This window comes from Vigna unguiculata, chromosome 5 (assembly GCF_037176805.1).
Source record: "Vigna unguiculata cultivar grain cowpea cultivar isolate G323 ecotype 2 chromosome 5, ASM3717680v1, whole genome shotgun sequence".
Lineage (NCBI taxonomy): Eukaryota > Viridiplantae > Streptophyta > Magnoliopsida > Fabales > Fabaceae > Vigna > Vigna unguiculata.
The window spans coordinates 48,891,041-48,951,988 of record NC_140796.1 but is presented as its reverse complement, the minus strand read 5'-3'; the positions used below and the strand labels follow the sequence as shown (position 1 = coordinate 48,951,988).

Genomic DNA, 60,948 nt, shown 5'->3' with positions numbered 1-60,948 from the left:
AAGCCATTTGGGCTTCTTCTAAAGAGTTAAAGCCTTTGTAAGTAGACCAGAATTGGTCTTGTTTTGCCTCAGAGAGGTCTTTGAAGGAAGTATAAACTCCTTTATTTGGCCCTGTAATTAGGGTATAATGTGTAAATCCTTTCCCAGAGGGAGAGGCTGGTGAAGTTAATAAAACTCCTTTGTTATCTGCATTGCAGAAATTGTATAGTGCACTAATGATGCTTTGTTTCACCTTAGTGACTTGGTGTTCATTTTGAACTGTGTATTTTGGAATATTCCATATGTTGTCAATTAAAACATATAATTTGACATTTGTATTTTCTCTACCAGGATAATGGTAGGTATTTGTGAGTATTGGCAATTCTTGTTTGCCATACTTTGTGTATTGTTCCACTACAAAGGGGGACTTGACTGGTTTAGGACCTGAAGGCCCTTTCTTTGTGTTTTGTATAAATTCCATTTTGGAATATTTGTACCTGCAATATGGAAGCAAACGGGTTAAGCAATAAAATGTCTGAACCTTTGTAGGTGTTGCTCTAAAACCATGATGTTGCCTTTGTACGAGGCAAGTGTAAAAGCATATAGGAAAGGATTGTGTGGGAATAGTTCATTTCTTCTTCGCCTTAGTTTGGCTAACTTTCTTTTAAATCTTTTTATTTGTCTAGAAATTTCGATGGCAGGATTTGGACTAAAAACAGGACTAATCCCTCTTGGTTGTAATGGTTGTATTCTGACCCTGACCCGGAACCCAGGAGGGATTTCAGGATCTTCGATGTGTAACATATTCATGTATATGATTGTATAGAAAACTCTTTGAGTTTTACTTTTGTATTATGTACCTGGAAAGGATATCAGCAAACATATTGTCAGATCCTTTGATATGTTCAAAATTTATTATTTTTCCGGAATTTATGTAGTCTCTAAAAAGTAACCATCGTCTGTGAGGTTTTTTGTCATTATTTATTTGGTTTTTCCCATAGGAAATGATTGCTTCACAATCAGTTCTAATGGTTATTTCTGGTTTATTTATCAAAAATAATTTAAATGCTTCTAAGGCGTGTATAATTGCATTGACCTCATAATCAGTGCTGGTCTGATAAACTTGTGGTTTCACAGTATATTTTCCAGAAGCATATCTGCATATTTGTTCATTTTCTTTTGACAAGTATTTATTTTTCTTTCTTTTTAGGATGGCTCCCCATCCTGATTCACATCCATCACATTCAAGTACTAAATAATCTGAATCTAATGGTAATTGTAGGGTAGGTAATTTATTTACCTTTTGTTTTATGTTTTGAACCAATTTTATATCTTCAGAATTAAACTTTCTTTCTCCTTTTAGAGAAGTTTTATTGTACAAAGGAGCAGTGTATTTTCCCAAATCTGGGATAAAACTCCTGGCATAATTTAAAAGTCCTAAAAAAGATCTTAGGGTTTTTATGTCTTCCATTTTATCAGGAAAGTCTTGAATTTTCTTAGAAATGTGAGGTTGGAGTTTTATGGTTCCATTACCTATTTCTGTTCCAAGAAATTCTATGAAATTTTTACAAATTTCCATTTTTCCTTTTGATATAATTAAGCCATATTTTTCAAGTTTGTATAATACTTGTTTTAGGTGGAGATAATGATCTTCTTTTGTTTTGGAAAAAACTAGTATATCGTCTATGTAGACACATGTAAAGGTTTTTAAGTCATTGAAAATGTTATCCATTTTTCTTTGAAAAATTGCAGGAGCATTTTTAAGACCAAAAGGCATTACATGCCATTCGTATAATCCTTCAGAACAGGAGAAGGCTGTCCATTTTATAGATTTTGGTTCCATTTTTACTTGATGGAATCCACTTTCGAGATCAAATTTTGAAAACCATTTTGCATTTTGAATACGATTTATAAGAATTTCTTTAGATGGAATTGTATATCCATCTTCAATTGTATTATCGTTTAGACGTTTATAATTGTAAACCATTCTAGATTTACCTCTTTTTTGTTCAGAAGATTTATTTACTATGAAAGCAGGGCTCTTGTGAGGACTTTCACTTGGAGCTATTACTTTTAGTTTCAGAAGGTGGTCAATATGCATTCGACATTCTTCCTGTTCCCAATTATTGAACTGTATATCTTTAGTCTTTATAACTAAATCAGGGTTGATTATGTTTAGTTTACAAGTAACAGGATCACGATCCCAAAATTTGGTGGGATCTTCTCCTATTATGCTAGTTTTATTTAACCTATCCAGAATCTGTTGGATACTATCAAAAGTGATTGTTTTAGATATTTTTATGGATGAAAAAGAGCCCATAGTGTCATCTGAACAGTAATCTATGGATTCTAAATCTTCTTTCATACAATTACATTTTTTTGAGGATTTGGTGTTTGTACACGAACATTCATCAGAGGATGGTTTTGTATAGCTGTCTCCACTAATTATGGGTGACATTTGTGTTTTATCACTAATAATGACATAATCCTTGTTTATAGTGATAGTTCTATTATGGCCTAAGATAAAATCTAAACCAATTATCATGCTTTGTTTTGAAGGGACTAAATTTTCTACACGCATGGTTTTAAGATGTATTTTTTTGCCAAATAGGTCACAATTTGTACTGAATTGAAGAGAAATATTGTTTATTTCTTCATCGTTTATCATTACTATTCCAGACATAGTTCTTGTTTTTTGTATATGTTTACTTTTAGTGATCATATATGAAGGTACTTTTGTTTTGCAGACGACTGTCTCAGAACATCCTGTGTCTAAGAGGGCCTGTATGATTTCTTCCTTAGCAGGGTTTTTGTTTTGTTTTGGAAAATTTAATTTTACTAATACTTTAACAGATATTAGTTGTTTTTCGTTGCAAACTAATGGGATACATTCTGTGGTTCCCATCATGTTATTTTGTATGTTTTTTAAGATGGTGCTTGTTCCAGAATCTTGGGTTATTTGTTCTAGACGAAGGATTTTTTCTTCAAGGTTATTTACTCTGGTTTCTAAAATTGAAGTCCTAGTATCAATTATGTTTTTATCTTTTATGTTTTCTTTTTGTTCTAAAAAGATTGGTATTTCTTGTATTTTTAGATGTGTTGTAATATATTTTATACAAAAAATTTTGTAGCATAAAGGACAATGAGCCCTTTGTGATTTATGAAAATATCTATCACAATACTGGCAGAGAATGGATGTTGGTCCTGAAAAGTATTGTAATGTATGAGGACATATATTTGTTTCAGTTATATTCATTAGATAATATCCAAAATCATCTAATATTTCGCCTAATTCATTATATTTGTCATTTAATTCGAAATCATATTCTTTAGGGTAAATTTGTATAAATTCATTATTTGTGAAATCATTTATTAAGTCATAATTTTTGGGTTGTTTTTCTAAATTAATTTCATCATTGAATTTTGTTATACTAACTACTGATAATATTTCAGAATCAGTAGATACATCTTCGTCGATCGGAAGAAGATTCATGTGGCAAGATTTGATGAGCTCTGCTTCTTTTGTATAAAGATTTGCTATGTTTGGACAATCTCTTGAGAAATGTCCAGTTTGGCTACAAGCATAACATTTTAATGTTTGTTTGTAATTTTTATTTTCTCTAAATTTTCTAACGTGTCTGTTAGGATTTAGAGTTGGTTTCCTAGAGTTTGAGGATCTTATAGTATATGTCTTTCTAGAATTTGTAGGTTTTTGTATAGAAGATTGAGACTTATTGCTATAAGATTGGCTATATCTAGGTTTTCTTCTGGGCATATATTTTTTATTTTGATTGTATTGTTGAGGAGTGTATATTTGTTTACAAATTCCAGAATCAGAATTTTTTAATTGTTTTTGTATTGCAATATGTGTACAAGTGTCTTCCATTACTTTCATAATATGTTGTATTCTTATTGAGAGGTTATTTAACATGGGGGTTACCTCATCGTTTTTCCAGGATTCTCTGATTTTCTGGCCTAATTTTCCTGGAAGTTTGAGAAACATTTTTTCTCCAACACTTATATCATGAAAACATCCGGCTATAGAGGCATACATGAGATAATCTTGTAAAAATTCTTTAATTTTTCCAAAATATGTTATAGACAACCTTTCTAGATGTCCTAAATAAATTTGTTGTCTGAGTGTATTCCCATCATTTGCAGATTGAGAAGTGAGTAATCTTTGTATTAGAGAGCAAAAATTATAAATGTTAGGACCTGGTTCGATCACTAATGTATTTAATTCTGTTGGGTAATTTTTTTTAAAAGATTCCCAACATGCTCTGGCTATATCACCTAAGTAGGTTTCACCTTTGGCAATCATGTCTTGTGAAGACTGAACTTCTTTTTCGTAATGGATACCATAATCACGGATTACAGTAGCAGTCCATTGTTCAATGTATGTTGGTAATAATTGAGGGTCAATTCCTCCTATGTTTAATAAAAGATTTGGCAAAGGGAAATTTGGTTCTATTGGGAGCCTCTTTCCATGTGTTGTATATTGATTATCTGTAAAAGTAACATTTGTTGGGGATTCTCTGGGTATGAATCCAGTAGAATAGCTTTGTGTAGCAACATGTTCTAACTGATAACTGTTGGGGTTTACTGATCCTACACTTGTATTGACGAAACCTATTGTAGATAAAGGTTCTGATATTACTGAAGAGTTGTCTTCTTTGTCTAAATACAGGCTATCAAGAAAATTATTTATGATATCGTCTGTTTCATCGTAAATATTTTCAATATTTGTGTTTGTAGAGGGATCCAAAGATCCTTGTCTATACATGGCTATAATTGCCTGATGATGATTCCATTCTTCATCAGTCATTTCATCATTTTCATTTTCTTCGTATTGTATGATATTCATCATGGAAATGTGTTCGTTATCAGGAATGGCTGAAGTGTTATGCCTATTTTCAGCTAACCTATCTTGTTCTAAGTCAAGTCGTGGTATATTTGTGTAATCTACAAAACTTAGACTAAGTCCTCTAGACCTGTTATGTAAAATGGCAGATGAAGGGGCTGTAATTGGGTTATTTTCTTCTCTGGGTAAATGAGTTTGCCATAAATGTCCTTCATTTCTTCTTGTGAAGGCTTGAGCTGGCAAGAATTGTGTACCATAAGAGCTAATGGCTTCTTCTAATGGTCTAGTGTTTATTCTATACATAGAAGAAATATGGTTACTTATTCTTCCTATGAAGGTTATGTCTAAATGTAGATTTTCACCCATCCAATTGGGTCCAAAACCTATCGTTTGTACTTCTAGGTTTATATGGTTTATAAAATCTTGTAAAGTTAATGTGAAATTTGGAGCAAGGGAAAAGGGTTGATTTAAATCTACTTCTAAAATCCCTATTACACTTTGTGAATCATTATTCTGAAATCTTGAATCGTGTAGAACTATCAAAGCTCTAGCTCCAATCATATGTCTGGCTAAGGATCTGACTTCAATGGTAATTAATCCCATGTGAACATATCTTCCTTGTTGATTTTGTAATTGTCTTCCTGTTTGTGGAGATATTAGAGGGATTATCTCATATATGTTGTCAGGGAGATGAAAATCTTCTATTCTTCTATATCGATAGAGGCTTGTTCGTTCAGAACTTAGCCACCCTATGTTGTATAATTGTCTAGGATTTAAAGAATCTATCCTTGAGTTAGATCCTATATCTGTATTTTGTTGTATATCTACTAAATCTTCTAATATTCTAATGTTAGTAGTTCTTTGTCTATTTAAGAATCTATCTAAGATTCCTGGATGTTGTATAAGATTTTGACTTCTAGTCTGATGTTCCCTTAATCTTCTGGGGGTTCCAGGGAATCTTTGTGTGCTACTAGGTTCTGTTGTACTATTCATATTAATATTATCAGTTTGTGTTTGTGTAGACGTATTGGTTTGTGTTATCATTACAAACTATTATCATTGTTTGAAGAAGGCGCTGTGTTGGTACTTGCAGCTTTTGAATCTTTTTTAGTTGTAACTTTGATAAATTTCTGTGAATTTTTAGAAGTTATTTTCATATGTGTATGTGTCCCTAAAGATAGTTTTGATACTTGCTTTATAAGACCATCTATGTCTTTGGACAAGTTCGTCCCTTTAGTAGAATCAATCATATGATTCAATTTTCTAGAAACTTCTTCTAGAGAGCTATTATAGTGTTATTTTGTCCTATAAGGACTGTGTGTACGGGGTCTACTTCTGAAGTAGGTTTTTTGTAACCTACAGGAGGAGAGTTTGTAATTTTTTCAACAGCGGTTAGAGCTGATTTGTAGTCGGAGCCTAGAAATGGCTGTATGTTATCCATTAAAGAAAATTTTAAACAGAAACAATAAGGCAGTGTAATGGCAGGAAAACAATAGAAAGTAGGCAAAGCGGAAAAGCAGTAGTAGGAGATAAAAGGCAGGAATCTACGGAATACACTGTAGAGTAATACTTATAAAAGAATATAAATAATCATAAGGCTCAAAAACTCTTTTTTTTTTTTTACAAGCAAATAAACAAGAAAATATATATGTAAAGAGTGTCGCAATATGCAAAGTATTCCTCAACCCTCAGAGGCAGATCAAATGGGACTTATGGCTCTGTTGGCTCTTCTGACCATAACCTGCCCGATCTACTAAGGGTATCCTAGCGAATACAAACCACTTCAATCACATAAATATTCAAGAGGTATCCAAGGATTTCTCGCTCTGATACCATGAAAGAGGAGCGGAGAGAATAAACAGAAAGATAAAGCAAAACATAAAAGATGTAAGATTTATGAGAATATAAATCTGGCAGAGCCGATTAGATATTCTCTCATAAACTTTCATCTCAAGAACAGAATATAAACAGAAAAATAATTTTACCTTCAAATAACCGTTTTCTTTTAATTTTACGATTTTTCTCGATTTGACCATTTTTTAAACTTAATAATTTTTAATTAAAAAATTATCTACAAAGTAAATAAAAACTCCTTATAATTAAATTATATAAATTTTATAATTTTAATAACAAAAATATAATTATTAATTTTATTATTTTTTTACTATGATAAAAAAAGTTATGCATGTGTTTACACCAAAGGGGATACCATATTTGATGTCTACATTTCTATTTTTAGTTTTACCTTTTAATAAATAATAATTTTTTAAATTAAAATAATTATTTTACTATTTTTACTGTTTAAGTAATTATTTTGTTAGATTTAACTGTTCATTCATTTAATTTTTTCTTTTAAACTAATAATTTTTTAAGTACTTTTAATAAAAGAAATTATCTTCAAAATAAATAAAAAAAGTTAACACACATTCACATAGTTATGTGTTTTCACTATTATGTATAATATGTTTATGTTTATAAAATCATTTATTATTATTATTATTAATTGTAAAAGTAATAAAATAACAACATTTTGAAAAAGAAAAGACAGTTTAATATCTATAACGATATCCCTTTTTGTGTCCATATTTCAAAATACCAATTTTACCCTTTGAATATAATAATTTATTAAATTTTTAAAAATTGACTGTTACTTTTACAAGTTTTTTTAAAATCGGCTATCTCTACTTCTCCTCTTCTTCTTTATTTATCAATGGTTATTCTTTCATTTGTTTTGATATATTTCACTTTATTTTTAATAAATATAATTTTAGTTTATATATTAACTTAATAACATTACAATATTATCACATACTAATATAATTTCACATATATTTAAAAAATGCATATACATATGAAATATTACGCCTATAGTTATGCTAGTTTTATCTAAAGATGATAAAAATAACTAACTCTATATTAAAAGATTATAAAAGATAAAGTTATTAAAATAAAAAAATAAATTAAATGAGAGTTGTATACATTTAAATCTCAAAATATAAACAATCATATATTATGTAGCACAGCATAATATAATATATCAGAAAACTCACCAAACCCAAATTCCCCAACCATATGGTCAAAAGTGATGATAAAAAATTAGAATTAGTTAATTTTTAAAACTTTAATTTAATTCAGTATTTAAAATTAAAAAATTGCACAAATTTAGTTATTTTAATTAAATTATGTTAAATTTATTTAAATTTTTAAATATATTTATAATATGGTTTGAATTGTTTATATCTGTTTAATATTTTTTATTTTAATATTAATTAAAAAAAATATTTAAAATTTTAAATAAATTTAATAAAATTTGGATGAAAAATTTAAATGAATGATCATTCTAATTTTTATCGAAATCTAAAAAGAATATTTAACTCCTAAAATAAATAATTTGTACTTATGTCACTCTTTTTTCATACTAGACGTGATTTTAATACTTTAAAATGGGACCACAAAATCAAATGTTTGTTGAGACTATTTTATTTTATTTTTTTTGAAAATCATAAATATTTTACTTTTAAAGAAAGTCCACTGTTGTTTCAAACTTCAGGTTCATGAACATAATTTGCCGAACGCGAGTTGCAAAACTAACTTTCCTTACGCAATCAATGAAAAACATAAGAAAGAGAAATGTCTTGAAGTTATTTTCAAATTAATACCAAATTTAATATCTTTTATAAATATTATATTAATATTTTTTTAAAATTGATATTTTTATTAATTATTTTTAAAATTTAATCATAAATTATTAAATAGAATAATTTTTTTAAAATATTATTAAATATTTTCTTCTAATATTTATATTCTAAAATACTAATATCTTTATAATTGATATTTGAAAATATGACAAATATTAAAAATATTTTAGAAAAGTATACTAATATTTATAAAAATAAAATTTAAATATAAAACATTCTGGATTTTAATATCTAAAACACAATAAAAATATTAAATATTTTAGATTTAAATGTTAATTTTATAAACGTTAATATACTTTTTAAAGTATTTAATAATTATATTTTAATAATAACATTAATTTTGAAAATAAATATATAATATTTATAAAAAAATTAAATTTGGTCTCAATTTGAAAATTACAAAATTGTTCAATTTTTAATCAAAATTAAGACTAAATTAAATAAAAATAACGAATATAGAAATTGAATTGAACAATAATAACAAATATAATGACTAAATTGAATAAAAGAAAATAATGCAACCATAAATTGATATGTCATTGACACTTGATACAATTATGATTTGACAAGTGAACAATTTTTTTCAAATTAAAAAATAAAAAAGGAACTGACACATAACATGTACTGTTTAAAAAGATTAACTACTTTAACATTGTTAGTAAAAAAAGTAAAAAAAAAACTACATTGATCAAAATTTGACGAAAATGAAAACCTAATTAAACGTAAAACAAAAATAAGACTAAATTAAACAAATAAAAAAATAGAAATTAAACGTGTATTTAAAAAAAAAAGGAGGTAAATGGATATTATTGTATGAAAATGGTGAGAGAATGGTGAGAGAAATAAGATACCTTACGTAGTTGTTTTGCTTCTAAGGTGGTTCTTGACTCACTTTTTTGGTACCACTACTTCTACTTCTACAACTACTTATTCATTCTCTTCCCAAGCAACCTAAAGCTGCCATTGCACCAGTAACTATTCTACTAACTGTTTCTTACAACTACTTTCTCTTTTTCGTAATACTTAAATCATTTTTTTTTTTCCTTTCTTTCTTCACAAGTATGAGTCAGAGACACCATGCTTATGTACCAAAGTATGAAAATAAAAATATAAACAAATAAAAAGTGTTACAGAGAATTTAACAAAAATATTTGTCTGTTTGCCTGTCTGATCCAGATTTATCAGAAAAACATGTTCACATTCATGGGCCCTTGTCTAAACATCTAGATGCTTCTTAATTTATGACTTAGGCATTCAACAAACTAAATGAAAGCAAAGCCGACCAAAGTCACTAGAATATTTAATATTTTACGATATTTTTTAAAAAAAAAACTTGTTATAAAATGTCGTAAGAAAATAATTTTTTTATTTTTTATAAATTTTAATTGATGGATAATTTTTTTACACAAGTATTTTTTACAAAGTTACCATTTTTGAAAAGTATTTGTTTTACAAAAATTTTAAACAAGTATTTCCTATAAAATTTGCAAAAAATATTATGTGCAAAATTTTGTAAAGAAATTAATATCAAATTTCTGGACATCATTATTCATAACAAAATTTATAAATATTTTAAAAAAAATTAAAAAGAAAATTGACAATTTTTTTTTCTTAATAATGAATTTTGAAAAAAAAAATCCTTTCCTATATATCCTATTCCATTTTGTTGGAAATATATAAAAAAACATAAATTAGTATATCATAGAAGTAATTCTTATCTTTAAATTAATTTTACAAAAGTGAGTTAGATTTAAATACATTATAAATTAATTCATTTATAGATATTTAATTTCACTCACGATAGATTATATATATTATGTAAGAGATGTGTATTATATGAGTTTGAATTAAACCTACCTTTCAATATTTCATATTATTGTTTTTATTTTATTTTACCATATCCATATGTACTCTCACTTTGTGCCGCATAAAAGGGGTCACTTTTTAAAGTTTGTATCCCTACCACATTGATAGTGGCATGGTGTATTCAATTTTATAGTTAGGGACAACAAGGACACACACAAAATAAATAATATATATATATAGTGATGAAGAAATAAATGAAATGTAACATTATTATCTGTCACTACCATGAATGTGTAGGGCATTTTTGATAATGGACCTTCACCTGTGGCAATGATATAATGTAATCATTTTTAGGGTATTGTGTGAATCAATGAGAAATAAAACTTTTTTTTTCTCTTTGTGATGTATGGTAGTCCATGGAAGCTCCATGCCAGTCATTAGTGAGGGTACGTGTTGTTCACATGTGACCAAAATATCTGTGAACGTACACAATTAAGGTCTGTATGGGTTAATTGATTTCTTATTTTTTATTTTTAAATCAAAAATTTTATTGATTTTATATTATTAAGTCATTAGATAGTTTTTTATTGATATTTTTCAAATATTGAAAATTAAGTCAAATGTTTCACTAATATGTCCTCATTTCGAAACCTTAGTTTGAAGATAGTTTTATACATCCTTTGTCTTTATACACCCTGGTTGGTGAATCTCTCCAACTTAAAAATTACACTTTAGGTCAATCAGGAAAATAAATTAAATATTGAATGATCACCGTAGTTTGGTATAGTTTTGGCTGAGATACAACATTTTTTTTTCAATATTTCAAAAATCTTGAAACAAATTATTCTCTGGTTTTTTTCAATTATTATCATCTCAAAAAATAATTTAATCAGTAATATAATTTATTCAAATTTAATGTATTTTTGAAATATAATTTAGACGAACATTCATTAAAGGGATATGTTTCATAAAAATGTTAATTTTTAAAGTAAATTTATAAAGGTTGTTGCTGACAAATAAAATGGGTGACTATTATTTTAAATTTTAGATATTTAAAATAATATCTACTATCTTCCTCAAAAAAAGAATGCTTCCTAATATATGATCTAATTATTAAAATTTGTCTCTTCTTCCCTCCCTGTATCCAATAATATAACTTCACCATTATTTAATTGTGCCCACAAACTACATAATAAGTGTTTTTCAAAGACTAATCTATTAAAGTTTTATAATCCAAGAAGCTTCATTCGTTAAAAGGAGAAATCATCATTTAACTTTTTCTTCTTTTCCATTGTGGGGAACAAATGCATAATAATTCACATTTTTTTAATCCATAATTACCATCTTCATCATCAATTCACTGTTCATGAGTGTGAGGTCTTCTTCAATTGTAGTCAAACAAAATAAATCTATTTTCAAATATTTTTTCAGTATTTTAAAGTTTTTAACATAGAAGAAGCAGTTGGCAACATATAAAAAAAAAAAAAACTAATGGACATCGGCCCAATCGTGTTTTAAGAAATTTCTTTTTCCACCCCATGATTTATTCCTACGTCCTCATGTAGTGTTTAAAAGACAAAACTGTCCTTAGTTCCAATCATCTTCTATGCTGTACCAATAACTTATAAATTATGTAACTCTCAGTGACTTCCAAATTTTACATAAGATATTCTTCGATTATATAATTCAAAAGTTTTTCCTGATAAAAAAATAATTTTTGAATTATACAAATTAGAAACGTTTTTTAATCAAAATATAACCTTTAGATTGTTTAATTCTAACTTCAAAAGTTTCTTCTAAATTACACAATTTACAAACTTTTTTATGCAAAAAAAATTATTTATTTTTCATAGAAGATGAATCTATAAGCCCTTTTATGTTTCGACTTACAGAATAAAAAAGGTTTCCAAATTATAAAATTTGGAGAAAATAATTAAATTAAAAAAGTAAATAAGAAGTATGGTGCACAAAAAAGAAACTATGAGTCCGTCAATACTGTATAAGTCCAACAACTGTATAAGATGATTATCCAAATGTCAATATATTAGGGGACCAGGGTATGTATCCAGAACATTTTTTCACCCTAATTTAGCTAAAATTAATGTTTTATCACATTAATTTTAATATTTTTTAAATAATACCTTCATATCTTGTTTAATTTTCTTTATGTACATATTACAGTTCATAATTTGTGTTGGGTCTTAAAAAAATTACATGTACATCATAATTTGTATTGGGTTATCTATTTAAAAAACACTAAATGGAAAAACTATAGTTAATTAGATTATATTTATTTATTTATTTGCAAAAAATTAGATTAAAATTAGAAGAAGTTACAAATCAAATTTGAAATATTATTTTACTTTTCCTTTGTTGTTGTTACTTATAAAAGTTTTCAAACAAATTGTTGTTTTAAATATTATTTGACTTTTCCTTTGTTGTTTTAAAGATCGTTTCTAACTTCTTCTTTTGTTTGCTATGATGGGAAAGTTAACTAATAAGTTAAAAAGGAATTTTTATTAAATGAAATTAATGACACCTTTGAATAAAAGCTTTCTGGAAAATTTGTATATGATTTTAGAGTTTTTATATATATATACACTAACGTATACATAGTGATGTCGCGTGTCGCGTTTCTTTGTATACATTTTTTAAATATATATAATATTAATAGGTGATGAATAATATAATATTATTAAGTTAATATAAAAAATAAAATTCCATTTATTAAAAATAAAGTAGAATATATAAGAAAAGATAAAATAATAATTATTAATAAATAGAGAACAAAATTTGTAAAAATAATAGCTAATTTTCAAAAATTTAGTATATAATTATATTTTAAAAGATAAAATTGATATTTTAAAATATGAACACAAAATAAAAAATCATATATATATATATATATATATATTTATTTATTTATTTATTTGTTTGTTTGTTTATTCTCATTAAAACATTTCTACCACACAAAGAGGCAAAGAGTCATTTTTGGCAACTAAGTAAGGGCAACCTCTTTGACTCGGTTTTCTTTTTTAATAAAAAGGATTCTTCTCAGACAAAATTTTAAGAAAAAAAAAATCTAGAAGGTATATGACTCTATTTTAACAACTGCGAGAAAAAGGTCAATTTAGTGATTTATTTGTCTCAGATCCTTTCTCTCAACAAAAATGAATCTATTACTCAAAAACTCAATATTTAAGAAATTTAACTTAAAAGTTACGTAATAAAAATTAACTTTAAATTCAAACCCTTATTAAAGTTAGATTAAAGTGTTGTTTAAAGTATGTTGTTTAGTCAACTATAGACACTATAGCACCAACGCAAAGACTTCACCGGTGTGAATGGTTCAATGAATGAATTTTAAGTCTTTTATCTATCCAATCTCCAATCCAGTAGCGTAACTAAGCATTTGCTAGCTACCTCCCGAGTCTATAATTATTCACAACCTCTCTTTTCAACTAAGATTATGGATTAGATTTTTCAAAATTAAGTTCAATAAAATTAATTGGATTTGTAATTCAGATTTATTTTAATTAAATTAATCAGATCTAGATTTTTTTTAATCCAATTTAAACTAAATTAAATATAGACTTAATTTAGATTGAATTCACTTTATAAGATTCAATGAGATCAATATAATATATTCGCTATCACATCTATTAGATATAGGTTGAGTCAATTATGCTCAATTCAAATCCAGGCCAATTTGTATCATTTTGGGTTGAAATAGAACTAACTTTGGTCAATTTGGGTCTGAACCAACTTCATTCGACCTAAGTCTGTGTCGACTTGACTTGAACTTTGACATCGGACGACTCATCCAGACCTTTAGACTAAGATGACTCACCTTGACATTTAGCTTTGACCAACTAGGTTGAACCTCTGGTCCAAGTAAACATGGTTTGATCTTTGGTCCGAGTAAACATGGCTTGACCTTTGGTTCGAGTCGACAAGGGTCGACCTCCAATTCGGACCCACTCAACTCGACCTTTAGTCCAAGTCGGCTCGGTTCAACTCAACCTCCAACCCAGACCGATTTATATCTACCTTCACATTGGGCCAACTCGACTAAGCTAATTTAACCTTGGGCCTAGGCCAACTTGTCTTCATTCTTTGGCTTTAGCCGACACATCGCTACCTTCATACAAGGACAACTCATCTCGATTATTCACCCTAGACTATATCAGGTTGACCTTCAACTATAGCTAACTAGGCTCAACTACGGTTTGGGCCAACTTAGCTCAACATTCAATCGTGGCTAACTTGGCTCGACATTCAACTTAGGCTGAGTTGACTCGATTCTTTAATCAGGGTCAACTCATCTCGATTCTTCAATTTGGGTTTAGTCAGCTAGACCTTTGGCTCGAGTTGACATGGATCAACCTTTTACCTTAGTGGGCATGGCTTGACTTATGTCCCAAACTAACTTAATTTGACCTTTGATCTCAAGTTGACTCGTCTATATTTTTTCGATTAGGCTGACTCGTCCTAATTATTTGATCAAAGCCAACTCTGCTCGACCTTTGACCTCGAACTCGATCTTCAGTTGAGGTCAGCTTGATTAAACCTTCGAGTAGTGCCGACTTGAGCTAACCTTCGACTTAGGCGAGTCGACTCAATTTTTGAACCTAGGTTGACTTGTCTCAATTCTTCAACCTGAACTAACTCATCTTGATCTTCATATAAGGGCACCTCTTTCTAATTCTTCAATTCGGGCAGACTTGGCACATAATTTTTTTAGGCTAACTTGACTTGACCTTTCGATCCAATCTAAACTGACTAAATCTTTTTGTCTGGTCGACTCAACTCAATCTTTAACTTGGGTCAACTAGGTCCGATCTTTGACTCAGGCAAATTCAATTTTATCTTGACCGATTTGGATTGACCTTCGCCTTAGACTCAAGTTTATTTGATTTTGGATCTTTACTTGAATTGAACTAGTCTTTAAGTGTCTTGTCTCAACTTAAATGTACATTGATTTTGAATTTTCAAAGTTCTAAAAATAATTTAATCAATTTTAATTCAAATCCAATTAAGTACATTGATTTTAAATCCGAAAATATATATATCTGAATTTAGAGTAAATCTATTTGAATAAACCTAAATTAAAATTTATTTATATTAGTGTGGATTGATTTTCACAATTTATATATATTTTTTCTCTGTTATATTGTAAGGCTTTGCAAGCATGACAAGGTTGTGTTCAAATAAAACAGGTAACAAATATAGTATTTTACCCTCTACCATTTGTTTATGCGTTAGATTTTAGTAAATTTTTTTGGTTAAATGCTATAAATAAATACTGTGTCAACTGGTCCTAAATATAAAACACTTTTCTTTGGCGCAATTATAAAATGAACGAACGCAATTCTTTTTCGTATTGTATGTCATACTTAATATAATTACATTGACAATTGGATGCCCATTTCACTCATCCATGGTTAAAAAACACACGTACCATATAGAATACCTCCATTTTATTGGTTCTTTTTTTTTAACCATCTCATTCTAAAATAAAATATTACATTTAGCTATAATTTCGTATTCGGATCAAACCCCAAATATTGATTAAGAGAATAGAATGTCGAACCTCTAGTTTATACTGTTGTTAGTAAAGTTAAAACTTTAATGTATTTTCTGTTAGGAATCCAAGTGTGATTCTAAGTCCCACATTGGCTAGAAATGAGAGAGTAGAGCACTATATAAGAATAAAGACCCATAAACCCATTGCCTTAAGGTTTTGGGTTGAGAGTGGTGTCAGTATCTTATGTGGTTAGGCTCATATCTCATTGGTGTTGTTCTCCCCCTCACAACTATGTGGAGATAACCGCCAAACCGGCGATCTCACAACAAACTTCAAACTTTCCTCTTGGCAATGCTTTAGTCATCATATCAGCACCATTATCATCTGTATGAACCTTTTTCAACTCCAACAACTTAGCATCCAAAGCATCACGTATCCAATGATACCTCACATCAATATGTTTGGATCTAGAATGAAAAGTTGGATTCTTACCAAGATGGATAGCACTTTGGCTATCAACAAACAATGAATAGTTATCTTGCCTAAAACCAAGCTCCTGCAAGAATTTCTTCAACCATAACACCTCCTTGCATGCTTCAGTAATAGCAATGAACTCTGCTTCTGTAGTAGACAACGCTACACACCTTTGTAGTCTTGATTGCCAAGCCACAGCTCCCCCTGCAAACTTTATCAAATAGCCCGAAGTGGACTTTCTGGAATCAATATCCCCAGCCAAATCTGAGTCTGAGTAACCCATCAAAGTAGGTTTATCACCTCCAAAACAAAGCTTCATATCAACTGTACCATGAAGATACCTCAAAATCCATTTCACAGCATTCCAATGCTCTCTACCTGGGTTTGACAAAAATCGACTAACTGTACCAACAGCATGTGCAATATCTGGTCTTGTACACACCATCGCATACATCAAACTGCCCACCGCAGATGCATAAGGAACTCTACTCATATTGGTCTTCTCAACTTCATTTGAAGGACTCTGTTTAACACTCAGTTTAAAATGAGTAGCAAGAGGAGTACTCACAGCTTTAGCATTTTCCATCTGGAATCTCTGCAACACCTTCCTAATGTATTGCTCTTGTGATAGATAAATCTTCTTTTCTCTCCTATCACGTGAGATATGTATGCCAAGAATCCTTTTAGCAGCTCCCAAGTCTTTCATGGCAAAAGACTCGCCAAGTGTCTTCTTTAACCTGTCAATTCTGGAAATATCTTTCCCAACAATAAGCATGTCATCAACATATAATAACAGGATAATAAAGTCATCATTAGAAAAACTTTTAACAAAGACACAATGATCAGAAGTAGTCTTCATGTAACCCTGCTCACACATAAAAGACTCAAACTTCTTATACCACTGCCTTGGAGCCTGCTTCAAACCGTATAGACTCTTCCTTAGTCTACACACATATTCTTCCTTGCCTTTAACAAGAAAACCATCAGGTTGCTTCATGTATATCTCTTCCTCCAAATTACCATGAAGGAAAGCTGTCTTCACATCCATCTGCTCAACCTCCAAATCAAGAGTAGCAGCTAAACTTAGCACAGTTCTGATGGATGACATTTTCACCACAGGTGAGAAAATCTCATTGAAATCAACACCCTTTTTCTGTCTGAAACCTTTCACCACTAATCTGGCCTTGTACCTTGGAAGTGTAGAATTTGAATCTTGTTTCACCCTGAAAATCCACCTAGTTTCCAATGCCCTTTTGCCCTTAGGCAATTTCACCAAGTCGTAAGTGTGATTATCATGCAAAGATTTCATCTCATCTTGCATTGCATCCAGCCACTGTTTCTTCTCTTCACTATCCAAAGCCTCTTCAAAACACTCAGGTTCTCCACCGTCAGTCAAGGTTATGTACTCATCACAGGAATACCTTGTAGAAGGTTGTTTTTGTCTATTAGACCTCCTGAGTTGGACTTGAGGTGATTCAGGTATATCACCAAGATCGTCATCATCATCATGTTCCTCTTGAGCATCATCAATTGGAACCTCTACTCCACTTCCAAACTGTTGATCATCAACATCACCATGTTGCTCATTGTCTTGAGCTTCCGTTTCAACATTCTCCAAATTGTGAGTGGGCAACCTCATCGGATTACCATCAGTGAGATTACTGTCTTTCTCGGGTGTGGTCTTCTTCACCTTATCAATGTCTTCAATGGTCTGATCTTCCATGAATTGTACATCACGGCTTCTAACAAGCTTCTTCTCAACAGGATCATAAAACCTGTAGCCAAATTCATCCTCACCATAGCCAATAAAGATACATTGCCTTGTCTTTTTATCTAACTTGGATCTTTCATCCTTAGGAACATGAACAAATGCCCTGCAACCAAAGACACGCAAATGATCATATCTAACATTCTTACCAAACCAAATTTTGTCTGGCACCTCAGTATTCAAAGCAACTGCGGGACTGAGATTAATAACATGCACAGCTGCAAGCAATGCCTCTCCCCAAAAGTGCTTAGGCAACTTTGCTTCTGAAAGCATACATGTAACCCTTTCAACCAAGGTCCTGTTCATCCTCTCCGCTAGACCATTCAACTGAGGAGTTTTAGGAGGAGTCTTCTCGTGTCTGATACCATGCTGCCTGCAATAAACATCAAAAGGTCCACGGTACTCACCACCATTATCACTACGGATGCATTTCAGCTTCTTGCCTGATTGCCTCTCAACCATAGCATGAAATTCCTTGAACTTTTCAAGTACTTGACCTTTCCGCTGAAGAGCATAGACCCATAGCTTCCTGGAACAATCATCAATAAAAGTAACAAAGTAAACTGCACCACTAAATGACTTTACCTTTAATGGGCCACAAACGTCAGAATGCACCAATTCAAGTAATTCTGACTTCCTTGAGGGTGGATGCTTCTTAAAAGATACTCTGGTTTGTTTACCAGCCATGCAATGAGAACATTTCTCCAATTCTGCATTTCTCAATCCCATAAGCACATCCTTTTTAGCTAAGCAGTTAAGCCCTTTCTCACTTATATGACCAAGCCTCCGGTGCCACAAAGATGCCTCCATATACATAGCATTCACACTGTCTTTAGCAACCAAAGCTTTAGTCCAATACAATTTAGATTGTTTCTCCCCTCTGGCCATAACCAAGTTACCTTTAGTGAGCTTCCATTTACTAGAACCAAAGTGATTGTCATAACCACAATCATCAAGCAACTGCACAGAGATTAAATTAAAACGGACATCCGGAGCATGTTTGACTCCTTTAAGCAACAACTGCACTCCCATGTTGGTTTGCAGGCAAACATCACCAACACCAATCACTTTAGACTCACCATCATTACCCATCTTCAACACTCCAAAATCACCAGAAGTGTAAGATGTGAAGAACTCCTTCCTAGGTGTAACATGCAGTGTAGCACCACTATCAATAATCCACATGCTCTCATCAGATACAAGATTAACGGACTCAAAGTCACGAAGAAGAACAAGATCACCATCTGTAGCAGTAGTGACACGATCATCATCATCATGATCATTCTCTCTCTGTTTGCCCTTCTTGTCTTTGTTCTCCTTTTTCCACTTAAAACAGTATTTCTGAATGTGTCCAGTTTTATGACAAAAATGGCACTCTAAATTCTTGTATCTTGACTTGGACTTGCTCCTACTCTTCTCTCTACCACCTTTATGTTCCTTTTTCTGACTTCTCCCCCTAGCTTCTGTAACAAGCATCTCAGACTGAGATGAAGAACCATGTGCCTTCCTTCTCATCTCTTCATTAAGAGCACCGCTCTTTGCCATCTGAAAAGAAACAACACCATTCGAGGCAGAGTTCGTAATTGAAACCCGAAATACCTCCCAAGACTCTGGTAGAGTATTAAGCAACCATAATCCCATAACTTCGTCATCAAACTTTATGCCCATTCCTGACAATTGATCTAGGAGCCCTTGAAACTCATTTAAGTGATCAGAAATAGAAGAATTCTCCCTGTACCTCAAATTCATCAAGCAATTTAACAAATACAATTTATTATTGCCCGACTTAGAAGCATACAAAGACTCAATCTTCTCCCACAAAGCTCTGGCATGTGTCTCATTAGCAATATGATTATAAACATTATCTTCAACATATTGCCGAATAAAACCACATACCTGTTGGTGCTCAAAGTCCCATTCTTCTTCAGACATAGAATCTGGCTTCTGTGTAGCAAAGACCGGAAGATGCAATTTCTTGACAAATAATAAATCTTTCATCTTGCCCTTCCACAAATGATAATTTGTACCATTCAAAGCAACCATCTTTGCATTTGCCTCCATCATTCAAGCAAGTAAATATAGCCCAACCAAGAGCTCTGATACCACTCTGATGGGGAAAACAATAACAAACAATATACCAGAGAATGCAGCGGATATAATTTCCCCTAACTTGCAAGAATCTATGAGGAGCAATAATCAAAGAGCAGCAATAATAAACCACCAAAAGCACAAATAAAGGCACCAAGATTTTTAACGTGGAAAACCCCTCAAATCAAGGGTAAAAACCACGAGTCGTCCAGACCAAAGAAATAGCTTCACTATGATCAACAAGAGTACAAAAGAGTCTTAATCAATAGCACAAATTAGTGCCAACACCCAACCAAATAACAAAGCAACAAAGCTTTCAAATAGAGAAGAACAAGAGAGGAAAACCTCTACAAATCACTGCTGCAGTGCGAAATTAATATCTCCCAACTCAGACCTCGTATCAAAGATCCGACCGGTCAGAATGAAGAGCAATGAGTTCCGAACCTGCTGTAAAAATTTCAGCCCGATCCAACGGTGAACGAATCCGCAGCGCCGAATTTACTGCGACAGCTCTATGAAAAACGTGAACAGAATTTTCCCTCTACCTCTCCCTCTATGTGTTAGGGCTTTCAGTGTATTCTGACTCTATTGTTCTGCCTCTCTCTTTATTTTATAGCCTCCTCTCCACTAGGTTTAAGTGAGACATGGGCTTCTCAAATTTTGGGCCTTTTCTCCACATAGGAAGGGAGCCCAATACCCAACATTTTCATCCTATAAAACAAATACATTTTAATTTTAATCCTATAAAAATAATTATTTTTATAATGAAAAATTAGACATTTTGGTTATGCCTTAACGTGTGACATATATGTATTTAATTATAGGAAGTGACCATCTTATTATGTGATATCCACTGGTATTTGTAATTTCAATTCAAAATTCTTAAAAATTTAAGTTTTTTAAGACAAATATTATTTATAGAAATTAATATAAAAATTCAAGACTGAATATAACAATCTCAAATTCTGAAAAGATAAAAATAAAAAGAAAAAAGAAAATAGATAAACTAAAATCAGCGTTTACTCCGTTTATAAACATTTAAAAATAATTATAAATTTTAGAAAGATGAGAAAAAAAAAACTTGTTTTTCACATAATTAAATTTAAAATTGTTCTAATAGATCAAATAATTTAGAAATAGAACTCGGAACTTCAATGTTCTAAGATCAAGTATCTCTTCAAATGAAAATAGAAGGAAGTTTCAAAAAGCAAATCCTCATTCCACAAGAGAATGAAAAAGTAGTTCAGTTTCACTTAACCCTCAACTGAATTAATGGAACAATTGTGACGATAAACCATCCTGAATCGAAATTAAAAACAATTTAAATGCAACTTCAACAATATTATCTAGATAAATTTATAGGAAAAACTAAAATTAATATACATCTTTAATAAAATAATATGTATTTTCAATACTAAATATATATTATAAATTTTCAAAATTATGAATCAAAACATTAAAAACATAACATTAATTATTTATAATTAGTTAAGGGTGGGAGAAAAACTTTTACAAAAACAACAATTATCTCTTGACTATAATAACATGTACACAGGACATTGTTGAATTTGAATTACAATACTTCTTTAACATCGCATTACATATAATCACATTAATGTTGCAGACAGTTGTTAAACAAAGATATAAATGAAAGGAAAACAATCAAATTTTGAAATTTTGTTCTGGGTGAATGGAACTTAGACTTGTCAAAGATTATTAAATTATTAATTTAAGAAGAAAAAAATGTCAAGGCGTTAATAAATGTGCAATAGAAAGAAAAAAATAAAGAGGCATTAATGCACGACTCACCATCTATATTCTACACAACTTATTATCCCAAATAAGTCGTGTCTCTTCATCAGTACCATCACTTCAACCTAGCAATATATTTCTAAGAATAGAATACACTAACCGATAGCAATTAAGTGTCACAAACCTATGATGAGACACATGTTTGTGAAAGCTGAAACACATGTGATGCAAGGATGGAGATCTATGCATCTCTATGATGCTATGCTGCAACCAAATATCAGAGGCATTCAGAAGTCAGTTTAACAAGTTACACAAACATGAACTTTAGATTGGCTAAATTATGTACGAAGTTACTCATCTGTTTCAAACTACTACCATGTCCTGAGATGCTCATTCTGGCTATAAGCAATTGCCCTTTCCTTGCCCCATCTATTCCTTAATTAAAACTACCAGAATGCAAAGTTAATTGAACAAGTTCATTTGACAAGTAGAACAAACTAGTTCATATACATGTTAGCAGAATGACACCCAGCATCCACATTCTTTATGTGCAGGAGTAACTAGGACTAAAATATCCAGGATGTTTAACAGTTAAGTTGCCATAAAATTTAACTAGCCAAGTTGGCAAAATGGCCATACCAAGGACATGCTCAAATCTCAAACTGTTCAGGAACAGTTTGTCTTAATCTATTTAACTACCTAAAACAAATGTGTGCCGAGTAAAAATATACATGAACAGGATTCAACAAAAACAGAGTAAAATACAGATTAACATGGCCTTCAAAGTGGGAGAAAAATAAAAACATACAGATCTTATTTGACAGCATTACAAACATAAACGTTATAGAAACACAAGTAAACCAATTAAATCATATTAATTTACCACTGTAATAATGCCTTTGAAACAGAACAATAAACACACTAACTTCTGGTTCAAACAGAACAATAAACACACTAATTACTGGTTGAAACATACCAATAAACACACTAATTACTGGTTAAAACAGAATAATAAAGTTACTATTAATTCACCACAGTACAAACAGAGGAACCAATCAATAAATGAAACACCAATAAACCCTAAATCTCAAACTAACTTATCAAACAGGAAGATATTAATGTCAAAACCAAGCGAATGCGTTCATTACTATAACTTCCTAAAGGAGTATCTATATAGTGAAATTGGAGGTAACTATTTCTATATTTTAATTTCCACTCTAAAGGAAGATCTACATAGAGAAATTGAAGCTAACCATTACTATACTTCAGTGTGCATTCAAACAAAGTCATCACAATAGGAAAATTATTAACGCAAGCAGAAACATAATAAATTGGAGAAACAGACATGCACTAGGAAAATTGATTTCACTTTATTAATTTCAGGCGTATCTGAGTAAGGTTTTTTTGTTTTTGCACATAATTAAACAACAGTGCTACATCTGCACATAGAAACCACTCTACATTCTACAATATAAGAATCGCATAAAATTTAGCTCAATTCGCGACGAGAAAATCGGCGGCTAAGGCGTCGACGAGATCGGGCGAGTCCGTGGTGGGAGAGACAGGGAGAAAGAGGACGGACTTGGCGGCCATGAGTTTCTTGCGCTGAGGATAGCGCGGGCCGTAGATCCTGGCGACAAAAAACGGAAAATCGGCGGCGGCCGCCTGTGTCTGATCGGCGGGAGGGAGCGGCAAAGGCGAGGGAGGACGACGAAGGGAGATCTGGTGGCGGAGGATGGTGTTGAGACGGTGAGATCTGGCGCTGATGCGAGAATCACGGATGCGAGCGAGAGCGCCGGGTTTGAGGTACTTGTGCAAGGATTGAGAGATGCTAGGTCTGGTTCTGCGGTTCATGGCAAAGACAGCGAGAAGTGAGAATCGAAGGTACAGAGAATCAAAGACACGGGGAGAGAGAGAGAGAGAGAGAAAAAGAGGCAGAAAGAAAGAAAGAGAGATTGTAATGGAAAGATGAGGATTAGGGATTTTAAGGAGGGAGATAGGAGTGAGAGAGGCGGGAAAGGGTGAGAGCGCGTTGGGGTGAGGGTTTCAAAACGGAGGCTTAAGGAGGCGGGATTTTAAGATCTTTTGTTTTGTTTTTGCCTCCACCCAATTTTATTTTATTTTTCTTTTTTCCCTGAAATATTCATCCACATATTCATTACAGATCACACTTCTTTTTTCCTGATTCGTTTTAATTTTAATGTTTTACTATATAAGTTGCTAGTAAATTTATAATAAGTAATTTATATTAAAAACATAAATTTCTTATGACTACAATTTTTGGTAACTAAATACATTTAAATGCAAAATTAATCATTTATATTTTTAATTAATAATTATAGAATGAGGAAATTCTCTTTCTCATGTTTTTCAGACTACATGCTTTAGAAACCAAATATAATTGTACTTAGTAGATTTGAGGAATCATATTTTGTCAATTAATCTTTATTAATTTGATTTAATTTTTTGTTATTATTACAATTTAAATTTGCATTTTTTATTTTAGTTCATTTATTTTTTCTTAATTTTTTTATTTTTATTGGAAGAAGACATTCATATAATTATAGGTATTGATAAAAAATATAGAGAGTAACATTTGTTATTATTTTTGAAATAAAATTGAGAAAGTAATAAAAATAAAGTGTGAAAGAGTAATTATATTTTGTTATATGTAAAAATAACAATTTATCATTACTATTAAATGTATTATTTTAATATAATAATATGTCTAAGAATGTATAAAATTATATGAAGATTATATTTCACTTAATTTTATGCATTAAAAATATTATCTTACAATAGTTTAAAAAAAATCTCTCTTTTTCTTTTACAGTAAAATGTACAAAAATGAACTCTCACTTTTTTTTCACACAAAAATATTGGATAAAAATATATAAAACTAAAACTAGATTTAATAAAATTCATAAATACAATATATTTACTGTCATTTATTACATAATTAAAATCATTAATTTTCAATAAAATTGTATATGAATACAATATATAGATAAATATTATATTTAAAACATTTAAAATTTAATTAATAAAATGGTCAATTAAATTAAAATCACAATATATTGTTTATATTTATAGTAGTATTTTTTATTGCTGTTACCTAACATATACCTTTTTTTTGAAGGTTAATTTAGAGTGTAGAATGGTACCAATTTTGTATGCAATGTCTTTATGTCTTTATTTTTATTTATTTTGATACAATGGAAATCTACCCCTATTAAAATTATTATATTTTTTAATAAAATATAACTAGATTTTATTTCCGATATTTATACATGTATAATTGTATATACCCATATCAAGAATGAATACAAATAAATGATTAAGGATAGTCATTTTAAATGATGATAAAAATGTCATAAATACAACTATAAATCCCTGTCTGACAATGTCTAACCGAGAAACACTTCATAATTATTTTATTTTTTATTTGTTTTTAACATAATTAAAATAAATACACTAATATTTTTACATGGTCAGTATTTGTGCTTCAAAATATTTAAATAAAGTTATTTAAATTTTGGTCTAATAGAGAAAAGTTTAGCAAAAGATTAAATTTACATTAGGTTAAGATTTGAAAAATACATTAGTAGTTGTTTTTTAATGACTTCATATATATTTTTTTGTACATAAAATAAATCTTTACAAAATTTAGAATTCTTATCATATTTATGTTTCTTTTTTTGAAAAACTTAAATTTTATTATATTAGGGTTTCTAAAAATAATTAGATTAAATATGTTTTTTTTTCTTAACTTTTAATAAAATTTGAAATTAATTTTTCTTTAAAACCTTAGCCCAATTTATTCCTCTAACTGTATATGTATGCAGATTTAGTCATTTTAACTAAATTTTGTTATGTTTATTTTATGTTTTAAACGAGTTTCATGGTATTTTTTTAGCTAACATTAAAACATAGATGTGTTAAACGGTATTAAAACCTTAAACATTTGAAATGTTAAATAAATTAAACAAAATTTGGTTAAAATGATTAAATTTAAACATTTATAAAATTTGAGGACTTTTAAGCTAAAATTTTGAAGATGAACTAATTCTAATTTTCATCGAAGATTAAAAAACTAAAAACATATTTAACCCAAATAAAATATTCAAATATGTTGTTTTTTCGACATAACTAAAATCTTTAAATAATAAATTATTGTTTTAAAATTTTTATTGTTTATGATATTCTTTTAGAAATTCAATTCAAACTTCTACATTGGTTTATTTATTCCTTTAATATTTTATCAGTTATATTTATTTGTATTCATGTTTTATTTTATTTTTTGTTATATTTAAATTTTATTGTGATTACATTTTAAAAAACACTTTCGTTTAGAAAATTCAAATATACTTTTGTTCATAAAATACATGTGGACCAATCAAGTGTAAAAGTTTACTTATAAATTCTTCAAAAAAAATACCAAGATTAAAGGTGGATAGAAAAACTTTACTAATTCTATATGATGATATTAAATAATGTTTAAATGTGATAATATTAAATATAATCAAAACATTAAAGTTTTATATGTTCAAATATTATATTATTACACAATTTTCTTACCTTTTAATATTATTGTTATTTGTAATAACAAAAAAAATATTTTTTAAATAGTCCCGTGCATTGCACGGATACAAAAACTAATTCATTACAGATCATACTTATTTTTTCCTGATTTGTTTTAATTTTAATGTTTTACTATATAAGTTGCTAGTAAATTTATAATAAGTAATTTATATTAAAAACATAAATTTCGTATGGCTACAATTTTTGGTAACTAAATACATTTAAATGCAAAATTAATCATTTAAACTTTCAATTAATAATCTAAATTGTAATTTATAGAAACTAGTATTTGTAACCTTGAAAGCACGGGACTTTTTAAAATTATAATATATTTATTATATTAATTTAAAATTATAAAAATGTAATTATAATTTGAAAATTATATAAATTAATAAAATTATATAAATCAATTGATAAAAAATAAAAAATACTACAATAAATACATAAAATAGATATCAGTTTTATTTCAAACTTTTTCATTTTATTAATCATATATATATATATATATATATATATATACTATTTATTTAGATGTTTATATAATTTTATTAAAGACTAATAATTTAATTGCATACAAAATTTAAATATAAATATTTATTTTTAAATATATATATATATATATATATATATATATATATATATATATTACAATGGGATTCACAAATTATAATTTATAATAAGAAAGAAATATTTTCATCTTTTATTATTAGAGGTCCTACTAGTGATTATAATCAGGTATAATAATAGTACGGAGTGGAGACGAGTTTCGTTTTTTCATACCCATCCTTAGAAAAAAAAATGCATTTTCATCTTTATATCTAAATTTAATCGTATTAAATTTGTATCCCATCCACATCTTTACTGGATAATGAGAATACACTCGTACGGATTTCCTTAATGTTTCGATATTAATTAATTAATTTTTATAAAATAACATAAAATTTAGGTAAAGGAAATATAATATTATCAAATATTAAAAGCATGGTTGTTTCTTCAATATCAAATATTTTGAAAAAAATTATAAATGTATAGATTTTAAATTTGTATACAAAATAAAGTTTCATGAGAATTAAAACATTTATTAAATTTGCAAAAGTTACTGAAACCCAATTGATAAAATTTAAAAAAAAATATAAAAGGAAAACAAATATTCAAATTAACAAATATTTTAAATATTTGTTTACTTCAATTTTTAAAATTATAATGAAATATCTTTTTTTATACACTAAAGTTATAATATGTTACTTTATTAAAATCACACAGAGCGCAAACATTAAACTAGTAATAATGGAATTTGAACATAGATCTTTCATCTTTTGAACATATGGATAATAATGAAAAAGTTATGAAAATTACGTTAGATTATTATGTTATATTAAATAAAATTTATTTAAACAATTATAGTGATAAAATTACAGGTATGATAATGAGTTATAAAATAAAAAATAATTATATAAAAAACATCAAAATAATATTCTACATGACAAAAATAAACAACAAATTAAAATATTAAAAAAATTATCAATTGTGTCTTGGAAACAATTTGAGAAACCATTAAATGAAATCGCATAAAGGGAACAAATTAAAATCAAGGATACAATAAGATGAGAAATAACTTAGAGATTTAAGAAAACTTTTCAAATTTCAATATAATGGATGGTTGATAAATAAGGAGAATTGTTTTAACGAAAGAAAAAACTTCTTCAAATGAAACAAAATAATAGTAATAATATAATAAAAAAAATAAACTTTTTATAATACCTAGTAGATGAAATATTTATGTTCTTGAACCCTTAAATTAAGAGTGGTAAACATTCTTGTGTGAAAATAAAATATACAATAAATAAAAATATTAAAAAAGTAAAAATATTCAAATGTGAGACATAAAAAATATTTGATTGATATACATCATTTAAATATAATTGCATAGAGGTTGTGATAAGATGAAAATTATCTTGGAGATGCGAATAAAGTTTATGACAAGCCTTAATAATTTATACGGGGACAGGACAGATATGTACATCCTCATCCTCATCCCCATCCTCAATTAAAAAAATCGGATATTCTCCATACCTATACCCATCCCCAACCAATGCAAGAATTCTCCGTCAAAATGGGAAGGATTTGGACAACACCCACGAAAATGGATTTATTTGTCATCAATAGTCATATTTGTAGGAAGTGTCAAGATTTAATGAATCAAAATCAACATATTGAAGTTGGAATATCTAAGTAATTTGAACAAATTCGTGACGTGTATAGAAGACATTTGACAACATCAATTGATTGCATTTGTTTTATTTTAAAGCAAGGATTAGCTTTTTCTGGTCATGATGAATCAACTAGTTATGCTAACCATAGGGATTTCCTTGAACTTCTTCAATTTCTTGTTGAACATAATGAACCAATAAATGATATTGTCTTGGAAAATTGTCCTGAAAATCATCAATTAATTGCTCCAAAAATCCAAAAGGATATGCTAATGCTACTTGGAAACCAATAATGCTATTATTACTTATCTTCAATTTTAATATAAAATTTTGGTTCCAATCCAATACTACATATAATCTAAATATTGTTTTAGAGTTAAAAGCTAATCACCCCACTTTAATTTCCAATGACAAATGCATTATAGCAAAAATATTTATTTCCCATCAATTTGGACAAAATTTTCAATCTATAATAAACTTTCCTGATTTAAAGCCAAAATAACACTAATATAAATATACCGAAAAAACGAGAAAGAGTCTACATTGTTTTAAAAAAATACAAAAACTAGTACACATATCTTTTGGTCTAAGAAACATGCTAAGTGACGTGGCATAATAAGTCTCGTTTAACTTTGTTGACCTAAAGTAGTTTGAAGATATTCTGAGATATATCTGTTACTGCAAATATTCATATATTAATTGTTTATGTGATTAAACCTCGGTAGTTTGATTATGTTTCAATATTTCTTAATACCATATATTTACAGAGTATTTACTATATCGGGTAATGTATCACATAATTGTTAATTTTCCAGTAATTTTACATATAAACGGTAAATTGTTATATTTGTTTACATTATTTGATATTGTCTTAATACTATCTATTTTTATCACACGAATAATAAGAGTCAAAAAATCCTATAAATACACCTAGTATTTCACAAAGAAATACAGATTCTCTCATATTCATTCTTTCTTACTTTAATAGATCCAAACTTTCTTACTGACTTGAGCGTCGAATAGTCTTTTACATATGAATCTTCTATTGGGTTCCAGCCCTTAGGAGCACACATCACGATTCTCCAACCCATTCAAATATTGTTACCTGTCCAAAGGTCCACACGTCGAATTCCAATAAGAACAACTAGTATTCAAAGATCACATCTTATAACAATTTTGGAAATGAAAGCTTATGTTTCAATAAATGCCTTATTGGCATATCTAGGAGAGTAAGTGGTACAAATAAGCAACAAACATATACATATAATTAATACCCCAAAAGAATTATTGATAGAGGACTATCTTTCAGACATATACTTGAAAAACTTGAGGAAGAACTTTTAGCATTAAAAGGACATGATGAGGTGAAGATCATACAATTAAATAATAATTTAGATAATTAAATTTAATTATTGAATTTCGCTTGGCCTATGTGGTTGGGTCTATTTTTTTATCATCACTTTTTGATTTAGTTTTTATTTTTTTAAGGTGGTTGTTCAACTTTTATAGTTGGGCCTATTTTTATTCTTTTATCTTTTATCTTTGGAATATTGGGAAAGTCTATTTATACGCATTTTCATAATTTTTGTAATCACTTCGTTCATTAATAAAATTGTTTCTTTAAGAGATGGTTTGTTTGGTTCTTGGACTAAAACTTTAGATTCTTATAAATGATTAACAACTTGTGGCGAATCTACCTTAAACTTATCAATCTTGATTGTGACGTCTTGACTTATTAATCTTATATTGGATTATGGCGTATTGACTTATCAATCTTGGATTGAATTGTGGTGTCTTAACTTATCTATCTTTGATTGTGGCGTCTACCCTTTCATTTTTATCAAAGAGAGATCTTTTTGTGGCGAATCTTCCTTTGCTTATCAATCTACTATACTGTGGCGCTTTCCATCTTTGTTTAAATTTGCGTTCTTTACTCTCAATTTTATTGTTTATCTTATAGAAGAAATCCATAGTAAAAAAAATCATCATGTTTTCGGTTAGGATTGTATCATTTGGTAGCAGAGCAAGGTTATGGTTTGAATTTCTTCTCTTATCTTAATTTTTTGTAAAAAAAAAACAAAAATTTAATTTTCTTTTAATATGTGTGTGTTCATGTGTTCTTCGTTCAAAATATAGTATTTTTGCATTTGATTCATAGAAAGAAAATTGAATGAAATTAGTGGTCATAGGTATATTTTAAGAAAAAAAAAAGTTAGGGTCCAAAGAAAAAGAAAATGAACAATAGTCTAATATAATTGTGTACCGCCATATATGATTATGGTTGTGAACATGTTGAATTGTTTAAATCTTTAGCCCGGTTTCTACATTATTATAATTTGTTCTTTGGTATTCCTTATTACTATGAATAATGAGTCTATTCTTTGACATCAACTCAATATTCTCACTTGAAGGAAAAACTGAAAACAAGGACTATCATGTTTAGAGGCTAAGTGTGTAATATGGATGGGTGGACAATTCTTTGTTAATTAGAATAAGTTGAACAATTTTTTCATATGAGATTTGTTAAGCCAATAGTTGGGAAGGAAATTGAGATTGGATGAGATTCAATTTTCCAATATATAATGGAAATAATTCAATGTTAATAAGTCCTTTTGAGGAGAGGGATGTAAACTATGTAGACTAAGAGTGTGAGTATGATAAAAACATATATGTTGATGGATATGATTTCAAGTTGATCAAATGCTTCTAATGGACAATAAAGATGGATTTGCTAAAACTTATAAAGGAATTTCATATTGCTATCACACCAAGAGGATGTAATACATCCTTTGTCTTTTTTTTTATTACAAGTAATCCTTTAGACCTTGGAGATTACAAGCTTATTTCTATTGTTAGTTGCATAGTTGCATATATAAAATAATAGTCAATGCACCTTTGAATATGAAGCAAGTTTTTTCAAAAGTGATTTATAAGAGGAAAGGTGCATTATTGGGTGATAAAAACATGTTACACATTGTGTTGATAACTAATGAAGTGGCGGAGAGGTTGAAAACAAAGTGACTTATGTTCATAAATATAAATACATGTATGACTTGATTTCATGAATTTTTTTATTACACATTTTAAGAAAGTCGTGTTTTCATAAAATATATATTACATAATATATTGACACATGATTCACATGCGTTGGTTATTGGAAGCCCTATAATAAAATTCCAAATGCAAAAAAGAAAAAATTGAAACAAGGAAATATTGTAGCACCATTCATTTTTAGGTGTGTTTGTAGCGAAAGGTTTGAGTGGCCTAATGAAACAAGTGTTTTTTTTTTTTTTTTTTTTTTTTTTTTTTTGTAAAACAAGGTTGTTTTGAACCTGTAATTGTGAGATAGGATCAATGGACTTCTTTTTCTGCCTAACAGAGTGAAGTCGTAAGGATTCATGACGACATTCAAGCTGAAGTCGTCATGAGTGTGACTGTTTTTTTTTTTTTTTTTTTGCGAAAATGAAGTTGTTAGGTGTTCTTGTAAGGGTAAGAGCCAAGCGATCTCAAAGGCCTTCAGTATTCTTCCTCCCACTTCATGTCTCTTCTCTTTACAGCTGACTCTGGCTCACCGTCAGGGGTGGGTACCTGCAAATACTCCGATGCTTAAGTCAGCAATAACCCCAGATACTCTCTGTAAAATATTAGTTTCAGATAACTTACCTCTTATTAGACAGTAAAAATATCTTTTATACTACCTGGCATTATTCCCACTTTTATTGCCTACAGAGCGGTTTCCTTCTCCCATTAAACACTAAGGAATCTTAATCAATACAGTAACTGCCTCCCAGACCTTAACGGTAACATTTCTACATTCCATTGGACTTCCGAACTCTTGGACCTGTGTGCTATCTTTGCCGTGACTGGGATGGGTCTACCCCTTTGCACTGCTGGCCCATTACGCATCAGGACCCTTGGGCCGAGATGTACCAGGCACCAAGGGCCGACATCTACTCGGCCTCCACCCTACACGTGCCTGCCACCCTACCAAGCCACTCCCTGACTCCAGTGCCTGAAATGTGTCTAGCCATTGGACCGTGATGTTTACGGCACCTGGGCCGAGATACATGCCTCTGACCACACCACTCTAACCCTCTTTTACTGACTGTGCCTTATCTTGAGTAACACCCTTTCCTGTCGTGTCCGTGGCCGAGTACATCCCTCCCAAGCTTCCCTATTGTACCTAACTAATGGGATGTACCTAGACTTCCTATACATTAGGATTCCTACTAGTTTATGTGTATGAAAAAAGTGAAGTCGTCATGTATGTTGACGACTTCGTCATGAGTCATAACGACTTCACCTTATTCTGTAAAAATAAAAAGTTCATTGACCCTATTTTACAATTACAGGTTCAAAACAACCCTGTTTTACGAAAAAGAAGAAGCCGAAACAAGTTATTGAACAAGGCATGTATAAAGGCCACAATGTGGGTGACAAAAATTTTGACATTGATTTACCATTATACAATCTTTTTAGGAGAAGTCACCTTCAATAATGTGTCAGTCATCAATAGTATGTTAAGGAGTTTTAAGCTAACATTAAAACTCCAAGTAAACCTCTTTAAAAGGGGATGTGGGACAAAAGAGGCAATCAAGTAAAAATATAATATAGTCATAATTTTGTTGAATTGTAACCTTTTTACTTTTTGAATCCTTATAAACAATAATTATAAGAAGACTTAATACTGGAGTTAATCATAACAAAGTTTAGGAGTATACCGACTTTGTGAAAATTTAAGCATTTAACTTTATCATGACATATTGACCTTTATTATTTTTGTCTTTGTTTAAAATTCTAGATAAGGTGAATGCAAATATGCAATATCAATTTTTGCGAGGATGAAAAAATGTTAGAATGAAAAATAACTTAAATGAATTGGAAGGACGTATGTTAACCCATACACATTTGTGGCTTATATGTGAAATATGTTAGAATATTTAATGCATTCACTTCTAGGCAAAGTGAGTACAAAACATTTTTCATCAAAAATAGTCCATGTGGTGTAAGGTGTTAGAAATCAACCATGGAAAATGAAAAGAGTTTCAAAAAGGGGTGAACACAAATAAGTGCAATCTTTTACTGTGGAAGGACTTAAAAAATGTGGAAGAGACACTCGTTGCAAGTGATGTTAGAACAATGTCAGTTGAAATGTAAAGGATGAAAGAAACATTATTTTTTAGCTTAATAAGTGAAAAGAAAATAAGAGTTTAATTGTAACCTATCCAAGATTATTCCTTAATCCCAAACAAAAAAAAAAGGACACAATGAAAAATATAGGATGGGTGCAAAAATAGGGGTAGCGAGACTTTCAATGAAAGAGAACATGATTTGCATGGAAAGAAAACATAATTAACAGTTTTAGGGTAGAACCAACACTTTTATAACTAAAAGGGGACAACATAGATGGGTGAATGTGAAATAAGGATCCAAACGATAATAACATATGAGGTTTTGTGTGAGATTTAGTGAGAAGTTAAGAAATAAGTTATTAGGTAAGAAATATGGACATAAAATGTCTCTCATAAGGTTACTCATTTCATTTAGGGTGTGTTTGGAGTAGAGGGTGAATTTGGAAGAGTAGATTTGAGTGAATCTCAAAGGAAATAAAAGGTGAAGTTGTAATTGTTTGGATTAAGGAAAATATTGTGTGATTTAAGATGAAAGTTTCTTTATAATATGATGAATATGATATATTTAAAAATGTTATAGTGAATAATATTAGATATTTACCAAATCATCCTTGAGAGAAATTGTATTATAATTTTAAAAATAATTACTGAAAATTATGTGAAAATACATTTTAAATTTTTATTTAAAATTGAAAAATATCTCCATAAAAACATTTTATAAAATCATTGAGTTTAACCACTGCATGAAACTCTCAGTAAAAAAAAAATTAAAAAAACCAAGGAGTGATTTATTAAACTTTTAGGGAAGAGCATTAGAGTTGTGTGAAGAGTAAGTAGGCTACCTATTATAGCCTACAATAAAGGTTTTGATGCAATGCAATTTATTGTGAGTTATAAACATTAACCAATATTCAATACTATATAATAAGATAAAACATGTTAAGCTCGATAAACATTTTATCAAATATATTATTGATATATAAGTTATTGTTATAACACATTTTCTAAGTAATTTCATATAATAAACATTTTCATCCAGGAACTTTCTTAATAGATTTTAAAATATTGTACCCAGATTGGAAACAATAAATATTCATTTAGTAACTTGGAAAGAAATTGTAATAGAAAATTATTAAGGGAAAAATATTTTCAATATCTCAATTTAGGTTAAGAAATAATATTTTTATAATATTTTATATAATTTAGTGTATTTTTATTTTCTTAGTTTAAAAATAATAATGATTACAAATAAAAGTGATAAAAATATAATTGATATAATGATTATTAATAAAATGGTTAAATAGACTATTATAAAACATGTTTTTCATTTCTAGATTAAATATAAATGTCTTTCTCTATTATATTTTATGAAATCATGTAAAATTAAAATATCTCTCGAACAAATGGTATTTGGAGTGTTTATCACGTTAATAACAAAGTTTCGCAATGAAATATTATATAACCTCAACGTGTTATTTATTTTATTAGAGATAAAATCTTACATTACTTTTATAAAGTAATATATATATATATATATATATATATATATATATATATATATAACTTAAAAATAAAATACAAATTTTAAAAGTAGATTAAGGAAGGAAAATATATATATTTAACTCAATAAAATAATAATTTTAAATTTTTTATATAGTTCACAATTCTATTTACCAAAGAAAACTTATATGACAAATCTATTTATTTATATTCTGAAGGAACTTGATCTAAAATTATTTTCTTTAATACAAATTAACTTAATAGTATTAAATTTATCCTAGATTTATTTATTTCTTTCAATTATCTTTAGGGAGATGTTTAGCGGACGATACACTTTTTTTTCCATAGCCAACTATAGTGAATCATTATTTATAAAAAGAACTATGATTAGTGGAAATTAAATTATAGCTGAAAATATTTATATAAATTTTTAGAAAAACGCTTAAATTTACCAAAATCTTTATCATTCAACATTTTAATAAAAGTAGCATGGCACTTTTTTCAGTAACTTTTCTATTTATTTAATTTTCTATTCTTATATCGTTAGATCAAATTCGTTCTCAAAGAATCTTGTCTTCTTGGAATATCTTTTTTTTATATGATAAACCAGATATGAGAAATATACTTTTCCAGCTTTATATTTGAGAATAACTTCTTTTTCTGCCAAACATCCCTAACATTAACAAGTCACTTTTTTTTTCCTTTTTAGTATAATTTTATTAACTTGACTTTTTCTTTTCAATATGAATAATGTAGTTCTTTACTTTTTATTATATATGGAGGTATCCAAATATTGCTGATACGAAATAATGTGATACTTTAAAATGTTTAACCGATTAATAATACATGTCAACCGTTGCTTATATACTTAAAATACTTTTAAAAATACTAAAAGATGTTTTAAATTGATTTCATGACAAGAGACTTTACTAAATTTTAAATTTTCTTGCTTTAAAAAATATAAAGAGTGCTTTATTAATAAAAAAAAATCCAAAATATTAGTCTTGTTGGGAATCGTCAACGTTTGTGCTGGACCTACCATAGAATATTATTCCTGGTCGGTTTCGATGGCTGAGTATTATTCCCACTTTCTGAAACCAATTCAGACAAGTACCTTCAAACAAAAACTCTTATTACTAATCATGATAATAAATAAACCAAAATCAACTATGGTACATCGCAGGCGCATGTACCACAATAAACCCTAGCCACACGTGATGATCCTTGCGCTTTCAACGGCTAAGCAATGCTGACCAAGTTGGCTCGTGATTATCATTACACAAAAGTGAACACCGACACCAGTGATATGTAAAACAAGGAAAAGAATAAATGAATAATTCATTGCATTGAGCTATTGCATCAAAGATGAAAAATCAACGATGGAGAAAGCACGTGGAATGATTCGTTAGTCATAGAAAGCTAATAACGGGAGAAGGGAACGGTGGTGGTTTTTTCGCCAGGGATGGGAATAAAGTTAAATGAAAGAATACAACTTGATGAAGCCACTTGGCCAAAATTCGAAAAATTTGCCGGGAACCCGGGTATGTGTTGGAAGGAATTGTTATAACAAGTAAAAGAAAAATTAAATAACCTACGACGATAAGTTGGGTATTTTAGAGAGTTGATTGGACATGAGGATTGCATAGTATGGAAGCTCCCGCAGAGGAACGGGTTCGGGTCTCAATAAAACGGTTTCTGCTTGGTATTATCCTCAGTAATAATTGAGAGTAGGCTTATATATATAGAGAAATATTGGGTACTGTTATTTTCTTCTAGAGCTAAAAGAAGCCCTAGTTTGCGTTCGCTCTCCACACGCTTCTCAGCATACGAATGCTTTGATCATGGCTTCTGCAGCCTCTTCGCTCCTCCGAGCTTCTCGCTCTACGCTTGCTTCCTCTACCTCCACTTCTGTTTATAGAGCCTTCTCTCGCTCCGCTCCTCGCCGATTACCCGGCTCTTCCACCGCCGCGCGCTCCTTCGGCTCCGCCGTTCCGCGATGGAGCCACGGCGTCGATTGGCGCTCTCCACTCGGCCTCCGCCATCAGATCAGAGCCGTCGCTCCCCTCATCGAACGCTTCCACCGGAGGATCGCCACTAGTGGTACTTCACTGTTCTCTCCCGCAATATTGGAGTTCTGTTTCTTTTGATCTGCTTCGCTTGGCTGAGAATCGTTCGTTTTGGATGCGATTTTTCGTATTTCGATCGAATTTGAAGTTTGAATTGACTGAATTTCCTTTTGCCCTTTTTCTTTTCTGGAATCTTCTGTCCGATCGTCAACGAGGTTAAGAGAGGAAAAATCATATATAACCTCAACGTTTAATCCATCATCAATTCATATTATTATTATTATTATTATTATAATTGTAATATAGTTGTTCGCCGATAAAAAAAATAGTTATAAAATAGTTGTGAAATAACGAGGTTAAGAGAAAAGAAATCATATATTCACTCGTATATTCCCAACCGGGTTTGATTTAAACTGAACATTATTTAATTCATCAAATATTAATCCATACTGCAATATCTTTATAATATAATTGTCTAATTATTGTTTTTGTTGTCATAGTATTATTATGTTTATTATTTAGTGCTGACGGATTGTGCTTTATCTGAGTGATTTGTAGTTTAGTATCTCTAATGTATGCAGCTGAATTTTGTGTTCTGATCGGTCATCTAACGTAAGTGCCATTTCAGCTCTTGATAATCCTTTCAAGGGAAATCTAACGAGTCTCCCTAAGCCTGGTGGTGGCGAGTTTGGAAAGTTCTACAGCCTTCCGTCTCTCAATGATCCGAGAATTGGTAATTTGCTAGCGTAATTGTTTAATTTTATTTACTAGAATTTTGGTTATGTAGTTCTATTATCGTAATCTAATGATGATTAGTGATAAAATTCTAGTTCTTTAAAATAGCGATGTCTCTTTGTTAATTCTTTTTTGCTGATGGTTTCAACTATGTGGTCCTTGACAGATAGGTTACCATACTCTATCAGAATTCTCCTTGAATCTGCCATCCGTAATTGTGACAACTTCCAAGTTACTAAAGAAGATGTTGAGAAGATTATTGACTGGGAAAACTCTTCTGTGAAGCAAGTTGAGATTCCTTTCAAGCCTGCTCGCGTTCTACTGCAGGTAACTTGTTCAATACTGGGTGCGGCAAAAGAGTTGTGGTCATGGATGGGTGATATACAATCATTTGGGTTCTTTCTTTAACCTGTTTTTTCTTCTCACATCAGGATTTTACTGGAGTCCCTGCTGTTGTTGACCTGGCTTGCATGCGTGATGCTATGAATAAGCTTGGCAGTGATTCTAATAAGATCAATCCTCTGGTATACACCATTCTTATAATTTTTCTGTGCAGTCATTGATGCAGAGATTCCAAATTTTTATGTGCTATGTAGAGTTCTCTACGTGCCTTAAACTTGTAATTGTTCTCATTAGTAATTATTGGCTTTTTGATACACAATATTTTCTTTTTACTTTGCGTATTACCGACTGTCTATCTAAAGTGTGCTTTGGTACTGTAACTTTCATACACATTCATATATATAGATATATAGATAGATAGATAACATTTCCTCCTGATTTACTTTGTATATACGTTTTAAAAGAAATTCTATCTATTAGCAGTGTCATCATACATAGTAAAAACCATTTGTTGATATATTTTTCCATGCGGCCAGTCCCAACCAAAGTGACTTTTAAGGGAGTTTATCCGCTGACTGATATGAACTTATATTAAACATGCATAAAATTTGATTAGGAATTTGTTTAAGATCAAATGTTGTTTACTGAATTGTTTTTGAAGTTGTATGTGGTAATAGAGGTTTGAGAGTGAGACTAATAAGGAAACATTTAATGATTTGATTAACTGTGTAGGATTCCTTTATATTTTTTATATTATTTGAAAGAAACTTGTGCTGTTGCATGCATTGCAGGCTATTTTAATTTCCTAGACAGCTCATTTACTATTTCAAAAACCGTATCATAGCAATGAAGGATTTTATGAACTAATTTTCCCTAAAAGTGAATCTTCGAGAACTATTACTTTAAAGTTTGAGTAATTACTAAAAACAGTTTAAAACTAACTGTTAAGCCTAGTTATTCTGATTTTAGAAATTTAACAAATAGCCCCCATGGCCATATTTTCCCTACATGCTATGTTTGCTATAGTACAAGTGTTTCTGACTCTTGGCTATAATTGTTGTCAGGTTCCTGTTGATCTTGTTATTGATCATTCAGTTCAAGTTGATGTAGCAAGGTCAGAGAATGCAGTGCAGGCCAATATGGAGCTTGAGTTCCAGAGAAACAAGGAGAGATTTGCTTTTCTTAAATGGGGGTCTAATGCTTTCCGTAACATGCTTGTTGTCCCTCCTGGTTCTGGTATAGTACATCAGGTAAGCGCTAATCAGACATTAGTAATGATGTTATGGAATATATTTTTTATGGTTATTTATTGTTAATTACGGGGACTTGTTTTGTCTTGTTGTAGGTCAATCTTGAATATCTTGGACGTGTTGTTTTCAACAGTGAAGGCCTGCTTTATCCCGACAGTGTTGTTGGGACTGATTCACATACAACAATGATTGACGGGCTTGGAGTTGCTGGATGGGGTGTTGGGGGTATTGAAGCAGAGGCAGCAATGCTTGGCCAGGTATATTTACTTCCAAATTTTGGTTTATTGGTGGTTAATGTGTTTTGATTATAATATTGTACTTCCCTATAAATGTGATGAATTCTGATAAATTGTTCTTTAGAATTAAGTTTTTTTATCCTTATCTCAAACTTAGCTCATAAAGAACTTTAGTTACAGTGGTGTTCCTAATGATGTGTACTTTGATAATGACAGCCTATGAGCATGGTGTTACCTGGTGTTGTTGGGTTCAAGTTATCTGGAAAGTTGCGCAATGGAGTTACAGCAACTGACTTGGTTCTAACTGTGACACAAATTCTTAGGAAACATGGTGTTGTGGGGAAATTTGTTGAATTTTATGGTAATTGGCTACACTTGTTTTTCTTCATTATTTTTAGCTTATGCTGAACTGTTCTAACTGTTTAACGGTATTTATGGTTTTGTTCTATAGGTGATGGTATGGGTGAGCTATCATTAGCCGATAGGGCCACAATTGCCAATATGTCTCCTGAATATGGTGCAACCATGGGCTTCTTCCCTGTAGATCACGTTACATTACAATACCTCAAGTTAACTGGAAGAAGTGATGAGACTGTAAGTATGCACTCGTTATTTTCCAATGATGTGAAATGCTTGTGAGATTTCTTAAATTTCATTTTTGACATTGTAGGTGGCAATGATAGAGGCCTATCTCAGGGCAAACAAATTGTTTATTGACTATAATGAGGTAATACTAGTTTAATATCCTATGTACTCCTTTTCAACAAAACAAATGTGTATATGTCAGGGTATGGAAAGTTAATTTATTTTCTGGAAATACAGCCTCAACCGGATAGAGTTTATTCATCCTATCTTGAATTGAACCTCGACGAAGTTGAACCATGCATCTCAGGACCCAAGAGGTAAGACCCTTTCATTTTGCAAAACATGTCTTGCATTTAACGTTTGTTTAAAAAAATTCTGCTTTATAATCTGTGTGGTAATTCATACTGAATATACTCCTTCCAGACCTCATGATCGGGTGCCTTTGAAAGAAATGAAGGCTGATTGGCATGCTTGTCTGGACAACAAAGTGGGATTTAAGGTTAGTAATGCTGTGATGGTCAAGTAACTAGGTTAAGTTTGCTGTCTCCTTTTTTTTTGTGTCCGTGGTAACTTAGAACTAACGTATACCTAAATGATGATCACAAATTGAATTTCAGATTGTTGCATCAAACACAAATTACTTTACTGTTTACTGAATGCCTTTGGTTCTGCAAACTTGGACAATCAAATGGTAGCATTATAAATAGCCACACCCAGTGCACAAGGGAAATAACAACATTATGTTGAGAGAAAGAAATTGCTATTTTTGTTTCTTGAAACGTGAATTTAAAATATGTTCGATATTACCTGAGGTGAAGGGAGTCCTGTTTACTTATTGTATGACTTTGTTTCTGCAAACTGGGCAATCAAGGGGTAGCATTATAAATAGCCCCACCCAGTGCCCAATAGAAATGACAACAGTATGTTAAGAGAAAGAAATTGCCATTTTCTTTCTTGAAACTTCAATCTAAAACATGTTTGATGTTACATGAGGTGAAGTGAGTCCTATTTCCTGAATACTATTCTTTCTTTATTATAGTTCTTATTTTCTATGATCACTCTACCAAGATTTCAGAAAGGGTATGATAATAAGAATGAAAGACATTAATCTTTTTCTAGTATTTGTCATTCTAATAGTTTCAAGTTGTAGACTTTAACTTGGTGACACTGTTGCTGTCATAAAGCATGCAGCAGTTTAATCTTCTTGCATGTTTTCTTGAAATTCAGGGTTTTGCTATACCAAAAGATGTACAAGGAAAAGTTGCAAAATTTGATTTTCACGGGCAGCCAGCAGAGCTCAAGCATGGCAGTGTTGTGATTGCTGCAATCACAAGCTGTACGAATACATCAAACCCAAGTGTTATGCTTGGGGCTGGTCTCGTGGCAAAGAAGGCCCATGAGCTTGGTTTGAAGGTTAGGCACCAAAATAGATGTTAGAAACTGTCATCGTGGTACTTCTAAACATGTGCTTAAATGATGTTGTCCAGTTTTTCTTCCACTTCCAAAGGTGCCAAATTGTATTTTATTTATGCTGTCCTTTTCTAGTTCGTAATTGTAGATGTTTTTACTGGTTGACAGGTTAAGCCATGGGTAAAAACAAGTCTTGCTCCTGGATCTGGAGTTGTTACAAAATATCTACTTCAGAGGTACTTTTCATAGTGGAATATCAATTTTTTAATTTGTATTATAAATGTACTTCCCTGCTCAGTCTGCTCAATTCTTGAGAAATGTATTGAACTTGTTTTATATTTTTTGGTCAGTGGGCTGCAAAAGTATCTAAATGAACAGGGTTTCAATATTGTTGGATTTGGCTGTACCACATGTATTGGCAATTCTGGGGAACTGGACCCGTCAGTAGCTTCTGCTATCTCTGAAAATGGTGAGATATCAAATATCGTTTCTGTACTTGAAGCTAAATTCTGCCATTCTTGCAATTGTCATGCTTATAACTTTTTAGATAAACTACTAATCGGATTCTGCTTAACATTTACTGAACTGATTAAATTCTTATAATTGTCTTGGGCAGACATAGTGGCTTCTGCTGTGTTGTCTGGGAACCGTAATTTTGAGGGCCGTGTGCATCCCTTGACCAGAGCTAATTACCTTGCTTCACCACCTCTAGTTGTTGCTTATGCTCTTGCTGGCACAGTATGTTTCCCTGATCCATATTTTTGTTGTGTATATGAAAGGGTTTTTATTATTGCTTCGTTCATATAGTCTGATTTTCATATCTTGTTATGAAGAATGGTTAGATTGTGATTGTCAAGTACTTTGTTGGAAAAAACAAAACTGATATGTTAAAAGTGCTGGTCTGGAGGCTGACCTCAGACGTTGATGTTGTCTGGTCGATACTCTTCATATATATATATATATATATTTGTACATGTTCTGGTTGCTATTTCTAATATAGTAGACTTACACTGAATTCAAATGCAGTGCTATATGTGTTATTTTCAATTATCTATCAAATTTTTAGAATTTTTATATCCAGAACTTGGGATCTTGACTTACAATTTGCTATGGGCTTAGGCTATTTTTATTTTTTCTTCTGACATTGCGTGCTAATGTCTCCGACTAATATGTCCCCGTGTTCTGCCAACTATATTAGCTTTATCTTGAAATTTGTTTTAGTACGTTGGATTCTTTTTTATTAACTAGTCCGTTAAAAGGTTGATGGAATATAGGACCTATTACGTTGAGAGGGTGTTTTCTATTTCCATTTTTTGTTCCACGATTGACCACAAGAAGGCCATGTTTTTTGTTTTCAAACATTTGCAAATGAAACGGTGAACAATTCTTGTTTTGTTGTTTTTTATGCTGACATTTATAAATAAGAAACAAAGTTGAAATAATGACATTGTTGTAATCAAAAGTGAAAGTAGAGAACAACTCGAACATTTTCTGAAACTAAACTTGCCGTTAGAGTGTGTACACTATTAACATATCATTTACCTTTTGGTTGAATTTCCAGGTTGACATTGACTTTGAAAAGGAGCCAATAGGAACAGGGAAGGATGGAAAGAATATTTACTTGAGGGATATTTGGCCATCCACTCAAGAAATTGCAGATGTAAATGATGTTTAAATTCCTCATTATGTAAAATTTACAAATTTTACTGTGTAATTAACTTTGGTTACTTGATTCATAGGCTGTTCAATCCAGTGTGTTGCCTGACATGTTCCGAAGCACATATGAAGCTATTACCAAAGGTAACACTATGTGGAACCAACTGCAAGTTCCCGCCGAGACCCTGTACTCATGGGACCCGAAGTCAACATACATTCATGAACCTCCATACTTCAAGGGTATGACCATGGATCCACCCGGTGCTCATGGTGTGAAAGATGCCTACTGTCTGCTGAATTTTGGTGACAGCATAACAACTGATCACATTTCTCCTGCTGGAAACATTAACAAGGACAGTCCAGCTGCAAAATACCTTCTGGAGCGAGGGGTGGAACAAAAAGACTTCAATTCATATGGAAGTCGCCGTGGCAATGATGAAGTGATGGCGAGGGGAACTTTTGCAAACATTCGTCTTGTTAACAAGCTCTTGAATGGGGAGGTTGGCCCCAAGACAGTTCACATTCCCACCGGGGAGAAGCTTTATGTGTTTGATGCCGCGCAGGTAAATTATGTACTAAAGAAGTATAATATGCTGTTTCTTGCTTTTCAAGTGGCTGACTTTTTATTTCGTATGATATTTATTGACCTTTTCTTTCCTAAATCATTTTCCAAAATTTAAACTAACAGCCATTTGCTGATGAGGAAAAACGTTGATTTTTTTTTTTATAATGCATGTTATGTACATCAATTTTTCGGTCTTGCTTATTAAATAATTAAAATAGGTAATCACTAATTCACGACTGGTTGCAATGACTGCAAGGCTTGTTATTGCAACTAAATCTCCCAATTTTGGATCCTCCCCTTGGAGAACAACAATGCATTTTCTGGAAAGATTTTTAAAAATAAAAAGTTTAACATTTACTGAAGAAAAGGAAAAAGGAACTGAATCAAGGAGCTTTTTGGAAAAAACCAACTCCTCTTTCTTCTCTACTCCTTTCTCTCCCTCCTTACTATCCGCTACCCCCAACCAGCACTAAGGTTATCTCTGGAGTTTAAAAAAATGAAAACTACCAGACAATTTTTACCTTTTAGTTATTCTAATGGATTTTAAACCAGAAAACTTCTAAACCAAGTATAGACTTGATAAAGGATCAAAATCCACCAGTCACCTTAATATGAAAAGTAAAAGATTATTTTTCCACCCATAGTAGAACTAGTGGGGATACCTTTGTGCTAGGACAATGAGATAAACAGTCTGATTTTTGCTCTTTTGATATTCTAATCCCCACGATTTTTCTTTTACGCCAGAGATACAAGGCTGAAGGGAAGGACACCATTGTTCTGGCTGGAGCCGAGTATGGTAGTGGGAGTTCCAGAGATTGGGCCGCTAAGGGTCCCATGCTATTGGTAAGTCATATATAGCCTGTCATTTGGTGGTTTTCAGAACATATCTCGAGACTTATTCATGGCTAGCATGATAACGTGTACTTATTTCTGACAGGGTGTCAAAGCTGTGATAGCTAAAAGTTTTGAGAGAATTCATCGTAGTAATTTGGTAGGAATGGGTATTATTCCTCTTTGCTTTAAATCTGGTGAGGACGCTGACACATTAGGATTGACCGGTCACGAGCGTTATACAATTGATCTCCCGAGTAAAATCAGCGAGATAAGGCCTGGCCAAGATGTCACCGTAACAACGGATACTGGAAAATCTTTCACCTGCACAGCTCGTTTCGACACTGAGGTAATTTAAACATGTCCCTTATTCATGTTTGTCCATTGATGCAATTTAATGTAAATTGTGGTCTATTATTGAGCGCCATATTTCGGCGTTCCAAAAACTTGTCCTTAGATTATTGTGTAACACACCCTTGTATTTTCAGGTGGAACTTGCTTACTTTAACAATGGTGGCATACTTCCGTATGTGATCAGGAACCTCATTAAGCAGTGAAGTCATCGTTGATGGAAATTTTAAATGCTGTTGCCACTGCGTGTTCACCTTTCGAGTGGTAATAAAATGAGATAAAGTAAATTAAATAAATAGGAAAGGCAATTTTTTGACACTTCAAGGTGTTTATATTAGGCCTGTAAAACATCGAGTGCATTGATTCTAGATTTCTCATGTCTGCGTTCTGTGCCCATTGAACAATGGGGACGATTGTATTTTTGTATAAGCTGACGTGATCCTTGCCGATGGCAGTGAATATTCTTTTAATTTAAATACTTCACTTAATTTCCTTTTAATGTCTACATAGAAGTTGAAACTGAATGGGAGGTGCAGAGCTTTTCAGCCCACATAATAAGAAAATAATTTACTTTCACTCTAAAATTTTCTTGTAAATGGATGATAAAGAATTTATATGATATAACATTATGTTTACAGGGTGGATATAGCATTATGTCTGACTTTTTATGACACGTTTCCGTTCTCCTTGGCTTATAGTTTTTGTCGTTGTCCGAAACCACCAATAACATGTTCCTTAAAATAATCCACCAATTACTGCTGTAAAAGATACAATGTGATGTTAACCACAACGTTTAAAATAGGCAAGGCAATTGTATGTTTTCTATTTGAAACAATTATAGACTTATTTGTAAAATTACAGAAAATCAATAATAAAATACATGATATTTATTTGTAATAAGTACAGAAAATTGATAATGAAATAGATAAAAGGTAATTAGTAAAAATATTTATTATATTTAAAAAAATCAACCACTTCCAAAATAATTTCATCATAGTCAATACTAAATCAGATGTGAATATGAGGTCATAAAAGTATAGATTCCCAACTTAAGAATCATGTGCAATAGTAAATCTAGTTTTACAACCGTATTAATTAAACTCATTTAACTGAAAGAAAAAAGAAACATTTTGAAAATAAATCTGAGAAAAAAATTAAATAATTATGTATGGTGATGAATTAAAAGAAAAAACGGGTTCATTTGTACTTATAAATACAACTAACATATCAAATATACTGATAGTCGTTTGATAGAAGTGGTTAACGGTGAAAGATTTTGTTCATGTCAAGACTTTCAACATTACATCTAATATCTATTTTTCTTGTTTTTAAAGATCAATAATTGATGTCTCAGTTTTTACTTTTACGTTTTAAGCCACGCCACTTGAGATTTAAGTGTGTAAAGTTATTAAACCAATCTTGAAATATACTTATTTAAATATTGTAAAAGAGAGTATTTCAAGTTTAAAAGTTTAAAATTTATTGGAAAGTACCAAATAGTCTTCCAAGAATCGAGAAAAAAGAAGACGACAAAAAAGACATATATAGTTAATATAAAATTTGATATTTCACATACAATAGAATAGATCATTACTATTTATAGAAGTATTACAAAGTATTTATTACAAGTACGTAGTGAACACCTACTAACTATCATATAATACAACACTAATTGAATTGTTTGCAATACTTTCTATTATCTCTCTAATCAACTTCACATCATCTGCGTTGACTTTGATAAAATATGAACCAGTTGTTAATTGGTACTACAATATTTTAACACCAATTCTTCTTTGCTAACATGATTTCATAGGAAGTAAAATCTTGTTTCATCCTTCCATCAGCAATAACATGTCTAGCTAAGCTTATAGGAAAATTGTTGTTTATTAGTATTTTCATTGGCTCTTATCTTCCAATTTTTATTTTTCATACCAAGTTCTCAAGCCATAAGACTTGACATGTTCTCATTAAGGCTGTAACTAATGTAATCAACCTCTCATAAAGATAATCCTACCACTAACTCCTTTCTAGAACACCATTAGTGTTCCCTTGTCATCCAACCTTTTTCTTCTTTCATTAGATACACTCTAAAATAACTTACTCCATGTTTTCTTCCACATGTTTCCACTTAAGTCATATAATGTAGGTTCTTAGTTTGATTTTTGTTCAAAATATAAGCAATAGTAGATATAACTTTTCCCTGAAATTGTTTTGGCATATTCAAATGAACCTTCAAAATTAGTTTTCTCTTGCAATAGTAAACTTTCATCCCATTCTGATTCATATTCATGCCATGGCCTTTCTCCATTAATTATCCAAAGCTTAAAGTTGGTTTTCATTTGTGGTAATAAAAAACATTTATTATGAATGCTTATTTTCCATCTTTTCCTCCAATCAAATTTGTGCCCAATCCTTTAGCCTAAATAGGTTATTATCAACAAATTTCACCTTTTATTGGACTATATTTTTTTTGTCTTATGATTTGAACACCCAGTTTCAAAATACCAGTAATTATTATTATCTTTAATGAATTTAGTTTAGACGCAATCAGAGTCCTTTTCAAGCAATCCTTTGTTGCCACATTTATCATGACCATTTATTAACCACCAAAAACAGAAAATTCATAGCCATTAGTACGACGAAAATATATAACATATAATGGTCTTCATTTTTTTTAGTGGTTTTTAAGTCTTGTATGCTATGCAATACTACATAAAAAAAAATATGAGAAAGTTTAGGAGCTCATATGTCCTTTGACTACATAAAGGTAAATTCATCCTTGCTAAAGTATACGGTATAATAATTACCTCTTAACATATAACATATATAATATAATGTATTCTCGTTGTGTAATACTAACATAAACACATTCATGATATTATATTAGTATATAATAATATTATAATATTTTTAGTTAATATACAAAATTAATTTATATTTATTATTTATATTTATTAAAAATAAAATAAATGAATAAAAAAACTTAAAAAATAACTATTGATGAATAAGAAAAAAAAATAGATAAAAATAATTATTAACTTTTAAAAGTTTAACAAATAATTATATTGTAAGGAGTAAAATTTGAATTATGAGGTATTAACACAGAAGATGAATCATTTTTATACATTTTAGTAAATATTAATAAAAAAGTGTATGTATCTTTACTTCTCTTTTATAAGATAGCAAATAATAGTAAATTTATTATTATTATTATTATTATTATTATTATTATAATTATAAAAATAAATAAATAATTTTTTCCATTTTATTATAAATATTTTTTTATTTAATAGATAATTTTTATTATAAAAATTAATTTAATTTTAGGAAATTAATAAATTTTAAAAAATGATCAAATCAGAAAGATGATTAAATTTAAAAAAAAAAAACTTTTTCGACAAAATTGAAGAAAATGTGTATACCATTTCTTTATATAATAATACAGAAAAAAAAAATCTTTAACGTTTTATTTAAAGTGATAAATTTATAAATTATTTTAGTAATTAAATTAATCCATTATTGGAAATAAACTGATAACAAAAGTTAATTAAATACTAGTGTAAAACCTGTTAAGATTAAAGTATTTTAAGATTTATTTGAATGGTTACCGTAGTGTATCTTCCATCTGAAATAAAATATTGAAGCACATAAGTTTCAACACGAAACAAGACAAAAAAGTATCATCTCTCTTGTCTGAAATCAACTTCATGGGTGAGTATTTTATTCCGATAGGAGTCTTCTTAACTTTATCATGTAGCTTTTTGTTTTGAATTAAATTTTAATAAATTTTAAATAAATATAAACATTCATGTTAGTATAAACTCAATACTATACTAGTTTAATTGATGTTAATGGAAGTTGTATAACTGTATATGCTAATCACTAAAAGACGTAGGTTGTGACATCCCATTTAAATAGATTAAATCTATTAAATTAAAACATCACAAAGTTATAATAATAGAGAGCAATCAGATGAACAATACACATAACAGAATCTACTATTATAGTCATCCACGAAGGTAGCATACCAAACATAATGCCCTGAGCTAGACATGAATCTAAAGATTAAAGCAAAAGAAGTTGCTCATATAGCAAGGGGTTACAAAGGCATTAGAGCCTTAAAACTGCTCCTAAGAGCCACATACAACAGGTCATATAAACTGCATCGCTGCCACCGTCAAGTCTACATTCAACATTCCTCCATTTGCTCCCACCAACAAGGTGATCATCGCGAAAGAGAAAACAATACAAGAAACAAACACAATTGAAAGGATAAGCTAGTGTACAAATAACTTTAACATATTACAACAGGCAATAGCTCAAAACAATCCCAAACATGCAACACGATAGGCACAAGTAATGTTATAGCAAACAAGCAAGACACTATGACTCAATTATTCGGATAAATATAATAAGATCGGATTCACTGGACGCTTGCACTTGTGGTGGCCTCTACTGTTTTGCCCTACCACACACAAGGTTAGCCTTGAAGCATCTAAGGCCATTATCCTGCCAAAGACTAGGGCCTTCCGCTACTCTCACCACTTGGATCAGTTTGTTCTACGTGAGACTAACTGATCCTTTAGAGTTTCGGGATGCAATCCTTACTTGAATCCTTACCTTACCTTAATTATATACACTACACACCACCACTTTTATCTCGTACATCCAATTCTCATGCCAGAATACCATCATTCAACAATTCCATGCCATAAATTAATCCAATCATGCTACTTTCAGTTCATACAATTCAAATAACTCATGCATGTTCATAAGAATATCCAGCCATAACAGAAACAGGGAAAATAAAATGCAAAAATCCTCACTGCTCTCGCTCAGGCTAAAAACCTTCGCCCAGGCGACAACAACTGTCTCGCCTAAGCTAGGCATTCTCGCTTGAGCGAGACTTGAAACAGTGGTACAGTGGCCACTCTGCGAGTTCTCGCCTGAGCGGGCCCTTCTCGCCTGGGCGAGATCGCTCTTTGCCTAAAATAAAAATCACTCGCTTAAACAAGGACTCAAACAGAGGGTACCACTGGTTTCCTCGAGGACTCGCTTAGGCGAGCCGTTCTCGCCTGAGCGAGACGATGCGTCGCTCAAAACCAGAGTTGGTCACTTGAGCGAGAAGCTCGAGCAAAACCAGGGCGAGCTTTTACTATTTTCGCCTAGACGAGACGAGCTCGCTTGGGCGAGAATATCAGCTCTCATCACTGCTCCACACATGCAACACCAAAGACAACCAAGCACATCCATACAATTCATTCATATACAAGCACAAGCACTTTTAATTCATTTCAAGCATAAAACAGAGCAAAAACAGACCACATACTTTAAAAACACGAAAAGACCTAGCTTCCCTTACCTTGAGTAAAGTTGAGCTTAGGGGAACGAAAGCACGTAGTAGGAAGAATCCCAAGACCATGAGCAGCTCTTAAGAAGCTGGAAACATAGCAGACAAGAATAAGAGGGTTTGCGATTAGGACCAATACGAACTCAAGCTTAGGAGGTGGAAGGAACTTTAAACGAAGTGGAGTTTTGATTTCTACTTACTTGGAGGTGGTTCGATTCTCGTTGAGGGAAATCCAAATGTGCCCTAGCAGAGCTCCTTCAGCACTATGTGGGAGGGAAGAGAGAAAGTTTCTGAAAAAATGAGGCAAGTGAAGGGGTATTGGGATCCTCTAATGGGTTGGCCTGGGACCTACGGAAAGACCAGACCTAAACCATCATAAGCCGAAAATTGTTGTTTACATAGGTCATTTAATCACTAATTTTAATGACAGAATAAGAAACACAACAAATGACATCTAAGTAATTTAGTGATTGAAATGACAATAAATTAAATTAAAAAACTGACATAAGTTTTAGGGTTATGTTAAGCTGTGTCTAAATTACTATTTAAGGTGTAATCAATGAGTATTGAATTTTGTAAAAGTTGATAAATAATTATAATATTAAATAAACTATGATTTTAAAATTTATGAATGTATTTTTATTTTATTTAAAAGATAATAATAATTATAAATATTATACATAATTAAAATTTTATTTCATAAAAAAATAATAAAAAAATTATATTTTAATGTTATTAAAAATAAAAAATATAATTAAACATGAAAAACTTAAATAACCAGAAAATAAAATACTATTTATTTTTTAAATAAAAAATAATTAATTAAAAAACAATATTTTATTTTTTATTAATTTAAATTTTTTATATTTAATTATATTTTAATTTTTAACAACATTAAAATATAATTATTTTTTTATTATCTAAATAAAATAAAAATGCATTAATAATTATTAAAATCATAATTCATTTAATATTATAATAATCTATAATTTTTTACAAAATTTAATATTCGTTAATTATAACTTAAATAATATTCTTAAATATTAGTTAGCATTCTTGTTACTAGTTATACTAGTTTTTCTATCCGTGCAACGTGAGATTTTTGAATATATATTTTTTTGGTAATGATAATGAAAAATGATTGCTATCTAATAATATATAAAAATAATATCTTTATAAATTTATCAAATATATGATACATAAAAAAAATATCATTCATGTCATATAATCAATTAAAAATTAATAAAAAATATTTTTATATTTTTTAAAAATAAATAATTTGTTTCTATAATCATCACCATTTAATAAATTTTGAATCAAGCAATTTTTTTTAACAGTGAAAGTTTCGCTTTTTCCTTTTGATAATTCAATAAGAATTGTATTGATGTGCTAAATTTAGTAAGTTCTACTTCTAAATCATTTGTTATATAAGTTAAAATAAAAATTTAGTGAATTTGACTAACTGGTTTCTAACAGTAAAGAATAATATATATTATCACATCAAAATTGGAGTCTCCTAATCCCAAAGCAGAGAAAGCTTTCCCATTCTATCAAGCTAAAAAAAACATATGCACATTTTTTACGTCAGAATATGGGGGTGTGAGCTAGATGAAACTTCAATATCTCATAATAAATGTCGTTTCATTGTATATTGAGATTTGAAGCCACTTGCAACGACACATCCTTGTTGTTGTGGTACACTTGGCCACATGTTTGTAGCTCTATTTTTCTTGGCTCATATTGTTTATAATTTTTCTGTCGTTTCAGAGGTGGGGACTTGTGTATAAATCGGAGCAATGTGTCGTAGTGTGTGCAGTACTCAACAAATTTTCAGACCAATTGCTATATCTCCATAACATTAATGTGTCCACATGCACATTTATTGTTAGCGGAAGACCCTAGAAGTAGTTTCAACAACTCAATTTCCCTTGCTTAAAATATGTCAAATATATTGGGTTTCTTACTTCAAATATGTCAAACGTAATGGCTTTTTTTTAAGTGTTAAATGGAGATACTTAAATTATTTTTTAGGAGTTTCTCTTGTTAAAATTTTACTATGGATTTTTTTACCTCTTCTTTGTTAGAGATGATAACAAGTTGAATACAGGTATTTATCTGTTACTTGACCTGTAATAAAAATTTGTTATTTATCATATATCTATTTAAATAAAAGACTTGATGGTATTCGTAAATACTTACAAATTTTATAAAAATTAAAAAAAAATATAAAAATATAATGTAAGTTAAATTTTAATTTTAATTAAATTTAACCTAACAAAATACAAATTAAATTTTAATTTTGATTATTTTTAACTTAATAAAATATAAGTTAAATTTTAATTTTTTATTGGTAACATATACACGTGGACACAAATAGTATAATATCTGTATTTTATTTGTGTACAAATAGGTATTAAAATATTCGCTACTTAGGAATATCAACTATTCATAATGTATTTTATTCACGAATGATAATCACGGATATGAATATTTTTGTCATCCCTATACTTCACTAATTAAGAGTGTCTATATCTTTTAGACTTTACTTAGGAAACCTCAAAAGTCATTCTAGACAATTCTTTATTTCAAATTACAATAATATTTCTCTCCTTTAATTTAATTTAAAATTTCTTTTACATACCAATTTTTGTTTTTAGTCTTTGAAACTTTTCAAACTTTAATGGCTTGTGAATATTTGTGCAACTTGATCTAGTTAGTCTATCTACACAAACAGATAGAGATTCATCTATGAGGTAGATCATCTAAAAATATAGATTCATCTATAAGGTAGAAAAACTAAATACAATAGCATTTCTACCATCAATTATTAGAACACAATTTCATGACCACCAAAAAATAAAGATCTATCTATAAAATAGAAAAACAACATACAACCAAAGAAACCCATATTTAAAGGACAAAACAAAATGAAAAAGAGGTAAAAATTGAACTTATCCGAAATATAGAATTGATTGGTCCTAAATGTTCTTTAGCTCATCAATTTCACCATAATACAATTTAATTTAAAAAAATATGAGAAATTGGAGGTCAAATTTGAGAGAGGAAAAAGTGATGAGAAGACTACGGAAGTGTGAAAGAAAAAAAAAAAGAGAAAAAAGAAAGAAAGAGATCATCACGTATGAATTTTACGGTATGAATACTATGAATTAAAGTTTAAATATGAGTGAATACAAATCTTATCTTATAAAATCAATTTTGTAAAATTAAATTAAATTTTTACTTATTAATAGACATATTAATTCATTTATGTAACACATAATGATGTTTATAAATAAACTACAACTTCTTTTAGACGCGCTTCCATCTCATTTCTACATGTTTTAATAAATTAATTGTTCAAGATATCATTTATCCTAAAATTACTTTTAATCAAACACTTGTACTACTTATTTTTATTTTGACTTGATAAGAACCTATGTAATCTTTATAAAATGTTTTTGTAACACGTCACTTGTTTCATAACACTTTTTTTTTTCACTTTTAATACTCTTTTTTTATATTTTACTTTCTTAAGCTTTTATTTTTTAATTTGGTTTTCAGATCACTATATATATTATACAATGACCTTCTTTTATCATTACAAATTATTTTTGTATATTCCTTTTAACAAAAGTAATTTCATAATATAATTAACTAGTCATGTGTTTTGTTACATTAAAATTATTGTAACATTATATATATTTTTCTAATAATATTTTAAATATATATATATATATATATATATATATATAAATTTTTCACATTTCTTTTTTATATTCATAGGAGTATTATATCTTTTTTTACACTGTGTTCATCTGTCATAAACTTATGTTTAATTAGTTAGATGATATTCACTTTTGTTCAGATGTGTCAGTTTATTGCTTGTTTTTAATTAAGTGTCAATCTAGTCTCAACTTTTAAGAAAAGTGTTTCAATTAGGTTATTTTAGAAAAAAAATTATTAACGTCATTAACTTTATTTATGATTTTTACTACTAAATTTTTATATAAATACCAATACTTAATCTTGTAAGTTATTTTAAATATCTAATAATTTTTTTCTTAAAAAACTCTAATTAAGACATTTTTTAAAAATTAAGACTCAATTTGCATATTTATAAAAATAGATACCAAAATTACATTTAGATACTAATTAAACGTAAACTTAGACTATCTTCTATCATAAAAGAAGAAAACATACGGTAACTTCCGGTTAATAGCAGCGTGTTTAGGAACAAAGTGCTAACACGCTATTTTTATTTTCCCCTTATTTTCATTATTTCATGCCTTTGTGTTGTACATACATTTAATACCAATTAGAATGTTTTTTTCTTTTTTTGTATTTAATATATATTTAATACCATAAAAAGTAGAAAATATATTTATTATTTATTGACCACCAAAACTGGTAGTTCAACAAAAAAATTCGAAATTGAATGGTAGATACTGTGTGAACGAGAGCAGAGGAGGGATGGGGGAGATTAAAATAATGCAAGATGATAAGTGAGAAAACAAATTTTAAAAATATATATTTTTATCAATAAAATTTTAAAAATATTTTCTTATCAAAAAATTTTAGGCATAGAGAAATTTTAGAAATTGTTTATCATCTATTTTCAATTAATTATTTTATTTTTAAATTTTTTTAAACAAACACATTTAGTTTACAGTTTTGTTTTTTGCAGCATAACTTTTGTGATAGAATAATATAATAATATACTGACAGACATGGTGATTGGAGTGAGTTGTCATTGCGAGTGTGCAGTGTGAAGGGTAAGAGCACGCAACAGTGTAAAATTATTACCACCACTGAACCCTTTGTATAAACATATATAGCAGAGGACCTAGAAAAGAGCACCGGAGAGAAAAGCTCTGCAGTTCCTCTCACTTTAATAGTTACTTATTTCTATTTAGATCGATGGGTTCAGCGGGGACGGAACCGCTCTTGTCAGGGTTTTCTGCAGGGGAAGAAACTCCTCGCTCAAATTCCAAGCACGTGTCCGATGGGAAACTTGAGAGAATTCTCACCGATGACACCCTCCCCTTCCTCCGCCGTGTCGGGGCCGCTTTGTGGGTGGAGGTCAAGCTCCTCTACGTCCTCGCCGCCCCTGCCATCTTTGTCTACGTCATCAATTACGTCATGTCAATGTCCACGCAAATATTCTCCGGTCACCTCGGTAATCTTGAACTCGCCGCCGCTTCCCTCGGCAACACCGGCATCCAGCTCTTAGCTTATGGTCTCATGGTATATGCACTCACTTCATTAAATTCAACCTACATGCATTTTAGAATATATTTATTAATTTTAACAATTTTCATTCAATTAAAAAGTTTTTTAGATTTGACATTTTAGTATTTAAATTTGGTGGTTTCATTCTAAATTTTTTTATATATTTTGGTTGTAAATTTAAAAATTAAATGAACGTAGTTTTTTAATTTAATTTTATTAACTTTTGAAGTGGTAAATAATATTTTAAGTTAGTATTTAAATTTAAATGTGTAAATTATTTAAACATTAACTTAAAACGTTATTTAAACATAATTTATTGGGATTGGAAAAGTTAAATTTATTTAAATTTGAAGATTAAATTATATTAAAATTTAAGACAAATTCTAATTTTATATAACTTGAAAAATTAAAAATATATGTAATCCATTTATAATTATATTTTAATATATTTAAGTAGTAATTTTTTATATTTACTTTTATCTTTATATATCTTTTAATTAGATTGAGTTTTAATATTTTTCAAATAAATCAATTGTTAAATTATATTAACTCAGTTTAAAAGTGTTATGTATAAAAGTTCTGAATATTTTTTATTTATTTTTGTGAAGTTTTGACATATAGTAATAGATCTTTGTCAAATATTTTTGCGAATGTTAATTTTATTTTATTATAAATATATACAAATCTAGGAGACCAAGTACATAAAATAAAATTATTTATGTATTAGTTTTTTTTTTATAAAAAAATTGAGAGCCATAAACTCCTGATAGACACGGAAGCCGTGCTATTATTGACACGTGATGCCTTCCCAATAATGATAACTTCTCAATTTTCATTATGATATCTTTTAAAGACATACCAAATTCACACTATTTAAAAATATTAAAAAGAAAAATGAGTGATAAAATAAATTACTAATTATTAAACCTAAATTATATCTATTTTATATAAAATAAAAGGTTTAATTAATTTTTTTGTTTTTTTTAAGATGTTAAATTGATCTTTTAGTTTTATAAATTTTTAATTTTGTTTCAATTTTTAAAAAATGATGTAATTTAATTTTTTTTATTAAATTTTTTGAAATAATTTTTATCAAAATTATATTATGATTATGTTAATTATATAAATAAAATAAATCAGTGTTGAAATAACAATTTAACACTTAAATTAAAAGAGAGACAAAAAAATTAATTAAACCAAAATAAAATAATATTTTATCTTACTTTATTTATTAAAAAGCTCTTTAACTTTTATGTTTCAAAATTTTTAATTAATTTTGCTGAAAACATGATTTATACTTTTACAATTTTATCTATGAAAACTTGATATATAATGTATTTGTTTTCCCGTTTAGATCTAAATGCCTGTTCACATATTATTCAAAGTCTCGTTAAACGTTTCTTAACATTTTTAGTTCAAACAGAAGAAACTTGTTTTTTTTTTAACTGCAATCCAAATGCATAATATTAATTAAAAATGATTGTAGAAACTAACATGAAACTAATTGCAGTTAGGCATGGGGAGTGCAGTTGAGACGCTATGCGGACAAGCATACGGTGCACAGAAGTTCGGGATGCTAGGCGTATACATGCAGCGCTCAACGGTGCTCCTTTCATTGGCCGGCATCGTCATGGCGGTCATATACGTGTTCAGTGAGCCAATTTTACTTTTTCTCGGCGAATCGGCGGAAATCGCGGCGGCGGCGGCGCTTTTCGTCTACGGTTTGATTCCTCAGATCTTCGCGTACGCGGTGAACTTCCCCATCCAGAAGTTTATGCAGGCGCAGAGCATAGTGGCGCCAAGCGCAATCATCTCAGGTGTGGCGTTGTTGGTCCATCTGCTGCTGAGCTGGTTGGCGGTGTACAAGATTGGGATGGGTCTCTTAGGCGCGTCACTGACGCTGAGTCTCTCTTGGTGGATCATCGTGATTGCTCAGTTCGTGTACATCGTGAAGAGCCCGAGGTGCAAGCAGACGTGGCAGGGGTTCACGTGGCAGGCATTTTCCGGGTTACCCTCCTTCTTCAAGCTGTCTGCTGCTTCCGCTGTTATGCTCTGTTTGGAAACGTGGTATTATCAAATCCTGGTGCTGCTCGCAGGCCTGCTCCCTCACCCTCAATTGGCCCTTGATTCTCTTTCGATCTGGTAAGTTTTTAATTCTTTTTTGTCACCTTCTATGACTCTTCTTTATTACGTCCTTTTCTTGTGCCTTTCATATTTATTATACCCTATTATTGTTCTGACACTTGGTTAATTTTTACACATTTTACGTCTTTTTAAATAACTAAAATATCTGTAAAATTGACTGTTAAAAGAAAAAAAACAAAAACCCTTGTTTGTTTACCTTTCACCCTTTCTTTGTCCTTTCCCGAGTTTAATGATTCCTTTCCAGGATTCTTGTGCCCACTGCAATCCCCAGTCCCGTCCCAGTCAAGGTCCCAGTCAAGTATTCGTCCCCTGAGATAATCACTTAATTTAAACCTGAATATATTAAATTGATTTTTGTGTTGTGAAATTCATTATAATCTAATTAAAACTATTAAATAGTAAATATTTATTTCATTTTATTAATTAAATGTAAATTTTAAAATATCTTAAAATTACAAACTTTTATTAAAAAAATTTCAAAATCTATTATTAAAATTACTCAACTAGTTGATGTCAGTAAAAGAAGTCTAAAAGCTTGACCTAATCCAACTTCAAATATTTTTACTTGGATCAGGTAATAAGATTATCCAAATCTATCTGATATCATTGGAAGAATCATGTAAAATTTGTAATTTTAAAACATTAATCTTATAGAATTATTCCATGTAAAACTGTGAGCAAGTAAAATTGTAGATCACATTTTTTATCTTAAAAGTAATACTTCTTCCAAGAAGAATTAGAAATAAAATATTTATAAAATACAATGTTATATAAAAACCTTCCATTCAAGTTGAAGTAACTGTGCTGTAATAGAAAGTAATAAAATTTTTAATTTATAGTGCATCTTGATTTATTACCCCTAACTTGTTAAAACTGACATGTTAGGATTAGGACGAAGCGGATGGATCCATTAGCTTGTTATTTTAAAATTAAAAAATATTCTAGAAAAATCTAAAAGTATAAACATATAACAATATTATAACTTAAGGTAAGTTTTAACCCATTTTAGTATCACCAACCATCTTATTTTGTCCATCTTTAAGACGAGAAATGTTCTTCTGATCTTCAATATAACTACTCGATATTTACTTTAAGATAATATAATTATTTGAAAGAATGAAGTTTAGTAATGGTAAAGAAAAAAAAAGAGATAAAAGATAAAGACAATATAGTTATTTGAAAAAAATAAGTTTGATAAAGAAAAGGAAAGATCAAAGATAAAAAAGTGAATATGATGAGGTGATGTAAAAATTTATAAAATGCCAAAAGGATGTACCAAAACAAAAGTCAGTTATGTTGTCCCCTTCCGGTACGCCATGTTCCCTATGTTTCCATGTGCCCGACAGTTGGGGTTTATGATCATATATAAATATTCTCTTCTAAATGAGTAAGTTAACTTGTCTTATTTAAATTTAAAATTAATCTTTAATATTTATAATTTAAAACGAAAACTATATTTCATGTGTTTCATATATCATTAGAATAGTTGTTAACATTTTGTTTGCATGAGTTATAATTACAAAATTATTAATATTATAGTCTATTCAATTCTATATTTTTAACATAAACTTGTGTTTGTTTCTACACACTAACCGACGAATACATTTGAAGTAAAATTAAAAAATCATTATTAATAAACACTACGCATATATGATACAAATATTTTTAATATTTTTCTTATAATATACCTTGATTTGCTAATAAAGTGCGTATAATCGATTATACATATAATAATAATAATAATAAATAAAATTTATGTTAAAAAAATGCGTTTTAGCTATATAAAATATAGATAATATTGATATTTTTATTATATACATTTTATATTGTAATAAAATAAAAATATTAAAATAATAAATATAATAAAATAACTTAATATTATATTAATATACATTTTATGTTATAAAAACAAATAATTTAAATAAATATAATAAAATAAAAAAATTAATTTAATATGTTATTAATAATTATGTTTTATATTATGATAAAACATATGACTAAAATACAAAATATTAAATGATAAATAAAATTAAATTGATTAATTTTAATTTTAATATTTTGTAAATTAAATTTTTAATTAGTTATTTTGTTATAAATATAAATTTTTTATTTATCTAAATTTGGTAAATTTCTCTTGAATTTAAAAAGTTATTTTAAGTCTGATTTATATTTTTAATATCAAATTATTTTTAAAATTTTCTTCTACTAACTATTTTTTATATATTAATATAAAAAAATTCTCACATAAATCAAATCATTCATAAATTTTCTTTTGATTCTTTTTCTCTTTTCTTCCTTTCAAACAACCGAACATTCCACTCTCTTTCACTTCTAATTTCCTTTTTCATTCTCTTCCCATCCAAACAAAATCCAAATCTCAAATAAATATTTATTTATTTATAATTATTTTAACAACTTTTAAACGTAAAATTCAGTTATATATTATTTATTTAAAATATTTTGAAACATTTAAACGATTGGACAAATGATTAAAAGAAACTTTGTTCATTGAAATAGTGAATTTTAAATTTAGAAAAAAAATGTAATAACATAATATATTTTTAGAGATTAAAAATATATTTAAACTAAATATAATATAAAAAATAGAAACGGGTTTAAGTAATCTATAAGGTGTATTATATTGATTGATTATTTTTCACCTCTAATAAATAACATGCATCAATATCTCACTTTATTTTCCCATTAATAAAAAAGACTATAAAAATCCCACAATATTAATGTATTCTCTTACCATTGTTTTTAAACCGAAAAGGACCATCAATAATTAAGAATACTTTTCTGAAAACAATTAAAGTAGTAG

At 29.7% G+C, this 60,948-nt stretch overlaps 4 protein-coding genes across 4 annotated transcripts in view; 2 read left to right on the top strand and 2 right to left on the bottom strand.

Moving 5' to 3' along the window:
- Positions 1 to 393: 393 nt before the first annotated feature.
- LOC146886510 (uncharacterized) lies at positions 394 to 4,315 on the bottom strand. The gene is made up of 2 exons (XM_085673478.1): positions 1,978 to 4,315; positions 394 to 476 (listed from the first exon to the last, which is right to left on the bottom strand). Exons 1-2 carry the CDS (start codon positions 4,298 to 4,300, stop codon positions 394 to 396), a joined length of 2,406 nt encoding a protein of 801 aa, XP_085529604.1. The 5' UTR covers positions 4,301 to 4,315.
- An 18,984-nt stretch (positions 4,316 to 23,299) lies between these two features.
- LOC114185745 (uncharacterized) lies at positions 23,300 to 23,982 on the bottom strand. Its single transcript, XM_028073639.2, has one exon. The coding sequence runs from the start codon at positions 23,805 to 23,807 to the stop codon at positions 23,448 to 23,450; it is 360 nt and encodes a 119-aa protein (XP_027929440.1). The 5' UTR covers positions 23,808 to 23,982; the 3' UTR covers positions 23,300 to 23,447.
- Positions 23,983 to 37,129: 13,147 nt separating this feature from the next.
- LOC114183593 (aconitate hydratase, cytoplasmic) lies at positions 37,130 to 45,902 on the top strand. Its single transcript, XM_028070666.2, has 20 exons — positions 37,130 to 37,476; positions 38,071 to 38,175; positions 38,344 to 38,504; positions 38,609 to 38,701; positions 39,584 to 39,769; positions 39,865 to 40,026; positions 40,222 to 40,366; positions 40,457 to 40,599; positions 40,676 to 40,732; positions 40,828 to 40,907; positions 41,014 to 41,089; positions 41,818 to 42,003; positions 42,169 to 42,236; positions 42,351 to 42,469; positions 42,617 to 42,738; positions 43,562 to 43,660; positions 43,740 to 44,219; positions 44,966 to 45,064; positions 45,159 to 45,401; positions 45,541 to 45,902. Exons 1-20 carry the CDS (start codon positions 37,218 to 37,220, stop codon positions 45,607 to 45,609), a joined length of 2,952 nt encoding a protein of 983 aa, XP_027926467.1. The 5' UTR covers positions 37,130 to 37,217; the 3' UTR covers positions 45,610 to 45,902.
- Positions 45,903 to 55,536: 9,634 nt separating this feature from the next.
- LOC114183373 (protein DETOXIFICATION 40-like) overlaps positions 55,537 to 60,948 on the top strand; it is a 6,977-nt gene continuing 1,565 nt past the window's right edge. The window contains exons 1-2 of the mRNA XM_028070382.2: positions 55,537 to 55,997; positions 57,493 to 58,124. Of these exons, the coding sequence (XP_027926183.1) occupies positions 55,671 to 55,997; positions 57,493 to 58,124 (959 nt within the window). The 5' untranslated portion in view covers positions 55,537 to 55,670. The remainder of the gene's footprint in view (positions 55,998 to 57,492; positions 58,125 to 60,948) is intronic.

Bases quoted from the DNA above. Each gene is read 5' to 3' on its own strand.
- LOC146886510 (XM_085673478.1), bottom strand. From the start codon at position 4,300: ATGATTGCCAAAGGTGAAACCTACTTAGGTGATATAGCCAGAGCATGT. The intron at 477-1,977 runs GTAAATCTAGAA...TCCATATTGCAG, and splicing joins ATCTTCTGAACAAAAAAGAG to GTACAAATATTCCAAAATGG.
- LOC114185745 (XM_028073639.2), bottom strand. From the start codon at position 23,807: ATGAACCGCAGAACCAGACCTAGCATCTCTCAATCCTTGCACAAGTAC.
- LOC114183593 (XM_028070666.2), top strand. From the start codon at position 37,218: ATGGCTTCTGCAGCCTCTTCGCTCCTCCGAGCTTCTCGCTCTACGCTT. The intron at 41,090-41,817 runs GTTAGTAATGCT...CTTGAAATTCAG, and splicing joins ACAACAAAGTGGGATTTAAG to GGTTTTGCTATACCAAAAGA. The intron at 42,470-42,616 runs GTGAGATATCAA...TGTCTTGGGCAG, and splicing joins TTCTGCTATCTCTGAAAATG to ACATAGTGGCTTCTGCTGTG.